Source organism: Amblyomma maculatum, unplaced genomic scaffold, assembly GCF_055883805.1.
Source record: "Amblyomma maculatum isolate TAMU_Amacu unplaced genomic scaffold, ASM5588380v1 scaffold_123, whole genome shotgun sequence".
Taxonomy (NCBI): Eukaryota; Metazoa; Arthropoda; class Arachnida; order Ixodida; family Ixodidae; genus Amblyomma; species Amblyomma maculatum.
This window is the reverse complement of record NW_028146847.1, coordinates 1-58,197: the sequence shown is the minus strand read 5'-3', so window position 1 is coordinate 58,197 and position 58,197 is coordinate 1. Positions and strand designations below refer to the sequence as shown.

General features: G+C 47.7%; 2 protein-coding genes and 1 long non-coding RNA gene across 5 annotated transcripts; 1 reads left to right on the top strand and 2 right to left on the bottom strand.

Moving 5' to 3' along the window:
* Nucleotides 1–29,829: 29,829 nt before the first annotated feature.
* LOC146170632 (uncharacterized) lies at nucleotides 29,830–32,963 on the top strand. Its single transcript, XR_014703159.1, has 3 exons — nucleotides 29,830–29,980; nucleotides 32,233–32,358; nucleotides 32,842–32,963. It is a non-coding gene; the product is annotated as an uncharacterized LOC146170632 (long non-coding RNA).
* A 5,088-nt stretch (nucleotides 32,964–38,051) lies between these two features.
* Nucleotides 38,052–46,059, bottom strand: LOC146170631 (uncharacterized). Its single transcript, XM_084586880.1, has 2 exons — nucleotides 45,964–46,059; nucleotides 38,052–39,546 (listed from the first exon to the last, which is right to left on the bottom strand). The coding sequence occupies exons 1-2, from the start codon at nucleotides 46,057–46,059 to the stop codon at nucleotides 38,341–38,343; spliced, it is 1,302 nt and encodes a 433-aa protein (XP_084443006.1). The 3' UTR covers nucleotides 38,052–38,340.
* Nucleotides 45,630–52,851, bottom strand: LOC146170630 (uncharacterized). 3 transcript variants are annotated; one of them, XM_084586877.1, is made up of 3 exons: nucleotides 52,475–52,613; nucleotides 50,323–50,582; nucleotides 45,630–46,695 (listed from the first exon to the last, which is right to left on the bottom strand). In XM_084586877.1, exons 1-3 carry the CDS (start codon nucleotides 52,593–52,595, stop codon nucleotides 46,633–46,635), a joined length of 444 nt encoding a protein of 147 aa, XP_084443003.1. In that variant the 5' UTR covers nucleotides 52,596–52,613; the 3' UTR covers nucleotides 45,630–46,632. The 3 variants fall into 3 exon arrangements, with proteins under 3 accessions (XP_084443003.1, XP_084443005.1, XP_084443004.1); XM_084586879.1 differs by lacking the exon at nucleotides 52,475–52,613 and adding an exon at nucleotides 52,105–52,220 and having other exon boundaries at nucleotides 45,633–46,695; XM_084586878.1 differs by lacking the exon at nucleotides 52,475–52,613 and adding an exon at nucleotides 52,709–52,851 and having other exon boundaries at nucleotides 45,634–46,695.
* Between the last annotated feature and the right edge of the window lie 5,346 nt (nucleotides 52,852–58,197).

The window sequence follows — 58,197 nt, the reverse complement described above, 5'->3', positions numbered from 1 at the left end:
AATTATTTTCTCACTTAAAAGCACCCTGATTAAACTTTTAGAATTAAATGGCAATGAATGGCTCTGCCCAAACTAGTATTTTTCATATTTTTAATAGCGCCACTTCATTACATAACTGACGGAGGAATAAACCTCAATAAGGTAATTTTCTCGGATTTGGAATATTTTTGCAGGTGCACCTACATTGTTTGATCTCTTTTATAATGTTTATGCAGGTGCACCTTAAGTTGTTTAATCTCTTTTATAGGCTTTTTGTCTTCTAAAAAAGTTGGAGAAATAGATTGAGTACTATAATAGTAATAATTGGTTTACAGGAAAGGAAAAGTTTTCCCGTGGACACCTGAATCACGCTACAAGGGAAGGAAGATGGGAGCGAAAGCGGAAGGAGAGAGGCCCCATAGTGGAGGGCTACGAAGTAATTTTGACCACCTGGGGATCTTTAACATGCATTGACATTGCACAGCACACAGATGCCTTTCCGCTTTGCATCCATCGAAACGCAGCTGCCGGCAGTCAGATTCAAACCCAGGCACTCCAGTCTAGTGCCTAGTACCATAAGAATATAAAATTTGATAAACATTTCAAAATTTCAGCTTTTTGTACCATATTTTAAGATTTATATTTGAACAAATATAAGGCAGAGTTTATTTCCTGCACATCAAAAGAACAATGCATTTTATTAATATGAAAATTTTTGTTTATAGTGATGCATCAAAAAGTTAATTTTTTTACAAATTTATCTGTGTGACTAGGTTTTGCTATTACTTGCAAACTTAAAGGAGTATAGACCACCTTCACTCTGGCTACGTCATGAAGATGCAGTGGCGCTGTCGTAATTAGACTTTCGCGTGGTAGGAAAAACAATGCTTCAGTTGCTTTCGCCTACTGTGATTGTGCGATGTTTTGCTGCAGCCGAAAAAATAAAAAAAAAACAAAGCACCATGCTGACTAGTTGCATCACCGTGGCATGTGCTGGAAGGTAAAGAACGCAAAGTTCAGTAAGCTTGCACAGGTTTCTTATGGGCGAAGGTCGCCGTAAACAGTGGGCCATCGCAGTGTGGCGCGAAGGCTGGATACCGGCACCTTTACGCCAGAGCGGTTACGGGCTCAAAGGTCATGAATAACTCGAGTTTGGCCTTTTTGTGAGTGCTCGTAAAATGTTGACGAGGCAGCCAGTATATTAATGCGTAGACCTGTTTATAATGTAAGCAATTCCTCAAGCAAATTTTTTTTCCCTTTCTAATTGTATGTATTATGTGCATAGTGAGCTATCAGTATTGCACTCCTCCGTGGTTATATTGTATGGCTAACATTAGCTTTGTTAACCTCAAATTATTTTAAATTTTGTGATGAAATGTGCGTGCGCTGACAGCCACTGATTTGCTCAATTGGAGATGAATTTTATTATACCGAGGGGTTTGAGTGGTATTCACTGCAGCTAATTTTGAATGCGAGTTGTGGGGTTGAGCGTCCCGAGCAACATATGGGCCCCTGTTTCAGATTTTGAGGATCTTTACATCAACTACGTACTGCATGGCACACTGTCGCATTCAGAATTTATCCTACATAGAAACGTGGTCATGGCGGCCGGGACCGAACTGGGTAGCCCTAACTACGGAACCAGCATGTGGACGCTGCAGCTTGTAATGCAAGCTAAAAGCTTGAATACCCATGAAGAAATTATAAACGCTGACACCAATAACCTCCCATGAACTGAACAGATAGGCGTGCAGCGTGGTGATTTAAAGAAATAATGCAAGGATAAGCAAACCTGTACGATGCCAAGGCACAGTGCCCTTGCTACTGTTGCCATGCTTACCAACAACGCTCATTTGATGCTCGGTATGAAGAATCATCCGAGTATGCAATGATGTTTTGAGCGGAGTACTTCCTACCTGGTTTGAGTGTGCTGTTTACGAGCGAGAAAAATCACATTCCACTTACCCGACTGAAAGTTGTTGTATGCACCCAAAGCTTTGCAATTCTCGACGCATTCCGCGGCTAATGTGCTGGGCAAATAGCAAATAGATATCAATCAACGCTGCTCATTTTCAAGGCAGCAACAACTTCGCTCGTGCGCTTTGAACTTGCTCTTGGTCTGGTACGGTGTGCAGGACAAGGCGATGCATGCTGTGTACGTGAAGTTTTTCCAAGTATTGCTTTTGTACTCACACAGCGCGTGGGTATTTTATCTGCCAAAAAGGTGCCTGCATATCACAATAACCCGCTCTTGGCAAGTATGGCCACAGAAGTGGGGTGGCACCACAGTGCCGCTCCCGTGCTTTCCGCCTGCTCTGGGGCCATAGACGACTGCCGCGCTACCTTGATTGCTTTGTTTGTTTTAAACATGGCGGAGACCTATAGACACCTCCTTTTTGGGTTCGTGTTTTATTAGCTGTAATGATGCGCAAGGTATTACTGTACAGAAAGCACCAGGTGATATACACCTATGACCGCTAAACAATTTATCATTGAATTTCTTTCCTCATCCGTTTCGGTTTCAAAAGCCGTGTGATGGCTGTGACGCCAAAGTTAAGTCTAGGTCACGTGACGGGTGAAAAAAAATTGTGATATCCTGTGATGTTTAAATTCACTGCAACGCTGAAGCAAGCCTGCCTCAAGAACAGGAATCACAACAATTGAAGAGCTGGAGATTATACTGCGGCTTTTTCATGCTGTGCATGGCTTGGACTTGATTGTGATGTCACAGCCATCTCTCAGCTGCTGAAACCGAAACTGGCGAGAAAAGAAAATTGAACTGAAAATTATTTAGCAGTCGTAGGCAAAAACCACTTGTCGATCCGTGTACAGGAATGTCTTACAAAAATGCCACCAAAATTTGGCGTCTATACTCCTTTAAGATGGTGGTCACGGGCAGAAAATATTTTTTCGCCAAAAACAAGCTGGGATAATATTCTTCATAGCAGTACAATTTGCTATGCTTTTTTAAAAAAGAAATTGAGGATGGTCAAGCCCACAACCTGTATCAGTTGGTGTGGAATGAAACCGGCACCTTTACTTTAGCAGATCATGCTAGCCATAACAGCCTAGCATTATCCTTGATGCATTAGCATGACAGGAAAAAAAAAACGAACAGTGGTAGCATACCATATATACACCATCACAAAATCGAAGAACTTGAAGGTAAGCTGTCTAAAAATTGTAAAAACATTTTTTTTTGTGGAACTGCAGCAGCATCATACTTTGTACCAGAAAAAATTGTTGGCTCGACAAGCACTACCATATATATTGCTACGAAGATAACGAAGCGGATAGTGGCGCGGGGCGGAGCGCTCGCGCCAGGCCCGCTGGCCATTAAAGCATATTTCATCGTCATGTCCTCACGTGGCTCTGTTTCTGTTGTGTCGCCGTGTTCCATCGCTTGTCATGCCACCACGTAACGTTTGGTTGGAGGTGCGGTTCATCCCCATCCTCGCCTTGCACCGTTGAAGCCAACCGTACGCCGGGTCCATCTGCCGAAAGCCCGTGGAGATCGCCGCCCAGGTCTGCCCCAGCCCTTTTTGCTCAGACCCGACCAGCCGCTGTCCCCAGCCCTGACCACAACACACGACGAACAGGAAGAGCCCAAAGCCGACCCTACCGAGCGCACGACGAAGCGACCTCACGACCACTCGAGCGAAGACAGCACCCCCGCCCAAGCTGTCTGGCGTGTCCATGAGCCTCGGCCTTCGGCAAACGGTGAAGATTGGACCTGATACTCCGGTGCAAGCATTCTTCCCATCTTCGCATTCATTGTGGCGTCTAGCGTTTCATGTGCCAATCCTGTGTTTGTGTTCATCGTCACGTCATGCATTGGATTTCTAGCAATCGATCGGGACGATCGCTCGGTGGCCCCGGGTAATGCTACGAAGATAACGAAGCGGGCAGTGGCGCGGGGCGGAGCGCTCGCGCCAGGCCCGCTGGCCATTAAAGCATATTTCATAGTCATGTCCTCGCGTGATTCTGTTTCTGTTGTGTCGCCGTGTTCCATCGCTTGTCATGCCACCACATACCAATATGCTGGTCTGCAAATATGAAACGCCTTTGCCCACACGTACCAGCCACAGCTATCTGATGGAAACTGAGGCAGAATCAAAAGCATAGAAGAAAGCTGCAGGTTGCCTCCAAAGGATCCCTGTTTCAGCACACGCACTAAAGACAGGGAAGGACCTGGAAATCAGAACAATGCAATAAATGCCCACTCCTGGGAAAGGTAAGATGTGAAGGATTTTGTTACAACACAGAAAGTATAATGAATGAAAGTATGAATTCCGCAATTCATGGCAGTTGGTTGTGTCTACTATTTTTGCAAACATTTGTCGTCACTTCGAGTAAAGGATCCATTTCTCGTTCCTAATTCTGAGGCAGTTGCTGATTTGCTCCAAAATGAGAGCTTGGTATACAGTGCTGGTTTTAGCGTAGATGTGGTTGATTTGTATAATCTCTTCCACACTCTCAACTCATCCAGTATGTTCAGCAATGTATTACGGAGGACAATGATGAATGCTGGTTCCAAAATGAGTGTGGAACCTTAACCAGATCCTTTTTGGAAATGTTATCTTACTACCTGAGTAACACGTTTGTTGAGCGAGATGGTCGACTTTATACGCAAAAATCTGGTGTGTGCATAGGTGCCAAGGTAGCTCCCATCCTCAGCGACATTTATCTAAGCAGGGTTGATATGAAAGTTGAGAATGATTTAGCCAGTTGTTGCATGCACATTTTCCGTTTCGTGGAGGATTTTCTGGTGCTAGCTAGCTCTGTGAATCCTGAATTTGTGTCAAATGTTCTTTATGTTTTTGCACGTAATGGGTCGGAACTAAGGCTCACGCATGAAGTCCCCTAAGAAACAGCCTTACAATTTCTCGATTTAAAGTTGTCTTTCCAACCCCACTATGTCTGTTGGCAGTATTCACCTAGGAGTGAAAAGCCCCTTCTGAATTACAGGTCCTTTCATTCAAAGCTCGTAAAAAGTAGTATTGTTACGGGATGCTTAGGCATGGCAGTGAAGGAATGTTGTCATCATAAAATGATGTCCAGTCTCTTAACTCAGGCGGACAAATGCAGGGAACCTGGTTTCCTGAACTCAGTTCTAGTCTCGAGTGCAGACAAAGTCCTCTGCGCGCTAAAATTGTCTTCAAGCATGTGAGGGCGGGAAAGGGGTTCGGAGGAAGGAAGAAGAAAGGTATGTAGTAGTCATGCCATATGTACATACGCTGTTGCACCGAATTAAAAGAGTAGGAAGCAAGCATAGGGTAAACGTTCTGTTTCCTTCTCCTAACAAACTAGAAAGAGTGGGAGCCGCGGTTCAAAGAATGCACGAGGGGCGCAGAAGAAATATGTGCAACATAAATCATGAAAATAGATATGTTCCTTGTAAGACTGGCATAGTATATCACATCCCTCTGTCCTGTGGCCTTACCTACATAGGCCAGACTGTGCAATGCATTAAAGTGCGGCTCATGGAGCACGCTAATTCGCTGAAAAAGAAAGAAACTAACCTAGCGAAGCATTGATTCACGTGCGAATGCACGTCATTTTTTGATGACAGTGATGTTTTGTTCGTTCATTCTTACCAGTGCACTAGAGAAGTAGCCAAAGCTTTTCACATCAGAAAAAGTAAAGGGTGCGCGAGTACGCCTTTTGCCACATTATCTCCTCGGGAAATGAATATGCTGCACAGTGGACAGCAGTTCTGCCGATGCACTCGTGCTTTTAAATGCTTTTTTTTCCTTTTTACCAAAACTTGAGGCACTTGAGGTCGTTGACATTGCGCATGTGCGCTGTTTCTCCGTGTGCGTATATATGATGTGATTCTTCCCAATAAAAAAAAATCAGCTGTAAGTTCAGCGCTGTTCGTGTGTCTCGTTTCGTTTATTTCTTGGTCTGTGTATGTTTTGCGCTGTTGGGCCACCATTAATTTCGATACTCCCCCGCTTTTTATTGCTTTGGCTGTGGCGGTGCTGATCGAAATTCATGCCCTGGCCACATCAAAGTCATGCTGTGGACTATCTTCATAAATAAAGTCAGTTTGATTCCATATATCAGCACCCTTGTGGAGCAACCGGTTTTTGCCAGCACATATTTTTACAAGCGGGTGCACTCAAGTAAGTGCTACTCACCTTTTCATGAGGCACAAGGCATACCATCAGGAGAGGCCATGAGCAGAAGCTGCGACGAAGCCAAGATCTCACAATCGCCGTGCATCAAGATTATTTCGGTACACACTGAAAGGAAACAGAAATGGTTGCTCTTGCTGGGACAGGGCTAGCCGGGGCCAAACGGAGGCGTATTCGAAAATGAACTACAAAAGGAAAGCCCTTTCGTGCGAGCCGCCGGGACTGCTTTTAAGGGCACGAAAAAGGGCTCCCTAGTTCCTCTACACTTCACTTGAAGTCACTGATAAATAGACTTATAGCAAGATTACGAAAAAATAATTGAGATCGCTAAACAATAGCGCGTCAATGCAGAAAAAAAATTCCAAACAATTTGTAACGAGGGGGCAGCGGTGCAATGAGTTGGCGAGGCAAGTACGGAATGCAACACGTGCTTTGCGCTGCATTTCGCAGTACTCACGAAAGTTTGGAGAAAGCTGCAGGGATGCGTGCCACCCAATCTATTTTGCAGAATCCATTCCAGTCCGGTCGATCTGAAACAACGCGGCGCCAACAAGCCTCCCGCGCGCCAAAATTGAAAAGGGACAAAAAAAAAAAAAAAAGCACCTGCGGTAGCTGCGGCTACGGAGGCGGCGATAAAAAAAAAGCGTCCGGGTTCGAGAGTACACGCAAGCAAAAAACAAAAATAGGCAATTTATTACGTCACATCCGCCAGACTGCAAACAAATCCTCCTCGCCTACCTTCTTTCTTCTCGCGCATGCGCAGCTTATCAAAATCCTCCTCGCCTACCTTCTTTCTTCTCGCGCATGCGCAGCTTATCAAGATCGCGCGGTGGCGACCGGCAGGTGTTGTTGTCGCTGGTGCATACCGCACGGAGCGACGGGGGCCGGGGCTCAGCGACAGAGAGGCGCGTTTTCAGCGTTGCTCTGTTACCGCCGCCTCGTCATTCGGTCAAGGGGAATGGAATCACGCTATATCCCATTTCTAACACTAAACAGCATGAAGTACGATAAAACACTGATGAAATTTCTTGTCGCATCGTATTTTAAAGGGTCACAGCGCAGCGGCATTGGCAGCGGTGCGTTACTACACAGCGATGCCGACTTGCATTGCAAGCATGCGACTTTCTCCTGCTCCTTTCGGAAATTAACAATATCTAGCCACGCTAACCTTTTTCTTTCTTTTATTACCCTTCCAAGCTTTTACTGAATTATCTCGATGCACTCATATATACACGGATCAGACGAAGTGAGCGCGTGAAGGCACCAGGTTCTTCGCCCAAACCGGACTAGGAAAACTAACTTCACACGCAATAAAAAGAAAGAAAAAGCCAGAACGGAAGTTGAGCACCCTAAAGCCCTCTGCGATTGGCTGCCTCGCGAGCTGCTTCCGGGCGACACGCGAAATTTTCGAAAAACCCAGCCCCGCCGGGGTGGTGCAGTGGTAAGACGCCCGACTACTGTACCGGAGTACCCGGGTTCGAACCCGACCTCGGCGGCTGCGTTTCGATGGAGGCGAAACGAAGAGGCGTCGTGTGCTGTGCGATTTCAGCGCACGTTAAAGATCCCCAGGTGGTCGAAATTACTCCGTAGCCCTCCACTACGGCTCCTCTTTCTCTCTATCCACTTTCACTCCCATCTTCCTCCCTTCCCTTACGGCGCGGTTGCGGTGTCCACAGAAATCAAGTGAGACAGTTACCGTGCCTTTCCCTTCCTATAAATAAATAAATCAGTTTTCTAAAAACCCAGAAACCGAGCGACAGCGACGAGCGGCAATGCTTTGGCGGCCCTCAGCCCGTCGCGCGACGGCGCGAATTGTCGCCTCATGCGGTTAGCGCTTGCTAGTTCATCTCCACTCTTTGCATATTGGTAATTGTCCTCTTTCATAAGTATGAAGCTAGCTGTGGATGTGTCTTTTGCGAAAATGGTCTAAAATGCCCTCTTGGTGTGTTTGTGATGACTGTATAATTTTTTAAAACATTTTTTGAATATTTCTGAACATTTAGCACGTTTCTGAAGGCGTTTATCATTACGGGGCCCACAAAAACCAGCTGAATGTCAAACGCCGCCTAGGTTGACTTTCTAGCAAGACAGCGCGGTGTAGCGTGGAAAGTCGCTCTGCTGGTCCATCGCTCGCCGCGGGCTTGAAAGGCGAACAGTAATATAAGAGCGCAACAGAAATGAGACGAAGAGAAGAGGACAACAATGGTTTCTGTCGCGCTCTTATATTACTGTTCGTCATGGTTCACCAACTCGCCCAATCAGCCGTTAATTCGTCTTTAATGGCGAGCTGTTCGAACTACTTGACCACACCTGAAACACTGAGTTTTGCATGGTCAAGGCAGAAATGATATAACTTCTTCGCATACTGCTGTACAGCAGTTTGCAGCCCCTCGAAAGTAGAATATTTATTGTGCAACTGCATGTTTCATTTGAGAGCGCGCGGACGTAGTACATTCGAAGCATATATATGCATCAAAAACGCAATTGAGGAACGATATTCACAGGACAAGTGCTTGGCTACAATTCACGTTTATTTTGCACACATCAAAACTCGATATGGAAGCGCCCAACAAGCAATAAAACGAACGCGATCGAGGGCAGAATTGCGAGCTCCGCACAGCCGGTCAATGCATTGGGGGCGCGTACTCGACTACATTCATTCATATGCGCCACAGAGTAGGCCAGCCGTGGGAACATATATATGGGTGGTTGTAGCAACGATCGCTTGTGTGGCACCCTCTGCAAAATTCCAAGAGTCAGCTTCAGCAACTAAATGTGCAGCGCACATTTTCTACCGCGTACCGAAGTCCGGCGCGTACATATATCTTCCGGTCGTGTGAAAGCGGAGGCCATTCAATCGAGTTACGGTAACCTCGAGCATGCAGGGGTTTAAACTCCATGTACGCAAAAATAAAAATAGTGAACACCCTCTATGTACTGCTTGCACTTAAAAGAAAAGCTGCGCTTTAAGATGCGTGCTTTCAATGTCCGCGGCACTCGATAGATTCGGGGCGCGCAGTACGTACTTCAGAAAGCACTGATGGCGCCGGCGGTCCATATATACTGGCATCTTGTAAAGTACGAGCAAATCGAGGTACGGCCGAGTTCGAGACCGTTTACTAAGCACGAAAGACGTGCCAAACTATATCGTGTATCTCTACTGGCCGGTGTACCCCGAATTGCTTTGCCGCCGCGACGCTTGCATGCAATGTGGTGCGAGCGGCAGCGCTGCAGTGATCGCTGCGCGCAAATGCGCATGAAAACGCCGCGATCGGCATCATATGTGAGTGCGAGACATAAAAACGGTTAAACATTACTTTGAAGGTCCTGAATTTAGTGTCATTCCGGAAGAGCGCGTAGCATATAATGCATGAAGAGGACGTACAGTCTGCATGTCTACGTCGACGTCCGGCATTGGCTGCATGGACTTCCGCCAGACGCATATTTAGACCCATTTTAAAAACCGCTATACTTACAATAAGATGCACGGTATGAATTCTCCAGCAATTAGGCGTTAGTAAGCGCTCCCAATTTTCTCAGGGAATGTGACGGGCACTGTCCCAGTGTGCAAACTGTGTGCAGTGTGACACTGCGCAGCTTGGCGCTGCACAGCGCTGGGACCAGTGAGTTTGCAGTGAATGTCCATTAGGCGCAGCGTGACACACTGCGACCCAGCGTGAAAGGTGTAGCTTGGCGCTGTGAAACGCTGGGACAAGTGAGCTTGCAGTGAATGTCCAGTAGGTGCCAGTGCGACCCAATGCCAAACTGCGAGCGTCAGTACCATCCAAGTGTGGCCCAGCGAATCCAAGTGCGACGCCAGTGTGTCGCAGTATTGCCAGTGTAAAACATATACTGCTTTACACTGGAAAACACTGTCCAGTATCCCAGCGACACTGCATTTTTCGATAGGGTATGGATTCTGCCTCGCGCAAAATTTTGAATGGCAGTTTTGGAGTCGCTGAGAATGTAATTTGCTTTCGTATACGTTATGGCAGCAGTTATTTCAGCTTTCTCGGCTTCTTCGGAGCTGAGGTTTGGTAGAAGTGGCAGCTTAAAAATGGGGGAGAGAGAGGAGTTTACTGCGGCAGCTGCGGCGCTTATGCCTGTGCATGCTGCATCCATCCATGCGGCTTCGTAGTCGGAGCCGTACTGTCGGTGGAGTGCCTTAGCACGGGCTATGCGGCACTGTTCGTGGAGATGGGGATGTATATTTCAGGGAAGGGCTTTAATAATAAGCTCCTTGTCGATGTGCTTGGGGACAGCTAGGGAAGAGGTCTGGGTCATTGGCGGGTATTCTGACTCCGAGATGAGAGAGTAGGGGGGGACCCGTTGATGTGCGTTGAGTAGCATGTATTGGGCATGTTTGTGGGCTTCAATAAGCTCCTCAATGCAATTGTGTATGCCTAGGGCTGCGAAGCGTTCGTTAGGCGTGTTGCAGGGTAGTTTGAGTGCGGTTTTATAGGCTTTGCGATTGAGTATATTTAGAGCGTTGATGTCGTGTTTTGCAAGTGGGAGGTAGGGAGTTGTGTAGAGCACCCGACTAAGGACAGAGGCTTGAACGAGGTGACATACGTCGCGTTCTTTCATTCCCCTGTGCCTTACGTTACTATACTAATGAGGTGCGATATGGTGCCAGCAATATGCTGCAGTTTCTTGTGTGCGATGGTGTTTTTCCCATTGGATTGGATGTGGATCGAGTCCTAGTATCCTGAGGTTGGGCACCTCAGGGATGGTCCGCGGTTTTCAATGACGACTGAAATCGGGGCACACGGAGAGCTTCGTGGACGAGATGATGACGAGCTCTGACTTCTCGCGGAGCATGAGAGCCCTATGCTTCTTGCGTGAGGTTGGGTGGTGGTATATAGCTGCTGTTTGTAGGGCTTCCTCTATTTCTCCGTCACCGCCATATGTGGTCCATAGGGTTATGTCGTCAGCATATAGTGTGGCGTAGATGTGGGATGGCGTCAATTTTCAAGTGGTATGATGGTAATATTGAAGAGGAGATGCGATAGTACAGACCCCTGCGGTGTGCCTAGACTTTGAAGGGTGAATTTCTCTGAGGTTAGGGGGCCAAAATAGGTTTCAGCTGTTCGAGCTGATAAGAAGGTGTTGTGAGAACAGTCAATGACGACACGGAGACACTTTCGTGAGAACAAGCGACAAAACTGTATTGAACTTTACATTATATGGGGAGGTTAAACAAGTGAAAAAAAACACGCATGATTTCTTTCTTTCAGTTCACGAAGCAAAGTGTCCGACAGTCTGACCCGCAGGCGAGTATCTCTCCCTCAGCGCCGAGGGGGCGCCGCACACACACGCTGCTTTCTGTCAGTTTACGAAACACCGTGAAAATGGTCTGCAGGCGAGTCTCTCTCTTCCCCGGCACCGGGGCGCGGTCCCCCGCATGTCTCGACCTTGGGCTCCCAGGCGCCAGATCACGAGGTAAACAGCAGAGGGGTCGGTGGGAATCATTGTCTTACTACGGCTCGGCTCCCGCGCCGCGCCACGCACAGGATGCGGCAACAGCCCTCGCACACAACACAGGAGGGAGGAATGCAGAACTGTAAATCACTGAACACGCTCGAACTTCTATCCCAGAAGAGAAGAAAAACACAATAACCTCCCGGATCCCAGCTGTGGGAGAGGGTAGCACTAAACACACAACTCGAGGGGATAGAGAAGCTGAGCCGGCCGTCGCAGCGTGGTTCCGTTGGGCAGCTTCACGACGCAGGCTTTAATGTGGCTATCTCTTCCTGGGATCGATTCCACTATCCTGGCAGTCTTCCACATCTGTCGAGGCGTCTTTTCGTTGTGAAGGAAAACTAGGTCACCGACGGAGGTCTTTGTAGTACGCTGACGCTTACACCATCTTCATGGATCACTGCCTTGTTGTGGCGGAGGGGCTTGCGAATCTCGATGAAGTCATGAGCTCTGCTGTGTAGGGCCAAACAAGATAGACAGGTCACGGCAGAGAGTTCTGACAAAATGTGATTCACTGGAGCAGGTAATGGCAACCCACTCCAGTATTGCCTGCCAAGAAAACCCTATGGCCAGTCACAATAGCATTAAGATATGGCGCCGGTAGATGAGCCCCCCAGGTTGGAAGGCGTCCCACATGTTACTAGGGATGAACAAAGGGCGATTCCTAGTAGCTCCAGGACGAATGAAGCGGCTGGGCTAAAGCCAAAAGGACGCTCAGTTGTGGATGTGTCGGGAAGCGACCGGAAAGTTCGATGTTGCAAGGAGATATAATCATATAGCAACATGGAATGTAGGATCTGTGACGCAAGGTAAACTGGATGTCGTCAAGCGAGAAATGGACAGATTGAACATTGATATCTTGGGTATCAGCGAGCTCAAGTGGACCGGAATGGGAGAATTTAATCCGGGCGACGATTATGTCTTTCATTGTGGGCACGAATCCAGGAGAAGGAATGGGGTCGCTCTCACAGTAAACAGAAGAATGGACAAAGCAGTGCTAGGGTACAACCCCAAGAACGGCCGAATAATTTCACTTCGGATCCAAGGTCACTCTTTCAACAAAACAGTTATCCAAGTCTATGCACCAACCACTACTGCTGAAGAAGTTGATGTTGAGAGATTTTATGCTGAGCTGCAATGCCTTTTATACCGCACTCCATCATCAGACGTCCTTTTTCTCATTGGAGACTGGAATGTTAAGGTGGGGAGTGATGAAATATCTGGAATTACAGGCAAGTTCGGTCTTGGTCAGCCAAATGAAGCTGGGCAGAGCTAGGCTAGTAAAGCTTTGTCAAGAAAACAACCTGACCATAGCGAATACTCATTTTCAACAGCACAAGAGGCGCCTGTACACATGGACTTCACCGGACGATCTGTACAGGATTCAGATTGATTATATTATGTGCCGGCAGAGATGGAGAAGCGCTATACAAGCAGTAAAAACAAGGCCTGGGGCCGATTGTGGCACCGATCATTAGCTTCTTGTTGCCAAATTTAAGCTTCGATTGAGGAAAAGGCAGAAAACTAGAAGACCTTTTAAGTATGATCTGGATCAAATTCCATCAGAATATGCTGTGGAAGTGAGGAATCGATTTCAAGAATTAGATCTAGAAGACAGAGAGCCTGAAGAGACGTGGACTGATGTTCGTGATATAATACAAGAAGTTGCTACTGAGGTAGTTCCAAAGCAAAAGAAATGCAAGAAAGCAAACTGGTTATCTGAAGAGGCTTTGCAAATAGCTGAGGAAAGGAGGATGGCAAAAGTTATGGGGGAAAGAGAAAGATACAAGGTTCTCATTGCGAATTTTCAGAAAATAGCAAGGAGAGATAAGAATGCCTTCGTAAACAAACAGTGCCAAGCAGTTGAGGACAACAGCCAATTAAGGAACACAAGAGCTCTGTATAAGACAATCAAAGATATCTAAGGAAGCTTCTGTGCTAAGCTGGGCGTGATAAAGTACAAACGAGGCAAGGTCCTCACTGAAGCCTCAGAGATAAAGAAGAGGTGGCAGGAATACACAGAAGAACTGTACAAGAAGGACCCGGATGTGCAAACCCAACATAAGACGGTTGTGATTACTGATCTCGAGCGGGCATCCTGAAGAGTGAAGTTGAATGGGTCTTAGCCAGCCAAGAACAAAGCTAGCGGAATTGATGGCATTCCAGCTGAGTTGCTTCAAAACCTCAATCATGACGCTGTTAACATTCTGCATACATTATGTCAGAAGATTTGGACAACCCTGCAGTGGCCACAGGATTGGAGGTAGTCAGTTTAGATCCCCATTCCAAAGAAAGGCAGTGCCAAAGATTGTCCCAACTACCGCACGATCGCGCTTATTTCGCATGCTAGCAAGGTGCCGTTGAAAATCCTCCAAGGTAGGCTGCAGCAGTATGTGGATCGGGAGCTTCCGGACGTGCAAGCTGGGTTTCGCAAGGGCAGAGGAACTAGAGACCAGATTGCCAACCTTCGCTGGATCATGGAAAAAGCAAGAGAGTTCCAGAAACCCATCTACTTCTGCTTTATTGATTATGCGAAAGCGTTTGACTGTCTAGATCACAGCAGATTGTGGCAAGCTCTCAAAGAGATGGGAGTTCCAATTCACCTCATCTGTCTCCTCAGGAACCTGTATGAAGGGCAAGATGCCACAGTCAGAACTGGGCATGGTCTTACTGATTGGCTTCCGTTTGAGAAAGGAGTGAGACAAGGCTGCATACTGTCGCCCTGCCTATTTAATTTATATGTTTAGTGCATTATGAGGAAGGCCGGTCTGGACGAGTCTTCAGCTGTAGGGAAGATTGCTGGAAAACGTATCAACAACCTGAGATATGCTGATGATACCACTTTAATGGCAGAAAGTGAAATGGAACTCAAGAGACTTCCGATGCGCGTACAAGAAGAGAGTGAGAAGTTTGGGCTTAAACTGAACGTTAAAAAGACAAAGATCATGACGTCTTGCCCTATCAAGTCCTGGAGCATCAATGAACAAGAAGTGGAAGCTGTGACATATTTTCTCTTCTTGGGCTCCAAGATTACCCCGGAAGGAGACTGCAGCCATGACATTAGGAGACGCCTGCTTCTGGGAAAGAGAGCCATGGCTAGCCTTGACCGCCTAGTAAAGAGCAGAGACATTAGTCTGCCAACCAAGATCCGTATAACTCGTGCTATGGTCTTTCCAGTTGTGATGTATGGATGCGAGAATTGGACTGTAAAGAAGGCTGACCGCCGAAGAATTGACGCGTTTGAAGTGTGGTGCTGGCGGAGAGTCTTGAGAGTTCCTTGTACTGCCAGAAGATCAAATCAGTCGACTGTCGACCATAAACCCTGACTGCTCATTGGAGGGTCAAATTCTAAAGTTAAAGATCAGCTACTTTGGTCATCTGATGAGAAGAGGGGAGTCGCAGGAGAAAGATTTGATGTTGGGAAAGGTTGAGGGTCACTGCCCTATAGAAAAAATCTATATATAGGACCTATTCATATCGGGTTATTGGACATGGGAGTTGTGAGAGTTGAGGGAGTGGTAGGAGTAAAAGGAGTAGTAGGAGTAGCAGGCTATGTGCGTCGTAGAATGTGGTCAGCGCCCCTCGTTGTGGGGAAAATGAGGATGCAGGCTAAAAAGACGTTCCGGTAAATATAATAATGCACGTAAATAAAAAAAAATGAAAAAAAAAAAGCTTCCCGCACCAGGAATCGAACCATGATCTCACAGATAACACCGCATACCAGCCCAGCACGCTAACCAAAAAAAAAAAAAAAACTACACCACGACGTTTTTTTTTCTTTATTGCCGACTTTGACATTTGAAAGTGAAATCAGAAATACAGTGCATAAAACGCGGAAGCCAGGCTTAGGCAAACACGGATTAAAATTCTCTCAGCGACACCAAGACATCAAGCAAGGTAATCCATTCTGGTGGATCAGGGAGTGCTCGGTAACACTATCTTAGTGAAACGACACTTTCAACAAAATGCTCGCGAACAGGACGCACGACAAGATCAGCATGTTCAAATTGCATCCTCGTTTTCCATATTGAGTGCAGGCCCAGAAGCATAATCAAATCATATGGTACATCCTGTGATGTTTCTATCGGCAAGAACCTTATTCCATATGTATCGAGTGGTAACTGTTTCTTAAGCGTGCGCTGTAAAACATCCCAGTGAAATATTGGGTCCCAGCAGTCAAGAAAAACATGCTCTATTGTTTCAGGTTTTTTGCATAAAAAACAATTGGTAGTCCAGGGTACGAAGATGCCTTTGCTATGAAGCCATGTCTTAAGGGGTAGCGTGTTAGTGTGCAATTTAAAGAAAAAAGTTTTGACTGAAGATATTACCGGCATTCTTTTAACTCTTTTAAGGACGTCTTGTCCGGGGCCTCCACGGTATGGCAAACGGTACAATGGCTGGGGAAGCATGATGTCAGTGAGGTCTCTATAGAGTTTCTTCTTGGTGACATTGCACAGATATTCATGAGAGAAACACCACGACGACAGATGGTTTGTATACTTATATTCGTCGTTTTCTAGTACTATTTTCTGTTTCGCACTTCGCATCTTTTGCTTAGTTCGGTCGTCCTTCGACGATTGCCCTGTAAACACGCTGAACCTTTTTCTTTTCTATCAATACACATAGGCAATATCATCTATCATTCAAACGTATCAGTTTTGCGCGAATATGTTACGTACTGGCTATTTTTTCGCCGTGTTAGAGCGCACTTTTCTTTCTACTACAGAGATATCTCGTACGGATCCGCTTGTCATATATATGACTTTTTAACTTCACATGCTGCCAGTGGAGCAGCGGCGGCAGTATTTTACTTCCCATCACTCCTTTTGAATATGCAAACCCTTAAATAAGCATCGCTGTTGATATGCAGCTATCAATGAATGGTTCGGTGGGCGGCGACGTGTGTTTTGAGTTATGCTCGAGCATACTTATGTCCATGTGGAAAGGCGAATTTATTCCCTGCACTTCCGTATTGCAGACTCGTCATCAGTTACAGATATGAACGTGCGCCATAAGGTCGGAAGACATGCAGCGATTGTTGATTGTAATTACCGCATGCGCTCACAGCAGCGCATGCAGAAATCAAAAATGCAAAATAAACTTTCATGTTCATTTCATTCAAATTTGAAAAAGGTTTTCTTGTTTTTAATTCTTGATTCAATTTAGCGGGGACACCGCATGCGTATATCAAGCTTTGCATTTTCAAACTTGCATAAACAAATCCTGATTAAGGAGCCCATGCAACTCCTGTATCATGGTACACAGGACCTATTCACAACTCCGATAACTCCTAATATATATCCCACATGTGATATACAGGAGTTAAAGGAGTCTGAAAAGGAGTAACAGGACCTATATGCATATCCTGCGCGTCCTCCTACTTGTCCTGAATGCATCTTTATGGGTCCTTTATGCCCCATTTCGGCTCCTGCATACTCCCATATTTTTTCATACAGGAGCTATTAAAACCGCAAATAGGTTTTTTCAATAGGGTGGAGAAGGGGTAGGCAGCGAACGCGATAGATAGATGGCATCTTCGAGGCGCTGCAGATGAAGTTATGTGATGTTAGGAAGATAAATGAGAGACCGGAAAGTGTGGCGTGATATGGTCCATAGGTGTTGGTCACGACTGAGCGACTGAACTGAACTGAACTGACTCTTACACGTGTGAGCCGACCTAAGAGACAAAAGATATTCCTTACGCTAACGCCTCCAAAACTGCTCAAACAATCGTTAATGATGCTTCCATTTTCGTGTCAAAGCTTGGGTTGACGAGATGACAGCAGGATACGATGATGGTAACGAGGTAAATCTCTTTCCAACCAGAAAGTAGGCTGGCGTAAGAACATCTGGTTCTTCTGGCGATGCAGGAACATGGGTCAAGGGGCAGGCGTTCACGATACCTTCGACTTCCTGTAGAACAGTTGTAAGCTCTTCGATGGTGAGTCTTGCCTGACGTAGAATTTTGCGCAGACAAACCTTCACAGTTCTCACCATTCTCTCCCAGAATCTACCTCACCATTCTGCTCATTCGACAATGAATTTCCACCAATTCTTGTTTTGGCACAGGGGTCGTGCAACTTTCCGTCAAATAGGATGTCTTTCAGTGCTGAAATTGCCTTAGAAGCCGTCTGGAATGTCTTCGCGTTATCACTGTATATAAAAGATGGTAATCCCCGTCGGGCGGTAAATCTTCAAAAAGCCAATAGAAAGACATCAGATGAAAGGTTCGAGACAAGCTCTAGATGAACGGCTCGAGTGACAGCACACGTGAAAAGTGCAATGTACGATTTTGAGACCGTTTCCTTGTCTTTAATGAAATTCGGTCCGGCAAAGTTAATGCCAACGACTTCAAACGGCTCCGAACGGCATACTCTTTCTGCTGGAAAAGGTGCCGTGGGAGCTCCTGCTGACTTTGCACGACCTGTCAGGCAGCTGTTGTAGCCACGTATAGCCCGTTCAACTTGCTGAAGGCCGCGTGGAATCCAGAACCTTTCTCTCACTTCAATGAGAGTGTCTCGAGCGTCGCTGTGGAACGTTCGGAAATGAGCGTCACGAATAACGAGCTCCGTGAATGGGTTGCTAGGAGGGAGAAGAATGGGATGCTTAACCTCTTCATTCTCATCGGAAAAGTGCAGCCTGCCTCCAACTCGGAGTAATCCCTCCTTGCCTAGAATGGGCCGTAGCTTCTGAATGCTCGATTGAGAGCTCACCGACATTCCTTGGCGAAGACATGATACGTCGTCCAGGTAGGACTCCTCTTGAACGGATTTCAGCCAATATAATTCTGACCTTTCGATCTCTTCCGCTACGAGCAAAGATGTAACTTGGTTTGACGGACTCCGGCACGCAGTTATGAATCTGAGCACCCAGGCAGTTATACGCAAAACACGACAAAAAAGGCTGTAGTGGGTCAAGTCCAAGATCGGCTTAAACATCCGTACTTGCAACACTTTCACTCCTTTTCGTTCTTCCGAACTTTCTTCGACCTTTGGGATGTAGTTCTCTAACAGAATAGTCTATGAATCTTCATTCTCTGAAAGCCAAGTCGGTCCAAACCACCAAAGTCGGTCGCTCTGAAGGCTTTGTAAACTGACCCCGCGGGTGACACGATCTACGGGGTTTTCACAACCAGGACAATGCTTCTATTGGTATTTCTCTGTGGAGGTTTGAAGCTCGTTCACTCTGATCCTGACAAATTGGTTCCACTGCAAAGGGTTTTACTTCAACCAATGAAGTGTTATGCTGAAATCTGTCCAATAAACCACTGGCAGCTCTTCTGCATACATTTTCAAACTGCCTCTGAGAAACTTGGCAACTCTGGCACCTAGCAGTGCACCCATCCACTCAAGTCGAAGAAATGTCATACTCTTTAGCGGCGAAAATCTCGCTTTCACGAATAGAAGTTTCGTGTGGATGCAACTGTTTGTGTCCTCTATTCGTAGGTATAGCGCAGGTCCCGTACGCTCGCTGGCTGGCATCGCAGAATATATGCAACTGTATAACATTCTAGCACTGTCAGTGAAGAAAGGTCCACTAGCTCTGACATCCGTCCTTCCCACTTCGTAGCAATGTCTAGGCAGTGGATCGTCCCAATCAATGTTCCACTGCCATAATTCTTAAAAGAAAGTGTCTTGGCTTGTATTGTAAATGGCATTAGCATTCCAAGAGGATCAAATATTTTGGCGATTGTTTGCAGAATACGTCTTTCGCAGCTGTGCTGACTCTCCAGAATGGTTGAAAGTGACTTTGTGGCCACGGTAATTGTGTCGCTTTCCCAATTCCAAATAAGGCCAAGAATCGTCACAGTTTCATTTGAGTCGTTCCGACCTTACTGCGATGCGAAGATGTCTTGCAAGCGCTTGGAGCTCGAAGACCATCTTTCGCAAACTCATTCCGCAAGCTTGAAGAATATTATTGGCTTGAGCGAAAACCTCCTCCGCTTCCTCTTCTGTGCAAGCTCCAACCAACAGGTCGTCTACGTAGAAAGATTCCGCCAGACGCGCAGCTGTTTTTTGGTTAGAGGCTTCAGCAGCTTTGAGGTGATCTTGCAGAGTGGCATTCAACAAGAATGGGCTAGCTTTGGTGCCAATACGGCACCCTTTTCATACGCCATTCTTCTATTTTAGGGTCCGGTTCAGCATTTGAAGGCAGTTCTTTGAACCGAAGAAAACGTAGAGCGTCTCTGTCTTCTTTTCTGACACTGATCTGCAAAAATGCCTTCTTATAATGTCCGCTGTCAAAGCGATCTGATACAGTCGTAAACGGTCAGTAGTTTAACCAAATCTTAACCAGAAGACAAGGCCGTTTCTCTAGATGTTCGTTCAGGGAAGAAGCACCTTGCTCATGTGAGGATGCATCAAACACAATGCGCATCTTTGTGGTTCTTGAGTCGCTGCGCATAACTGCGTGGTGAGACATATGCAATAAACTTTAGAGGTGGATTCTTCGTCAGTAGTCAGTGGTCACACGTTCGGCGTAGCCCATCTGTATGTAGCTTCTCATAGTAGATTCGTACTCGGCTCCGAGTTCTGGAGTACGCCAAATTCTTTTCCCGAGGCTCTTCAGTCGCTTCTGAGCTTGAGATCGGTTAGCCGAAAGGCGTCCGTTGTTCTCTTTCCAAGGAAGGGCGACTTCGTAACGGCCGCTCTGCATAGTGATGCTTCATTCAAATTGGCGAATGGTCGCTTCTGTTTCCTCATCAGGTCCTCCGGTGTGGCCTATGATGCCGATGGTTTCCAAGTCCCAGAAGCCTTTTACTAGGTTATCGGTAGTGTTAAGCGCCGTGCTTACCCTCACAACACAGATGTTGGATGAAGTATCAACTGAGGTATGCACTAGCTGATACTGGGCCTTGAAACATCCAACCGAAGACTGAGCCTAGGGCAACCAAACCAGCGTTTTGCTGAGAACGTTGAATTTCGCCTGTCATGAACTTCCACAGGTGCTCAGTGCCAATATGACCGATACCTGGTACCGCTGGCATACCAGGCAACAAACGTTTGTCAGCTATGGGACGTCCTGTCTGCTCTATAATCTTGACAAACTCATTTCAACAGGCACTTGAACTAAGTCGTTGCATATGAAAGTAACTTCAATGGCTTCGATTAGGTATTCCTTGTCATCGTACTGGCTGCGAAGACGAACCTCTACAAGACAATATCTTTTAGTTGCTGAGGTGGCTGTCCCGAATGTGCTCAGCTGTAGAGAGGTTTGGCCGCTTTCTTTCAGACCCATACATTTTGATATGTCCTCACGAATAAAACTGCGGTGACTGCCGCCATCCACGATGCCTCGAATGTAGCCGCATCGACGTTCGCCAAGAGCCCGAAAGCCGGGAAGTTTGTAGCAGAATTTCACTAGTCATGGAATTGCGGCATGCAAGATGCTGACATCCAAATTTGGAGTAACCTCCCTTTGTTCGGCTTCCAGTTAGGGTCGCATGCCGATATGGCATGCCTGCCGCTGCATTTTCCGCATTTCAATCGGCGGCGACAGTCTTTCGAACGATGCCCTCGTAAGGTGCATCGGAAGCAGCGATTTTCTGTCTTCAGTTTGTCTAATCGCTACTCATGGCCCATGTCACTGTTGCAATCAGCAGTGCTGTGTGTCAGAGATCCGCAGAACAGACACTGCTCTTTTACGTGGGAAGTTGCGTGCAGTACCGCAGATGTAGGCGGTAAGGACAATTGCTTCCTTTCACTTCCCTGTATTATTGGCTTGTCTCGACTGAGACCAGTTCCAGTCTTTTCGCGACTTTCTACCTCTACAGTCAAGTAAGTCAGAAGTTCAAACTCACCGTCTGTAGGACCCATGGCAGATGTTGGTTCCTCGCTGCTCGGGGCCGCTGTTCTCGGTACGAGATGAGCTCGGATGGTTGGCCAGTTGCTTATAATAACCCACGACGATGTCGGCAGGTAAAGCTTTCAAAATAATGTCGATCATCATTGTAGAATAGTGTTCGAGCTCATGTTCAGTCCTTTCAGTCCGCGCACATGCACTGAACATGACGAGTAGCTTCCGTATAGGCCTCCCAGGTCGTCCGATGACATAACCGACGGTAGCGCTCGAAGCTGGGCCAGGTGCTCCCTGATGATATTTCGGGTGTCGCCCAAGCGCTTGGAGAGGATGGCCACAGAGTCTTCGTAACACTCTCCCGTCGCCTGTAATCCGGCTATCGATGAGGCCGCAGCTCCGCTTAGTGGGCTTCGCAGATACTGAAACTTCTCGCCCTTTGTGAACTCTGCATTGTCGTGGACGGCTTCTTTAAATTGTTCCCAGAATCTGCGCCACTGTTGAAGCTCTCCGTTGAATGCTGCAAGTTGAAGAGTGGGCAGCTTTACTGCACTGCGATGTGAAGCTTCACGGATGATATGTTGGTTCCCCCACTGTTCTGCAGACTGCGCTGTCAGGAAGTGCGGAGATCTCAGCAGCGCAGCCTCTCTTGCCTTGAGTTGACCAATCATACCCGTGGCTGCATCCTCGTATCGCATGAATTCGAATTCGGAAGGAAAGTCTTCATCAGCTATTCCGTCTTCCAACACTTTGTTCAGTTCAGAAGATCACTGTTGTTGGCCGTAAGCCTTTCAACGAGTGAGTACATGCTCCGATATCTGTCGATTGTAGAGTTGCGTTTGCCTCATTGATGAGGTTTATATTTTGCTGTCGATGCGCCCTTCTCTTTTCTCTTGTCCTCGGCATAATTGCGTTGTCGCGGACCCCCGTCACTTATTTTATCCGTCGCAGCCTGGTGGCGAGTTTGTGGGATTCGGGCTTGCTGCGGCTGCCATTTGTGCGGCAGCCTCCCGCTTCCCTGTGGTTCTCCTCTTTCCCTTTCTCCCGCCTGAGGCAGCGGAGAGATGTCCGGACGACTTGTCACTGTCGCTCGGCCACAGCTCCGCCCTGGCGTCCCAGTGGCTGTTCTCATTGGCGCCTTTTGGCGGGAACACGGCACCGTTTCGACGGCCGCGCTCGCGCGACCGTCCGAGCGGAGCTCAGAGAGAGACCCCTCTGAGACATCGCAAGGTGCGTACGCTACTGTTCTTGTCTGCCGGCCTTTGTCCGCGCAGACCAGTGCGTACTCGAGTTCGTCCGCTCAGGGTCGTACCTGAGAGCGCAGCTCGAGCCTGTCGATCGTGATCCAACGATCCGCAACAGGCGTACCTTGCGGTGGTTGCCCACTCTTTCTCAAAGGAACCCTTTGGTCACTGCGAGAGAGAGATCACAGCACGCGCTTGCGTGCTTGCGGCGCGCACTCCGTGTCACTTCGTGCGCGCAGGGGAGCCTTGCTCCTCGCGCGCTCCTGGGACACGGTGACTGAGTATGTGTGTGTATGTGCGTTTGTATATATGTGTATGCGTGTGCGTGTGTGTGTGTGTGTGTGTGTGTACCGCTGGAGGATGGCGTTTCAATAAACGTCTCCTTTGTGAACTTGGAGGTTTGTGTCCTTGCAGCGAAGTGCTCTCCTCCCCGTGGAGGTTGAGTGTGCGCTGAGGTGTTTCAGTGTGCGCGTGGTGACGGCTGATGGGGCTTCGGCTCGCGCGACGCTCGAACGTGCGGTGGTTGGTGGCCTATGCCCACGTAGAAACCACAAGTTTCAGAAGTTCTCCTAGTCCTGAAGATTGCAGTTCCCGGGTTTCGGCACCATGTTGTGAGAACAGTCCATGACGACACGGGGACACTTTCGTGAGAACAAACGACAAAACTGTATTGAACTTTGCATTATATGGGGAGGTTAAACAAGGGTACAAACACACGCACGACTTCTTTCTTTCAGTTCATGAAGCAAAGTGTCCGACAGTCTGACCCGCAGGCGAGTCTCTCTCCCTCGGCGTCGAGGGGGCGCAGCACACACACGTCCGCTTTCTGTCAGTTCACGAAACACCGTGAACATGATCTGCAGACGAGTCTCTCTTCCCCGGCGCAGGGGCGCGGTCCCCCGTATGTCTCGACCTTGGGCTCCCAGGCGCTGATGGGAAAGCATCATAGCTTACTCCGGCTCGGCTCCCGTGCCGAGCCACGCACATGACGCGGCAACACCCCTCGCACACAACACAGGAGGGAGGAATGCAGAACTGTAAATCACTGAACACGCTTGAACTTCCATCCCAGAAGAGAAGAAAAACACAACAGAAGGCCTTAATGTATGGGTACGTGCGTTCGCCAACATTGGGGGAGGAGAGTGCACTAACGATCGCTAAGTGGTGGATGCGATCGAAGGCTTTGGAGAGATCCAAAGTGATGACAGCTTTGGTGTGTCCTGGTGTGAGGGGGTTGTAGATGTCGTTCGTTAACTGCAGCATGGCGTCCTGAGCCGACAAGTGCGGACGAAAGCCGGCCATGCTGTGCGGATACAAGTCGTTGTCAGCCATATGGCGGTTAAGTCTGTTTTGAATAACATACTCGAAGAGCTTTCCGAGGCATGATGTGAGGGAAACGGGGCGAAGGTTCTGTAGCGAGAGTGGTTTGTTTGTCGTGGGAATAAAGATTATTTCGGCATGCCGCCATGATTGGGGCAGAGTGCCTTCATTCCAGCATTTGTTGAAGTAATCCGTAATCTGCACGATAGAATTATCGTCCAAGTTACGGAGAAAAGAATTTGCGATTTGATCTGCGCCTGGAGCAGAATTTGTTCGTAGCGCAAGAAGTGCCGCTCGGAAATCTGCCTCCGTGATTTCTTCGTATAATGTTGGGTTCGGGCATCCGTTGTAACATGGGAGAGCGGTAGAAGTGCCCGGAGACGTGTATGTGATTTTGAAAGTGTCGAGTAGGGTATCTGTGTCATCTATGTTTTTATGAATGAGGCGAGTGACATGGTGTTGCGTGGCAGATTTTGTTCGTGTTAAATCTGTGAGGTGGTGAAGGAGGTGCCAGGCTCTTTTAGAGGATAGTTTGCCAGACATGCTGTCACAGATCTGGTTCCAATTGGAGCGGCAGAGGTCTTCCGAGTGCTGTTGGATTTGCGCTTGAAGTGCTGAGAAACGCTTCTTTAGCGTTCTGTTGAGTTTTGGCTCTAAGAGGCTATAGTGAGCTGCCCAGAGGTGAGCGAGGCGGCTGTCAAGAGTAGAAATCTCCTCTTTTGTCTCAATGAATCAGATGTGGGTCTGGAGATCCTGTGTGAGCAAGTTCATCCAGACCTCTATGTCGGTGACGGGCTCTGACTCACGTGATTGCCGGGTAGCCCTGAAATGGTTCCAGTTGATGAGTTTTTGTGTGGTGTGGGCTTTGCGCTTTTGTTGAAGCGGGATCGAGGCGAGAATGATGTAGTGGTCACTGCTTAATGTATGTTGGGTTCTGTCTCATGTCATCTTTGTTAAATAGCGGCTGAGGACGAGGTCGAAGCTGGTGTCGACACATACGCTATTGCCAATTCGCGTGGGTGTGTTTAAGTTGTTGCGGATGGAAAAATTAAGGTTTTGAAGAAAGGTTCATAATCTGCGGCCTCCGTGTATGGTTTTGTTATAGCCCCAGGCTGTGTGGGGACTGTTAATGTCTCCTCCAATGAGTAAAGGGTGCTTACCCTCCAATTTACGTGCATTCTTTAGGAGATATTCTAGCGAGGCAATGGGTAATTAGTGTGAATGGTATATATTGGTGACGCAGATGGATGGAATAGAGTGGGGGGAGTGCATGATTTCTGTAACTAGGCATGGGGCATCTGTAGCGACCTGGTGTGTGATATAATTGAGACTACGGTGTATAAACGTGGCAGCGCGCGGTGCATCTGTGGAGTCAGAATATATGGGAGTGTAGCCGGGGATGTGGGATTTCGTCCCGGCTTCTTGTAAGAGGAGAATTTGAGGGGTGGGGAGGAAGGTAGGGAGAAGAAGCTGAAATGGTGCTAGCGTGCCGTAGACGCCACGGAAGTTCCATGTCAGAATGTTCAGGGAATCACGTCGGACCCGCCCCGCCATGTTGAAGCGTTGGGGGTTTTAAAACGGGAACAGCAGAGGCGTCGATCTGCTGGCCGTGCAGCTTCTCCTATCTGAAGGGGGGGGGGGGGAGGGGGAGGGGAACTGCATGAAGTGCGGTGGTGTGCATGACTACCAGTTTCTCAAACATAGCCTCCATATGGGCTTCCATGCGCCATTTTAGGGCAGCGGTATATTCGGCAAACTTTTCTGACAAAGTTTGATACTGGCTCTCATATTGAGAGTTAAGAGTTTAAAGCTTTTTGTCGCATTGTTCGACTAGGTTCTAAATTTGTTTGTCGAGTTGTTCGGCAGGGACAGAATTGCATTTCTGGGTTGGGGGTAATGCGTTGCTTTTTTGCTGGGGTGCTGGAGATGGTTTCTTTGGGTTTATCTTGCACTGGGCTTTGGTTAGTCTCCATTGCGGCATCCGGCGGGGGTGGGGGTGGCACTGGGGCAGGGGTTAGGTGTTGTGGAGCGGGAAGGGTGGGGATATTATGGAGTAGAGCGACTTACCTCCGCCCTCAGGGCCGGAGCTCCTCTTGTCCAGATTCGCGGGCCTCTGGATGGATTGTGGCTGGCGTTTCCTTAGTTCGGTCTCCCCACGTTAGTCTTTTCTGTAATTTGGGTTTTTTTTTTTCATTGCATGGCGAACAGGAATTCGTCCCGGAGTGGCTGCTGTTCCGTGTTGACTGGCGGGAATAGTTTTCAGACCTGGGCTGGTGGCCTTGCGTTGACTGAGTGGGGGTCTTCGTGGTCGTACGTACCGGTGCTGGCATAAGATGTTGCTAGTGTTGTGGTTTCCACCGCACATAATACAATTGGGTGCGCAAGCAGGGGGGTCGGATGGGGTGTGTTGCTTGCCACAATTGTGGCATCGCCCACTATTTGCTAGGGGACACACGTCAGTGGCCGGCTTCTCGACAGTTGTAACAGGCCTGTACTTTGTGTTTGTGTTGGTAGCGCACATGTACGCCTCCCCAATGGCAGATGGAATATGGAATTGGTTTTTTGGCGAAGGTGATTAGGACTGATCCCTTTCGTCCGGAGGGGCGTGCGTCAACAATTTATGCACGAGGGTTGAAGGGGATCAGTCCTTCTAGGAGTTCTGAGCGTGGTTCCCCATCGTAGGCCATGTGTATGACACCTCTTACCGCTTCATCAGGCGGTGCAAGGTGCGCTGTCACTGTGACTTCTTGGCCCTGTATGCTTATGGCCGAGAGCTTGGCGTGCTGATGATAAATGTGTTATTGATAGGGTGCAACCACACTTTGTCCTGATGGATGACTTCTTGAAGGGGTATCTTGACAGCGTTGCAGGACGCTAGAAGTATAGATTTCGGGATAGCGGTGGTGATGTTCCATCCTCCTCGCGGGCGCACTACAATCTATAAGTCGTCTGAGACAGCCGTGGCATTGGAGTGCGTCGCCAACGTGGCAGCGGCAATGACACAGCTTTTTGCGTGGCAGGTGGCGTTCCGTTTCGCCCCTCACCTTCAATAGATGCGTCGGTGCCTTTTTGCGGTGGTCGGCGGCGGTTCCGGAGAGCAATGACGGTTCCCCAGTCATCGCTTTGGGCTTCGGCCGGAGTGATAGTTTCCCCAGGCACCTGGTACTGCATCGCAGCCCCGGTGTTCTCCTCGGTGTCAAGAGCTTCTGTTGCTAGGCCTGCCAGGCCCAGTTCCGGCGTAGCCAGCGGCGGCGGAGAGCCGGCTGCTTGGGGCGGCGGGTCGAGCTTCGCAAAGACGGGCGCGGGAAGTGCCGAAAACGCGTCCGCTCTCGCTGCGGGCTCGGAGAGGCGGTCGGACGAACGAATGGTTAAGTAGTGGTGCACCAACATGGCCGCTCGCGCTGGGCGAGGGCGGAAGGGACCTCACGTGCAAGGCATGTATATTTGATTCAGCAGCGTTGAACCCTTGTGATTTTTAGTGCTAGGACTACAGCTCACATTTGCTAATTTCTCCATCGTATGTCTGATCCTTGCAAATGGTAGCTGGTAGGCAGGAGGCAAGACTAAAACAAAGTTAAAACACTTCAAGGCTACGAGTGGGTTTCAAACCTACAGTGGCGCAACGGGTCAGCTTTGCATGTATACACTCTACCCTTGAATATCATGTCACGTTCGTACAGCTTGGTGAAAGCAGGGCTTTATATCCATGTCAGGTGGTATTTCACATAATGTGAAAGCCTCAACAGCAACAGTGCAATGTACAGTCGCGAGTAAAAAATATTAGCACAAGTCGATCAGAGCTACGATATAACACCACACGACATTGTGGTTCGCAGACGTCTACTCCCTGCGGGGGCATATACAGGAACATCACAGACATCCGCACCGCCCTATCGGGTCGTTGTCATTTTTGCGGGGATGACCTTTTTCAAGCATGCCATTACCCCAGCGTCGAGGTAGCAGCTTTATATAGCTCTTCGTGTGGATTTTATCTCGGTCATCATTAAAAAGGATGGCTTTTTTGCTGCTTTTGTCCTCAAAAATAAATTTTGCTGGCCCAGCCCGTGATATTTCGGTGAGCCCACCTAGTAATGAATGGGAATGACCGGGTCTGACCGGGTACTCTTATCAGCCTCTTCGTCAGCCACAGCGGCACGCGTTCTCATTCCAGTGATCCGTCATGTGTGCTAATCTATTTTATTCGCGACTGTACAACAGCTGACAGATTTTGTTCGGACCGATAATTCAAGCATGCACAATATTTTTGCGTGGTGGTGACAAGGTCGATGACAAATGAAGAGTCGGTGACTGACTTGCGCCCGCAAAAGAACTAAGCAACTCGGCGGCGGCGACAGCAACAAACGTGCTCGTCGATCGTCGAACAAAGAATGCCCGTCGCACTCGTCAGTGCTCAATTTAAAGGCTGCTCAGAACACAACCTGGAAGAAACGAAACTGATAAAGGTGCTTCTCGCGACATCGAGCATTAACAAACAAAGAATACAGAACTGATACGCGATCCAGAATCAGAGTGATAAGGCCGCACGCCGGCGGCTGCCAAAAAACAACAAATACAGTTTTGTAGGTTTCGCGGCAATATTTCAAACCCACCTGCACAGCCATGACGTCCCAAGAGAACTTAAAAGTTCTATTTTCAGGATTGATGCCACACGTGGGCACCAATGCCGCAGTCAGGCAGTCTTTTCAGTGCCGAGGAACGTGTCACTCTGGATTCAATGCACCAACAGATTACCTTCGTTAGACAGCCATTTTTGCGCCTCATTGTTGCCGCTTGAAAGGGTGCACATTAATCTTTTGAAGGTTGTGTAGAGCGATGGCTATGCCTACAAATATAACTGTGCCGTTAATATGATGCTGGAAATGTCTTTTAACGCTTTGCCATCAGAATAAGAAGCAGTACAGTGAGGTGAGCTTATATCCCAAAAGTCTCGTCCCGCATGTTCCCTTTTTCTGTCCACTGGGCAAGGTTGGGTAATCGTTTCCCGTGCATAAAGGCTCCCCTTGGCTTATGCAGTGCGTTTGCTGAAGTTCTATTCATGGAACGCGCGAATTAGTGGCAAACATTGTGGCGTGGTTATCAAAGGACTGCTTGTTCTTTCATAACATAGTTTATGGCCTGAAGTCGGTATGTAACACAAGCATGCCTTTCGGGTATACACAGAGTATGGCAGAGAACAATATTAGCAATTTTTTTCTTAGGCCGTATAAATCACGTTAAATTTTCTGAAGTCTATTTGGTTCGATTACCTAACCGTTTCTCAGGTCTGAAAAATCAATTGAGGACTCCAGTGTAATACCTCCCATGTATTTGTGTTGCCAGTGGCTATGTCAACAGCTGGGCACACTTACCCAGACGGCCACTGACGTCCGACGGACAACCGAACTCGGCCGCAACTCGGCGGCCGATTTCGGACGTCCGCCGGAATTCCAGCGTACGTACGAAAGCGGATGGTCGAATCCGTTCGCCCAGCGGACAGCCGCCGTACGTCCGCCACTGGATTTGCTTTTACACAGCTATGAAATAGTTTGTAGTCGTCGTGCTCGTCTGAACTGCGTATAAATCAGTAATACCGTCAAGTCTGCATTATATGATGCCAGAGCGAATCGATGCGATAGAAAGCGTTTCCATTAAACAGTTTTTTTTATTTTCTGCATGTTTCATCGTTGAATTCTTCCATCGAAAATTTTTGTTTAAAAGTTAAATGACCATTAAACATTTTTCTATCATGATGCTTCGGTGAAATTTTAATCAGTAGCTGAAGAGACGCAGCAAGCAGCAAGCTCAAAAAGAACGAAACCGAACCTATCCTTACAAAAATCTGAAATGAGCCAATCCAATCCACCTGACAAGTTGAAGTTTAGTCATGGAAGATGGCTTCACGTTTCCGTGTTCTGCATTTTCTGCGCAGTTACAAATACTTACGGCTGTAATGCACTGCTAGCATTGTTTTTGCTGTGGCTTGGTGCGGCTGGCACACTTTGTTCACCCGCCGATTCCAAAGTAAGTATTTCACCGAACTTTGGTTTCTTTAGTGGAACTTCTCGATGCACCGATGGTGCTGCGCTTTTGGGTAAGGAAACAGCTCTGTACAGCAGCCGAACGGTCGAGTGTTTTAGGCGAGACTGACAGGATGGCTCCGCGCCGACTAACTAAAGTGCAGCCTGAAGTCTGAGGGCCATCTTTCTCGGCATTACTGGATGCTGCGCCAGTAAGCCGCGCAACTTCTCTGTCTCTGATAAAGGAGTGCCTGCCCGAGCTTTAAAGGAGTTAATTTGTTAACCATGCGCAACGTGCTGAGTTGTAAAAACTATACGAGAAAACTTTTGCACTCCTCGAGCCTATCGTGCGACATGCCTACACTTGTGAAAACGTCGCGACTTTTTTTTTTTTTTAATGGACAGCCGCTGATCTTTCTCTCTCGAGCTTTACGGCAACTACAGTTTCTAGAAGGAACGGCTGTAGCTACTAAATAACTAAAGGTTTAGTACTCTCCTTCAGCTTTGACAAACCAGGACAGCACCTTGCGCATGTTGGTTATGCACGTGGGACCGAACCGCGCAGAACAACCGGACAAGGGGGAGAAAAAAAAAAGAAAAAAAGTCAGCACTTGTCTTTTTCTTGACCCGTTGTTCTGCGCTGTTCTGGCACGAATTTGACATACCGCCGCCGCGATACAGTTGGGCTGTGAGCTCTAGTGCCTGCAACGCCTTCTTTTATGCAAAACAGGCATACTGGGAGGCCATGCAAGCCGCGGGCTCAAAAAAAAAAAAGAGCACGAGTTGAGCAAAAGTGAGATGAAAACAAAATTGTTGTTGCTTTGTCCTTACAGATATTCAAAGGCTCCTCAGAACTTCACTGCATTATTGACAGCGAGATAATGCTAAAGCTACACTAGAGCCATGCAGCACCTTATAGTGCATGATACTGAGCTTATGTCTCGCACTGAAAGCTCTTACCATGTTCTACCTCTGTCACACGGACACGGCTGAACTCCTTTCAACTCCCTTCAACCAAGGTAGCCATTACCTCGAGGGAGATACGTGCCGTGTCACACGGCAGTCCATTATGGAAGGAAGTTAAATGGAGTTCTGAAGCAAAGGAGATCGACGATCTCCATTGATGGGCGAAGGGAGTACTCTCGTTTCCAATGTGCTTTGCTTCCGAGTCATTAAATAACATATTTCTTCAACAATGTAATTTTTACTCCTAAATATATTAGTTTCTATTGCATAAAATTGTATTCTAACTCGTTTAGTTGCGTTTAATTGTCGCGACTGCACCATACTCTCCAACTAGGCGCTTGACGGCGCCTGCATCACTTCTCTTCCTCCGTGCTTGACGCGTTGTTTCGGTTTTGGTCTGGCGCGCTCGAGCATCTCACGTGTAGCCGTGCAGCACTTCGATGGACGACGCACATGTACCACCCTCGCAGCCTTCAGTAGCGAAAAGCTCCAGCCAAGAACGACTTGGAATGAAGCGGAGACGTGGGAACTGATACGGCTATGGGAAGACAATTTGGACTCAGGGGCGAAAAGCACAATGCCAAAGTGTATGACGCAATCGTTCACGCGCTCTGTGCAAACGGAATAGTTAGGACGCGGAAGCAGGTTCAAGCCAAAATTGACAACTTGACTCAAAAGTACAGGTATTTCAGTTTGTTTTAGACATTATTTTTTATATCTTTGTGCAAAATAAACAGCGCCTAATGGCCCCCTGTTGGCTGCTCTGAGAAGCTCGTTGCAAGCCGTGTGACACGGAGACAACTCCTTTAAGGCGAAACTCCCTGCGACTCCCTTGCGCTCCTTTAGTCCAAGGAAGTTCAAGGTAGTTCCGAGTCGGCCGTGTGACAGGGATAATTATCATATTAAAGTAGCTTTAAATCCATGCTTGTTAATACAGTGATAGCCATAAATCGAATCTAGGGCATCATGCTCACATACAAGGCTTCTGATTACCGCTGGTCACATGATGTGGGCTATAGCAGAAACCTGTACCTGGTCATCTTACAAGCATTTGTGCAATTGATGCTTTTAATGTGTCGTAAAAGATTTTGTGTTCTGTTTCTGTATGGGAATGCTTTCCTTATTGAAGGCTAACATTTGGCTTGCTACAGCAAAACCTCTACCTAGTCATCCTAAAAACAGCACCGCAGTTAGTGCTTTTAGTGTGTTGTAAAAGTATTTGTGTTCCGATTCTGTATGGCAATGCTTTTCTCGTTCAAGACTAGCATGAGGCTTCCAAAAATTTTTCAGATGCCATTTGCTGTAGCCGATTTCGTAGGCCAACAGGAAGCAGCACTTTGAACATGGAAAACTGCCATCCACGGGGGAAAAACTGCAACATCCCTTTGCATTCTCATTTCTTTGGTATGGCTAAAAGTGAGTATTGTATCATTATCTATATTATTAATATTGAATCATGATTGTCAGTGTTGAAGTTGTTTGAGCGTGATGATTTTAAACACACAGGACATCCCTTCGACATTAAGGTTTTAGCTTGTTTACATGTAGGATGTAGAGCTGGTTTCAACAAACTTTATGCAGCAAATTCTTTTTACATTGTCCACCATGTTACTTTTTGTCATTGTCCATTGATGTAAATAACCAGTATTTTACGTTTACACAGTCGTCCACTCTTAGCTTGAATGGGAATGTGTGGCATGCAGTTTGCAAAATAGCAATGCATCCGTCACAGCCATGCATCAAGGCTAAGTGGCTTGTGCGTAGAGGGACCAGCCGCTCCAGCTTCACGTCATCTGCCTCTTTGCTCCGGTGTGCAGACGTGCATTGAGGCAAAGTGGTTTATGTGTAGAGAAACCAGGAGCTTCTTTGTCACATCGGGCTGTTTGTTACGGTGTGCAGATGCTCATCGAGGCAAAATGGCTGATGTGTAGAGGGACCAGGAGCTGCTGCTTAACGTCCTTCTACTCTTTACTACAGTGCACAGCCGTGCATTGATGCTAAGTGGCTTGTGCATGGAGGGCACAGGAGCTGCAGCTTCACGTCTGCCTCTTCGCTCAGGTACGCAGGTGCGTATTGAAGCAAAATGGCTTATGCATAGAGGGACCACGAGCTGCTGTGTGGCATAGTCTGTATATTTGCTATGGTGCATATCGAAGTACAATGGGGGGGGGGGGGGGGGCTCATGTGTAAAGGTACCATGAGCTGCTGCGTCATGTCGTCTGCCTCTTTACTATGGTGCGCAGGCATGCATCAAGGCAAAGTGGCTTATGCATAGAAGGACCAGGAGCTGTTGCTGCACATCTGCTATGATGCGCAGCTGCGTATTGTGGGTGGTGGTGGAAAACATTGCCATCAGATACAAATACAGGAGATTACTCACTAGCTGACCCTGAGGGGGCCTGTCCTGACAAAAATAAGGGGGCCCTAGTTTGGGACCCCAGTGGTGGTAGAGGGACTAGAGGCTGGTACTTCACGCTGTCTGCCTCTTCGCTACGGTGCAGCTGCGATGGATGCAGTGGCATCTCAAAAAGTGCATGCCACGCACTCGCATGTTCAGCCTGAGTGGATGACTGTGTACCTGCTATAGCTTTGTTATTCATAGAATAAACCTAGGCCAAGTTGGATAAATTATAGCTCACCTCATGTGGTCAGCAAAGAAAAGCCACTCCAGAAAATCTGATGCATTTACTGTCATAGGATTCTTATTCATATGCATGCTACTGACAAGTCAGATTCTTCACCCTCAGAAATGCCAGAAAAATAACCAAGGGTGCGTCTGCAATAGTCTAGCTCGCTCTTTCTCCGCAGACTTGAGTCAGATGTGTGTTCCATTTTTGTGGGTGGGACAGGTGTGAATCTTTGATTTTAAGCTTGCAACAAGTATGTTATTGTAGTTTAAAGGCAAAACGGTACTAATAATCGCAGCCCCCCGTGGCCTTTATCTTCTTTTAATAGTGTTGCTAGACACTGAATTATTAGTTTACTCTGCACTGTTTCTGTCTAGTTAATGTGCGGAGATGTACATATATTTATATGACTTGGAGTTGTCGACTTTCCACTTAGAAACATTGTAGCGTTATCTGATGTGTTGCTTTCATTTCTTTAATGATTTCTGTAAGGGATTGGTGGGTATGCTAGGCACCATTATTAGTCTGCTCTTTTTGGGTCACCTGTTCAATGCCCAGCTGCGGCCGTCTCTCACTTGCCCTCGGACAGGAGGCAGAGAGATGCGCACAGAGAGGCAGCTACAGTGCTTAACGGAAACGTAGGCAGAGAGGGAAAGAAGTCCCCTCTTCCGAGGACTTTGCTGTCGCACTCGAAGACGCGGGGACAGGCAGTTTGTTCTCGTTGCTGTGTCATGTAGGGGGCTCATTTTTATTTAAGGAGCTTTACGAACAGTATACAACTAAGGGGTCCTTAGTACGCTGACTGGACCCGTCACCCGGAGGCAGCACAGCTTTGAAACGAGCACCTCTTTTGGAAGAACTGCTTATCGTTCAAAGAAAAAACACTGTCAGCTTGAAGTGTGTAAGGCCCTCCTCCTTGTTGGGGAGCCCATAAAAGTGACGATTATTCAGTGCAGGCGCGCTGAGTGGGGTCTCGTTGAGGATTCCAACCCTGGATGTCAACAATGGTGGGAGATGGCGGCATTGGAAAAGGGCAAGTGTGTAACAGGGACTGTATGATGCGGAGCGGGAGGATGTGGGTTGGCTCTTCTGATGTGGTCCGCAATGGTGCTGACTCGGACGCCAATAATTGCCCTCTAAAAGGAGCCGCCAAGGATGCAAGCTTTGGGCAACAATGGTTGCGCACGTGGGACACCGTTTTGATGGGTTCTAATTTTTTTCTTATTTTTTTTTCCTAGGGGAGAGAGTTTGGCATGTGACCTAGTGAGCCAATCATTTCGAGGTCCATTCTCTAAATTCCGTTTGTTGTGAAACGAATTTGTTGTCCCTTTTGCATTGCTTCTATTAGGGAGAGGGTGAAGAACTTACGAAAGTGGAAAGATATGCCAAAATGTTTGTTAGCCAGTCATGTGTGAGTTCGTTGTCATTGGGGATGAGAAATGTGGGCGGAGTCCCGAAGTTAATGAAACGGCCCCGCGGCCTGGAGAACTCGTTCTGAGCTAGATTTTGATCTCTTACATCTTCGGCATAGATCATGGTCATTGTTTCACCTGTTGTAAATACGTACATTCATGTATAAAATTTTCAGTTCATCTTCCTCTCCGTGTGCAAGTTTTTGTGGCCAGATGCAGTAAATTCACTATTTTCATTGCTATATAACGTGCCTTTCTGAAGATGGTGAGCTCTTTTGTCCAATCCTGTAAAAAAGCAGCAAAGCGCTCCCAAATCTTCCACAAAACTGTGTGATATCTTTAATGCTAACTGTGGCTTGGTGTCACTCAAAACATGTAGTTGAGGTAGATTTCTTCCCCCTCTTTTTGTTCGTTCAAATGAGGACCAGCGGACACTAACTCTTGCTTTTGTAATGCCCTAGGCCCCGCCTTAAGGCAGTACTCCAATGTCAATACCATATTTATAGCTATGGCTGTCTAACAGCACTAATGTCTTTTATGCACATCTTTTACTAATCTCTTACCCAAGTGGTGGCTTATACTGTGGGGGCGAAAGTGTCTGGACAGTATGTCTAGATTTTGGACTAGAATCGCGATGTAAACAAATTGTGACCTTATTTCTCTTGCACACTTGAAAGAACTAATGTTCAACTTTCACATCGACATATTTGGTCCGAGTTTCCTGGTCGATGTGAAACTTATGTGTTTTGATTTCAGTTTATGTAGTCCACACACTTGTCCCCGATATTACATAGGGGCAGATTAGGCGCCTTTACAAGGGCAGTTTCTTTGGTGCCCACTACCTTCCCCATAAAAAAGCTACAATGTATCTTGTGAACAGCTGGCTGCATTTATAAATACTATTATTTGTTTTATAATTTGTTGTGCGTAGTTGAGAAATCCATGACATACCTGCACAGCTGGTTGCCAGAATTATGCAACCATATTTCAGTAACTAACATCCATGCTGCATGCTGCCGGTAATACATCAAGAGCTTGTGGTTGTCAGCTTTTTGTGTTTTGTGTAACTATAAGCCTTGCTATTGTAATGTCACATATAGCGCTGTAGGTAAACAAATAACTTTACTTTTAACTCTTGTAGAAGCATGAACACTGCGCAATCACTGCGGCGGGCTATGCTTCCACATTGGGCTTTAGACACATGTCAAATGTCTATCTTTATTCTGCTGCAGCAGCTTGCATGTTATCAGATAAGTTACTTCGTCGCAGCTGCTCTAAGGAGACGCTTTCTAGACGCTTGTAGCCTAGATGTTGATGTCGATATACCCCCGACACGCCCAGGGAATGTCTTCGGTAGAGTGTACATGGAAACCAGCGAAATGTGCAGTTTACAGAATAAAAAGGTAACAATTTTAAATGATGTTATTATTGATCACTTCTTTTCAGAGCAGGAACAATGACTTTAGAAATCTACCTGTTAAACCGCTCAAAATGCAGGTTTCTGCCGCCAATGCGTACCTGTGTAATACTGCAATGCTCTGGCTGTGCTTTATGTTCATATACAGCATCCTTTATGCTTAGTTTCTCTGCATGTGCACTCCATGTCTTGGGCATTGCTGAGGGCGCATAGCAGCAAGCATAACATGCCATGTTTGGTCAGAGTGGCATGTTCAAAAAGACGACATAAAAACATTAAAATACTGAATGCCAGGTTCTGGTCAAACTATGTTTGTATCTTTTGTTGTTCTGCATGGGTTTTGCTGCAGTTATATGACCTTTCTATATAGTATGTGACAGTTCTGAATGGAGATGCATGCGTACAGTGCCATCTGGAAAAAGCAATTGAGAGAAACTGGCAGTTGCCCTTGGAGATGTGTAATCAAAGTTCAGCACAGATAACTTGAATTTCATTTTCCCTTCTATTGCAGGAGGAGCCCAGCCTGCTCTTTCCATCTTAGGCCTGAAAGACCAGCAACAGCTGATCGAGCAAATGCACAGGATAGTAACTGCTCCTGGAATCCCGGCCTGCGGAGGCCGCCCACAGAGAACTCGCTCATCTCCTCGCTAATTCCGAAATATTAGGTTTCAATAAATACCTTTTCCTTCACCACCTCCCCAAGGGAAGAGCTGTCACGGCCAAGGATAATTAAAAAAAATTATTCAAGTAGATTCTTAATACTCCAGTTGGCCTGCATTTTACCATGCGATTCCTTAACATCGATATTTTTTTTAGTGTAGACTATTTATGCATGCAGTTTTTGCAATAAAGCAAAAAAAAAATGCTTTACAACCTCGCATGCTCGTATGCCTATGCACTTAGCATGTTTTCAGGAATGGTGCATTTGTGTAAAGCTCAGCTAGCATATGTGCCTCTTTGATGGAAGTTTTAATTGCACACTTCTCTTCAGTGCTTTGTGTGTGAAAGTAAAGCAGACAACAGGAAACTTGAACCTGTTGCATATTCTATTGTCTGCTTTACTCTCACGACAAAGGCATTGAGCACTAGTATGTGACTGAAATTTCCATGGCACATGCTTGCTGAGCTTTACACGAATGTTATTGGCAAGTTTTTACACTAATAGCGGGCCCTGCAAGCATGTTCCGGGAAACGTCCGAATGTCCGCCTCCGGTTGCCCGTCGGACGTCCGTGGGACGCGATCCGGATCCACGAACGATAGTCCGACGGACGTCCGCTGTACGTATATCGAACATAACCGGACTTCCGTCGGATGTCCGAAGGTCCGAAAACGGACGTCCGTCGGTCGACCGTCGGACGTCTATGGCCGTCTGGGTTAAGGTATGAGGCCACGTTTCAGAATAAAAGTTTTGGTAGCGAATACAAAGAGAAAATTAGTGACCTATATTTAAAGATTGCCTTTTGTATTCTAATCAGAGTGCTTAAATACACAAAATTTTTCTTAAATTTTTATTCTCGAAAAATGTAATAATAATGCATCCCACGCCAGCAGTCATAACTCACATATAGCTCACTACAAGGAAAATTCCTCCTGCAGTTATGTACATAATGCCATCAGCTGTGCAATGAACTAAAATAATTGCGACACCATCAATTGACGTTTTTTATTTGCAATATTACCAAAAACAATGATTTTCAGCAAGGAATGTTTTTAAAACAAATGCAGCAATAACAAATCTTATTGCACAATTTTATTTTCTGTAGTTAGTTGCACAGCTTGATATATCAAGAATAGGCGTTCAAAGTTTTGTTAAAAAATCTATTCGAGGAAAAAAGTTACGAATGTTCGCGCAAGATGAAACGGCAGAAAAGTTAGTTTCGAGAAAAACAACAAAAAAGATTTGATATAGCTACAAATGTCATAAAGAAATATCCCGGAGGGTTAAAATCCACCACATTTGTAGCTCATGTCTTCCTTTGTTTTGTCTTTACTTCCTTTCACTCGTGCGTCTGCTCGCGTTTTTTTCCTTGCGTTTCTCGCGGCATCGGTAGACTGACGGGAGGATTTCTTGATGCGCTGTTGGTCACCTGTCGAGCAAGCTTTCATTGTGTGGCGTCCAGGCTCGATCCCAATTTGTTTCAAGACATCCAGCGTCCCTCTGTTGCCATTGTTAAAATGGCACACGGCATCATATAAGCCAAACTTCAGTGCTGGCAGGCTTACATAGACATTTTTAGGTACCCTTTGCCAGATCATGCCATTGAAACATTCATTGGCATTCTGTGTCTTGCCATGCAAACACTTCTTGAGGAGCTCGTCTGAACAAAGGTCTTTGTACACAACCTTTACCCTGTTCAGAACGTCATTTGAAAGTCCTCCCTTGTGCTTGTAGTTACATTGGCCAGCCGCTTTAGCTCGGTTGAAAGCACACCAACTGGTTGCTCCTACAGGGCACAGCCCATGCCTTGGATTGTCGTCCGTGGAACTGCAGTGTAACAAACTAGCTAGCGTTGCCTGTTTCATTCCTGCAAGATTTCCGATGTTGGCTCTGATGGCAATGCCATAGTAATTTTGAAGGCGATCAATGAGCCCATCAGTCAATTTTTCTTTGCCACCTAATCCACGCACTGTTTTCTTCAGCTTTCTTAGCTGGCATCCAACCCGTTTTTGGACATGGCCAATGCATTCAAATTTTTTCACGATATTTGGTCCATAAATATCCTTCACTGTCGAGTAGCTCTTCGAGTCTCCATCTTCATAGTAGTGCACATATTTCAAACCCCGCGTCGTTTCTGACCTCTCAAACATGCGGTAAAGTCTAACTGGCGCCATACCACCGGCAGTGCCTGTGTGGTTGGCATGACAAGTTGTGTGATTCGACTTCCATTCCAGGAATTCGCTGTTTCCGGGACTCAGTTTGCTGTTGATTTTGCATGACTTGCATGTGCTGGACAAAGCTTCCACATCAGTTATTTTTCCTGTATCCACAGATATCAAAGAAACACAGCCGTTCAATGAAGAGTGGCCTCGTTTTTGCCATGTGCCATCCCCTGACACTCCGCACTGATTACTGTTCACAGCCTTCTCCACTTCAGCTGCTGCATCAATCATTGACTTCGATGCAACCTCCTTTGCAGCGTCAGACACCTTCAAAGATATTGTCACGTAGTGGTGACGAGGTCGACGACACAAATGAAGGGTCGATGACTGCACTAAAGAAACTCGTTATTTGGGCTGACTTGCGCCCGCAAAAGAACTAAGTAACTCGGCGGCGGCGATAGAAACAAACGCGCTCGTCGATCGTCGAACCAAGAATGCTCGTCACACTCGGCAACGCTCAATTTAAAGGCTGCACAGAACAATCTAGATAACGTCGCAAACAGCTACCAGCACGGACTGGAACATTGTGGAAAGACACCCAAATGGCCGGAACCTTCGAGATAGATCTCGGTGCATCTTGCGCTACAACAAAACTGATAAAGGTGTGACTCGCGACATCGAGCATTAACAAACAAAGATTACGGAACTGATACGCGGTCCAGAATCAGAGTGATAAGCCTGTATGCCGGCGGCTGTTAAAAAGCAACAAATACTGTTTTGAAGGTCTCGCGGCATTACCCCCCCCCCCTTAAAAAAAAAACATCGCCTCGATGTTCCAAAACAAAGCAACTTAAACATAAGCACTGCGAATTTTAAACACCACACATTCTTCAACGCGCGTAATATGGCTTCAGTCGTACAACATGTACAATTTCTGGGCGTGCGCGTCGCCGTTGTGATGCTGACATTCCGTCGGGAATGACTTCATAGTCCAGTGGGCCGACGCGGCGAATGATTCTGTACGGACCAAAGTATCGACGCAACAATTTTTCACTTAATCCGCGACGGCGAACAGGTGTCCAAACCCACACTTGGTCTCCTGGATTGTACTCTGCGTGGCGTCGTCGTAAATTGTATCGTCGGCTGTCGGTGCGCTGTTGGTCTTTAATACGCAGCCGTGCGAGTCGTCGGGCTTCCTCTGCACGCTGCAGGTAGGCGGCGACGTCAAGGTTGTCCTCGCTGGTTACGTGCGGCAGCATTGCGTCGAGCGTCGTCGTGGGCTCCCTGCCGTAGACAAGCTTAAACGGGGTCGCTCTGGTCGTCTCCTGGACTGCCGTGTTATACGCGAAGATCACGTACGGCAAGATGGCGTCCCAGGTCTTGTGTTCAGCGTCGACGTACATAGCGATCATGTCCGCGATCGTTTTGTTCAGGCGCTCCGTAAGGCCATTGGTCTGGGGATGGTACGCAGTTGTTCGTCGATGGCTTGTGTGACTGTATTCCAGGATGGCTTGCGTCAACTCTGCCGTAAACGCCGTTCCCCTGTCCGTGATGAGCACTTCTGGGGCGCCGTGTCGCAAGAGAATTTGTTCGACAAAAAATTTGGCGACTTCTGCCGCGGTACCATTTGGTAGTGCTCTTGCTTCGGCGTAACGGGTAAGGTAGTCGGTGGCCACGATGATCCACTTGTTACCCACAGACGAAGATGGAAAGGGGCCGAGGAGATCCATCCCAATTTGCTGAAAGGGCAGGATTGGGGGCGGAATCGGGTTTAGTAGTCCTGCTGGTCTGATCGGTGGCGTCTTGCGTCGTTGGCACTCACGACACGTCTTCACGTAGTGGGCAACTTCCGCAGGCAGTCGCGGCCAGTAATACTTCTCTTGGATTCGACGCAACGTGCGCGCAAATCCGAGGTGGCCTGCTGTGGGCTCATCGTGCAACGCCTGCAGAATTTCTTGCCGAAGGGTTTTAGGTACTACGAGAAGCTGCGTGGCCTTGTTGGGTGCGAAGTTCTTCTTCACGAGGAGGCCATTGCTTAACGTGAAGGATGATAAATGTCGCCTGAACACACCAGGAGGGGAAGCGGTCTTTCCTTCCAAGTAATCGGCTAGCGCTTTCAGCTCAGGGTCTGATCGCTGTTGTTCTGCGAAACTGCTGGCGCTTACCGGTCCCAAAAAGGCGTCGTCGTCATCGTCCTTCGGGGGAGCATCGACGGGAGCGCGGGATAAGCAGTCTGCGTCGGAATGCTTTCGGCTCGACTTATAGACTACAGTCATGTCAAATTCTTGAAGTCGTAGGCTCCATCTGGCAAGGCGGCCGGAAGGATCTTTCAAATTAGCCAGCCAGCAGAGCGCGTGATGGTCGCTTACCACCTTGAATGGTCGGCCGTATAGGTATGGACGAAACTTAGAAGTGGCCCAGATGATTGCAAGGCACTCCTTCTCGGTCGTCGAGTAATTGACTTCGGCGTTTGTGAGTGACCTGCTAGCGTAGGCGATTACTTTCTCCTGTCCGACACTCTTCTGGACGAGAATGGCTCCTAGGCCCACACTGCTCGCGTCGGTGTGAATTTCGGTCTCGGCGTTTTCATCAAAGTGGCCAAGTACAGGAGGGCATTGCAGGCGGCGCTTGAGTTCGTCGAAGGCTTCTCCTTGCAGCGCTTCCCATTTAAAAGGTACGTCAGCCTTTGTAAGCTGCGTCAACGGTTCGGCGATCCGCGAAAAGTTTCTGACAAATCGTCGATAATAAGCGCACAGCCCAAGGAATCGGCGCACAGCTTTCTTGTTGGCAGGCGGCGGGAATTGTGCGATTGCAGCTGTTTTCTCCGGGTCTGGGCGAATACCGTCCTTGCTAACGATGTGACCTAGGAACCGGAGTTCTTCGTAGGCGAAGTGACACTTCTCTGCTTTTAGCGTTAGTCCCGATGACTTGATGGCTTCCAACACTGTCTGTAGTCGTTTTAGGTGGTCTTCAAAGTTTGACGAGAAGACAACAACGTCGTCCAAATATACCAAACAAATTTGCCACTTCAACCCTGCCAGGACTGTGTCCATTACTCGTTGAAACGTGGCTGGTGCGGAGAAGAGACCAAATGGCATCACCTTGAACTCATAAAGGCCGTCCGGTGTGATGAATGCGGTCTTCTCGCGATCTCTTTCGTCGACCTCAATTTGCCAATATCCGCTCTTCAGGTCCATCGATGAGAAGTACCTTGCATTGCAGAGTCGGTCGAGAGTGTCGTCGATGCGGGGAAGTGGGTAGACATCCTTCTTCGTTATGCTATTCAAGCGGCGGTAATCAACGCAGAAGCGAAGTGTGCTGTCTTTCTTCTTGACCAAAACGACTGGTGCCTCCCAGGGGCTGTTCGATGGCTGGATTACGTCATCACGCAGCATTTCCTCAACTTGATCGCGAATGGCCTGCCGTTCTCGCGGCGATACACGATAAGGGCTTTGGCGCAGAGGTCGGTCGTGTTCGTCCGTTATAATGCGGTGCTTGGCCAGTGGTGTTTGTCTTACCTTCGATGATGACGAGAAGCACTCCCTGTAGTTTCGAAGAAGTCTGCGAATCTGGGTTTTCCTGCTGTGGGTCAATACTGGGTTGATGTCAAATGTGGGCTCACGGAATTGGTCCGGTGCGTCTTCCAGTGGTTGGTCGTGGAGGGCGAATACGTCTTTGAGGTCCGCTAGTTCGTCGAGAAAAGCGATGGTCGTGCCCTTGTTTAGATGCCGGTATTCTTCAGTGAAGTTTGTTACCAGCACCTGAGCTTGTTCTCTCCGGAATTTCGCGATGCCTCCTGCGATGCCGATACCCCGTTCCAAGAGCAATTGGATATTTCCTTCGACGATGCCTTCAGCGGTTTCAATGTCTGTGCTACCTACGCTGACGGCGACGCTTGATCGGGGCGGCACGGTCAATTCTCCGTCGAGGATGTTTAGAGCGACGTGTTGCGTCGAAGTCGTCGTAGCAGGTATGGCATTGTCTGCAGAGAGCTTGATGAGCTTGGATCGGAGGTCGATGATAGCCCTATTTTCATTTAGGAAGTCCATGCCTAAAACCACGTCGCGGGAGCACTGCTGCAAGACCACAAAGCTGGTGGGGTAAGTACGCCCATTTACGGTTATTCTTGCAGTGCATCGTCCAGATGGAGTAATCAGGTTGCCACCTGCGGTACGAATCAGCGGGCCATCCCAAGCGGTGGTAACTTTTCTGAGCTGAGAGGCTAACGGTCCACTAATAACTGAATAGTCAGCTCCGGTGTCTACTAGGGCAGTGACTCTGCGACCGTCGATATCAACTTCAAGGTCACTTGTTCGCGTCCTCGCATTGCACGTGGGCCTTAGTGTCCGATCTCGGCTCCGTCGTTTCTTCAGGTCATGGCCGGGGCATACCGTAGTTACTGCGCTGGGCGGCGTTGTCTGCTTGCAGTATGGTCGTGATGTCGTCGATGACGTCGTGTGGAGCGGCGGTGAAATGGCTGCGTCGTCGTTTTCGCCGTTGAGCAACCTCACCTCCAAAGGTTGCTCTGTTCAGTTTCCCCTGCGCGGGCTTGGGGACCTTCCGCGCATACTCTCATCATAAGTACGGCCTGGGGACGCAAAGCGGGCCCTGTACGGCGATGGAGATCTGAACCGACGGCTTGGTGGCGCAATCTCACCGCTACGCAGATAGTTGTCAATTTCTTGTGGTCGTTCACCTGGGCGTGGTCGTGGAGCGTCGACTGCAAATCCGCGGAGACCGATTCGTCGGTACGGGCAGTGTCGCAGAATGTGGCCGGCCTCACCGCAGTGGAAGCATAATGGCCGGTTGTTTGCAGTCCTCCAGTCGTCGCACTTCCTGGGGCTTGGTGGTCGTTGGTAGGCTTGGCGGGCGGGGGCCAAGGGGCGGCTTTCAGGAACAGGACGGTAGCGGCGAGGGCTCGGAAAGTCATCACGTCGGGGCGGAGGGCGACGCAATGCACCAGCGTAGTTCATTGCTGTTGCCTCTTGAGTCGCAGCCGTCGCTTGAGGAACGCCCAGCGCCTGCTGAACTTCTTCACGGACGACGTCCGCGAGCGTCGCCACCTGGGGTTGTTGCGATGATGGCAACATTCGGCGGAGCTCCTCTCGCACGGTCTCCCTGATTAGGTCGCGAAGGTTCTCTCCGCTTGCAGATGTGCTTGGGTAGTGGCATGAGTAGTTTGGTTGAAGTGGTCGCTCGTAGTGGCGCATCCGGGTATCCAACGTCTTCTCGATGGTCGATGCTTCACTCTCAAATTCTTCCACAGTTTTCGGCGGGTTCCGGACAAGCCCCGCAAAAAGCGACTCTTTAACGCCTCGCATTAAGAATTTCACTTTGTCACCTTCGGTCATATTAGAGTCGGCGCGGCGAAACAGGCGTTTCATCTCCTCTACGTAGGCCAGGACGGACTCGTTTGGTAGTTGAATTCTTGATTGGAGGAGGGCCTCAGCTCTTTCTTTTCTGACAGAACTTGTAAAGGCCATCAAGAACTGTGCTTTGAATATCTCCCAATCCTTGAAAGAAGTCTCGTGATTTTCAAACCAAATTCGGGCATGTCCTTGAAGAACAAAGTAGACTTGCCTTAGTTTCGCGGCGTCGTTCCAGCCGTTGAATTCTGCCACACGATCGAAAAGGTCCATCCAGTCTCCCGCATCTTCATCCGGTCGTCCATGGAAGCAGGAGGGCTCACGGGGTTGGACGAAAACAACCGGTGCTGTAGGCTGGGCCATTGTCAGTGTTGATGCCTTCCGAGATCGAATGGGGTCAGGCAGCAGACCGTGTTCGGGTTGTAGGCCTTGAAGTCGGCGGCTGGCTCGGTGACCTGTAGGCTGGTCTTCCAGGGCGACAGGAACACGGCTTGGGACTTTGCTTGAAGGATTAAAGGCAGCACCTCCACCAGATGTCACGTAGTGGTGACGAGGTCGACGACACAAATGAAGGGTCGATGACTGCACTAAAGAAACTCTTTATTTGGGCTCACTTGCGCCCGCAAAAGAACTAAGTAACTCGGCGGCGGCGATAGAAACAAACGCACTCGTCGATCGTCGAACCCAGAATGCTCGTCACACTCGGCAACGCTCAATTTAAAGGCTGCACAGAACAATCTAGATAACGTTGCAAACAGCTACCAGCACGGACTGGAACATTGTGGAAAGACACCCAAGTGGCCGGAACCTTCGAGATAGATCTCGGTGCATCTTGCGCTACAACAAAACTGATAAAGGTGTGACTCGCGACATCGAGCATTAACAAACAAAGATTACGGAACTGATACGCGGTCCAGAATCAGAGTGATAAGCCTGTATGCCGGCGGCTGTTAAAAAGCAACAAATACTGTTTTGAAGGTCTCGCGGCAATATTTTATCGTAAGCGGAATGCCACGGGGGTGGAGACATTCATAATTTTGCAAAATGTTTTCGCACCCGCATGCCCACTTTCTAGTTGTCGCATTGCATATACAAGTCGAACATTGTTCTCCACTGAATGCCCTGACTTTTTTGATGAGGAGAAATGGTTCTCATAGCCACATGCAACGCCCACTGTAGCCAACACACAAGACACGCCTGCATAGGAGCGCTCCTCAAGTTTCAGGGATGTTGCCAAGCACGCCGGACACGCAAGCGATGAAAAAACATATGACAGAATGTGAAGGTCAATTGTGTTTCCTTCCGGCGTAGAATCCGCTTTATAGTCATTGTTGTCCTCCACATCTCAGAGTTTTAAGGCACTTGCTGAAGCACTCACGTTGGCGGGATTCGGTTCGTCGCCATCTTCACCTGTCGTGTGTCTATTCCCGGCAAACTTTCGCTTTCGTCTCCTCTGCACTCTGAACTTTCCCATGTGGGTAAAGCGCGTAAACAACGAAGTGAAATAGTTGAGGCACACGAGGCACCAAGTAAGCACAGTCGGCAGATTCTTCAATTTGCGCGGGAACTCTCCAACTCAGATGATCGAGACATTAATGCGGCCCTCTTGCGAGCACTTTTGTTAATAAATGAGAGCAAAAATAAACATACACGCTTAGAAAAACTTATAATGATTGTAAACTGAAATATTATGGTGCAAGAAAAGGAAAGTCCGCCAAAGGAGTCAAATATTTTTTAGTATGTAGGAACCGAAACTGTGTTAGTTTCGCTTTTACAAAATGCACAGGGGGTTACAAATTTGGCTGTATCTTTGGAACGGTTTTAGTTAGAAGCATATTTTTTTTTTCCAATCATACAGAAAGGAATGTGTTTTTGTTAAAACAATATTCAAAAATTGATTTTTTTTTAAAGTAAAGATTTCAAAGTGGCCTCATACCTTAATGCAGCAAAGAATGCAACACAGGCAAATAACATGGTGAATCGATGCTAACTGTACAGCTTTATGTCTACATATGAACTGTGCCACAAGCTCAGGATGAACGCACACTCAGGAGGCAGGTGGTAGACCATCTGGCTGTGCACCTCCTTCGTTGGTCTGTTGCTGTTGCACCTGCAAGAGAACATCCAGTATACTTGGGAGGCTCTCAGCATAGGAAAGGTTTAAAAATAAACTTCATTCTGGCCACATGGAGCAAGCACAGTAAACAGCCAAATCCGTTCGAGACAACAGTCTGAGCAAGGCCCCATGAGGACGGTCAACGAGAAAAATTAAGAACTAGTAAGAACAAGTAACAAAGGTACTGTTTAGAACAGTATGGAGGGTGAGCTGCTACGTTATACAAACTATGGTTAAACCTTGATATAACGAAGTCAGCAAAATCCATAGTTTGGTTCGTAAAATAAGAAATTCCGTCATATCGAAACTTGTCACCTAGTATGCACAGAACCCTGCAGAACCGTCACATCGTAACTTGTCGCGGAGAACCCTGCACAAAATGTCACCTATCATTTACATGAAAAGCGTTTAATTGCAGTGAAATTGGACGTTACAAGAGTGATACAGACGATGCGTCTGCATAGTCTGAGTTTCACCATCATTATTGGCCTTCTGGACTGTGAGCCCCCGATCATGACGCCAGTCACGAAGCAGGGTGTATTTTGTCAAATGTGGTTGCTAATTGCAACCTTTGCTCCCTAGACATCATTTCATGTTTTATCATAGCGACACTTTCATGCGGTTCTACCAATTTCAGTAGTTTTACATTAGTTAACAGAGAGTCAATGTAGCAAGTTTGTTATATTAAGGTCAGCCATCGTAACACCTTTAGATGAAGCTGTGCATGCTGCAGTAGGGCAGCGGTGAGGAATCGACACATTTCACAAAATGAGGAATTTGCTACATGCAGATCTCCAAGTTTAAATGATTGCATTTGCTGCGTCAGCTACGTATCTTCTTGCTAGATGCACGAATGGATGGACGGATGGATAACTCCGAACCCTTTGAATTGGGCAGCAGCAGCGCACATCACCTACACCACATACATAGCCATGAATAGTAACGCATTTTGTACTTACTGCAGTCTTGATTTTAGCCAACAATCAGGTAAACTTCAATCGGTTATTTCTATCTGTTTAAAGCCTATATCTCCTCTAATATCCTTAAACCCCAATGCTTTGACTGAATCAACCTCATTGCCTTGAACTATAGGGCGGAGCCCTTTACAGAAAGTTAGTGTTTAGCCATTTCCTATCTCTTGGTACTTGACTCAAACAACAATGAGCTGCCCGTAGAATTATCATGAATGTTTCCTTTTGCTATTCCCTGCCTGAATGTTCTGTGCATTTGCAGTGCTGATTTGGCCTGCATCCTACATTCCACAGGCCCTTCTTTCTTTAACCTTCTTAACCGATAATTCCTGTGCTCTCCACTGGCAACTGAAAACTTTCCTAGCATGCTGCTTTTCCTCCCATTTCTCCCAACTAGTGTTCAAGTTCTGTCTAGCAGCTAGCTTCTTTTCCTTTGAATGTAGACCATCCAAAGCCACCTTGTACCCCCTGATTAGGTACATTTTCATATGCTCCCCAAGCACGCCTACCTACCCCATGTGGCCCATTTCTAAGTATGTTCGGACTCCTGGTCTCATACATAGGACTGCATTGCCAAAAACCAGACGAGGAGGAACAATTGTCCCTTTCCAAATCCCCTGCACTATTCTGTTCCTATTGTAATTCGACAGCACACTATTTTTCATAACTGCTGCATTCCTGCTATATTTAATCGTCACACATTTTTCATGCTCTGTGAAATACAGCGGAAACCACCTACAATGTAACAACTTAGAGGGCAGGATCAGTTATAACGCAGTTTTAGCCAGCCACTGGTCTGCCTCCCATAGTACTCAATGTAAAGCCATACTGCTTCTTATGCGGTCACTCGAAGTGAAATACTGGTTATAGTGCGGTTTTAAAATCTGCCCAGTGACAGTGTAGAAACAACAAATGCACCTGCCTGAGTGGCGCCGCACATCGCGTCAAGTGTTTAGGGCACGACATAAGTGCGGGCTCTGCACGTGCGTGCTGCTCGTTTACTCCTTCAGTCTCCACACGTTGCTACCGTCTTGCACAAGATAGCGCATCAGCTACTCTTTTTCGACCATCCTTCTGTCAGTTTTCTCTTTTTCATGCATCTGGGTCACACCGCGTTTTCTCACCATGACCCTGCTAACGCGTTCCTTCACATCGCTGTTTTCATAAAAGAGCAAAACGCACGTGCTTGTGTCTACATTAAAGTTTGGTCGTGCAATGGCAGCGCTGGATTTCTTTCGGTGTGATGTACGTCGGGCCGCTGCTGGAAAGACGCTTGGCTAGATTCCTGTTCACGAGGTTCGTTTTCCAACCAAAAGGCCTTGCTCAGAGATGCCTCTCTTTCTTTGTGAGAACGAAAAGAGCCGAGTGAGGTTTCAGCAAACCGCATGGATCGCGACTGTGGAGGTTAGCGTGACCACCTCCGCAACGGCGGTTACAGTAATTTTTGCAGTCACTGTGCACGTGGTATGCTAAAACTAATCTAAGCTTGCCGGATACTTAGTGGGCTGCTTCTCGTTTGCTAATTAATAGGCCGTTTTTAAAAGGGAAGCCACCTATGTGTTGTATACTTTGAGGTGAAAAATATATTTTGTCGTAGCGTGGTACTACTTAGAGTGCAGATTTTCATGGTACCCATGACATACGCTATATGTGGTTTAAGCCGCACTCACCTTTGTTATTTGTCCACATCCTAACTGTTCCTTGTACTTATCCAACACCTCGACCGTGGTCTCCTGTGTACTCCTCTTGCTGTCCCGGTTATCACTAAAAATCATCACTGCCGATTTTTTGTTGGTAAAAACCTATTCAGTCCCTCTGTACCTCAGGCCCCCTTTTTTTTTCTCTTTGTAAGGTGTAATATCCAAAAAATTAACCCAGGCTATGAGGCCCACCATAATGAAGTGCACTAAAAATATTGACCACCTTGAGCGCCCTGACAGCGCACAACACATGGGTGCCATACTTTTTGCCTCCATCGAAAAGTGGCTGCCGCGGCTTGGAATGAAACCGCATCCTTGGCTTCAAAAGTCGAGTGCCCTATGCACTGAGCCACTGCGGCAGGGCTACCGCTTTTAGCCATCAGCACTAGATAATCACTGTTGAATTCCCATTCTTTCTAGAAAAATAATAAGGCAAGTCCACTCCTCTCTAGTCTTGTCTTTAATCCTTGTAGGTACAAAGCTTCCACTGTCTTCACAGGCTCGGATACCTTTTTCTCTCATTTTATCAGCAGCTGGTTACCTTTATAAATGGATTTTAAAGGGTTTGGAACTAACTCTTCTACATCCACCCAATGCATCTAGAATGCCTTACAAGTTATCTTAACTAATGTCGTAGACTCCCTTGGTATCCAGAAAAGCTAGCCATAGTAGCCATAGGGACCAGAGTTCCATTTCTGCTATTTCAATGCACAGTGTCAATAAGAACAAATTGTCCTCTAACCTCCTTTGCTTCTGCACCCCATATTATAGCTCCCCTAGAACTCTCTCATTCTCTAGCAACGCCTGCAGTCTGTCCTTTATAATCTGCTTCACCTGCTCAGACACACATGCCACCTAGTGCATTGGCCCCACACTATGCGTATGTCACTCAGAGGGGTCATTATGCCAGAGTTGATTGCACCCATTCCTAGTGTTCATCGCACTTGTACCTGAACAATGAGTGATGGAGATGATACAGGAGTGGCCGTAGTCGTGGAGGTAGCGGGGTGCACAGCCTGCAAGCCCCCTTGTTGGGGCGGCCTAATGAGGCGTGCGTGCAAAGGAAGGGCACCCCCCCGGGGCACTGGGATCACCTTGATGCCCTTCATGGGCTGCCCACCAACACCCATGGCTGCTCTGGCTGTGCCGGGTGCACCCGTGTTGCTCGCCATATATGCGGGGCTTGACTTGAGTGGGCCGCTCTGGTTGGCTGCAAGGTGGGGGAGAGGGGCGTTCCTTTAAGTCATCAAGGACAGCCTCTCTACACTGCTAGAGAGAAACGCCTCAGATAGAAGAATGACTGAGGAAACCAGAATAAACGCAGCTTTTCAATATGTCTAAAGTTAGTGCCTTGGTTGATCAGTGAATGCTTCTCTGACTCCTTAACGAGAGCGCTTACTGAAGACCACAATTGGTTGCCTTCTAATAGCCCAGCCCAGCCATGCAAGATGCAACAAGACAGTCAACTAACAGAACTGCGTAATGGCACCAGTGATCACTAGATAGCTACAGGTGAACGTTGTTACAGTGAATGCAGGGGTGCAACAGCTCAAACAGGATTTGTAGCAATTTTTTAGTGCAGTAAAATCCATATTCAGAGCAGCTCACAAGAAAAAAAAAACTAGTTTGCAGCATGAATTCAAATTTTGGAGCCGTTAAACAGGAAAGAAACCTTGCTTTCGACACAAACGTACGATGAGATTTGAAGATTTATCAGACCATGTGAATGCTATCCAAAGGAAATCTAGCAGGAGCCACCTATCACCGGCGCTACACGTACTTAGTTCCGTAAATAAGCATTTTGTACTGCAAGGCATGCTATCACACACACACAAACAAACAAAAAAATTGTGAGCCCTAAAATTGAGGAAGCGAATTTTTATAACTTTGGGGACCGAATAAAAATATAAAAAGCCAGAGAATATTTTTTTTGCATCTAGCGCGGTTTGACAATTTTAATAACGGGATCTTATGTTGCTTGCAAGGCTCATAAAACAATGTTTTAGGGTCTGTGAAATCCACAGTTCGAGGCAGCTCCAACAGAGCTTAATTTGAAGCAGTGATGCGATCAGCCTATGTCCAAAAACTCGCGCAATACAAAAACAAGATGTTTATTCAAAAGCAAACAGAAAAATATGACAAAGAAAAGAAAAACCGCGACTAAAAGGCGGAAGGGAGAATGCCGAAATCAGATAAAGCAGTTGTAAGCAAAGAAAACAGGCAAACGAGCGCGCCTTTGGCCCGCGATTTACGCTTTCTATGTGCTGGCGATGACTCGGTGGTTTGACAATATTTTGGGAAGCGGGCGATGGCTCAGCTAGGATATTAGGTTATGTATTTCGTGCACAGATTAGACTTTCTAGCATTTCGATGTTCATAAATGTTAATTTTGGGAGCCTTGGGCTCCATTGCTGCCTTATGGAATTCTATTAATAGCCAAGGCTGCTACGCTTTTCCCGACCTGCTGACGACCAAATACATTTCACATGTATCGCCTCCAGTTATATTAGTACAAACACAGAAACCATAACTGACGCACCTCATACACTATCCGACCATACGAAAGCGAGTCTATCGACGAGACATCATAAAAACAACCTTGCTCTACATCAATGACCCAACAAGATATCGGAAAATTCTAATTGAGCCGCATAAAAAAAATATACATCCAATAAGAGCATGGAACACTTAAAACAGTGTTGTAGCATATTGCTTCAAAATCACAAGCATACCATCCCGGCCCTTTTCGCAGTGCGCAGCAGTAGCAGTGGTGCCTCGTCAAAAATGGGAAATGGCCCTTTTGCGTTATCGGGGTGCTTCACCGCACGGACAGCATGACTCGTGCGGTAAAGTATCCTCAAACCGCAGAGGAGCAGCGTACTTAAAAGCGGAGGAAGCACATGGATGTGAGAGAAAAATATGAGTAGGCGTTAGAACGGCAGGAAGCATCTCAAAATAAACCTAAAAGGCCAGTGACGAACGCTGCAGTATCTTAAACGCTGTGACTACCCTATCACGGCCACTGAAAGTTGCCCCAAGTACGGCAAACTGTTGCAACTAGCCGGGACATTCTGGCGCAAATTTAATAAACTTCACGCTTACGGTGCAGCCAGCGCCTGGTGCAGCTTGGCACAGAAATGTTCAGACATCTAAATGTCGCAACCCGGGCTAGCCCTAGCTTATTCGCCAAGTCGAGGCATTTTTTCTTCGGGTTAATTTTCATCAACCTTCAAAATTCCAAGCTTCTCTTTAAAAGAAAGGGCCTTCCTCGTCCGGTATGTTTAGTTTGGGAAGTCGTCGTCGTCTTTGCAAAACACGAAACCACGTAACACTCACAGCAGCAAAAGGATCGACGTATTGGCGGAGGCAGGGGGGTGGGTCGGCAACTAACGGGAATAAGCTCGGAGCACAGCACAAAGCGTCGTTCACTGCTTCTTCACCCCCGCTTCACGACAGCAAAAACGTGGCGCTGCGGACAGTGCCCTATCACAAAGTGGGGCGCGCCATCCGCTACTGATGCCGATTATCTCTTCGATAACGGGCCGTGCTCCAGCTCTAGCATTGAAAATACCCGAAATAATTTTTTCTAAGAGATATTTTTTGCTACAGTTCTTTGAATGCTGCAAATTCACTGCGCATTCAAGATATCATTAAGAACCGTCTAAGACGAAGTGAAAACAGGCTAAAAGTGCTATTCCGCGGTTCCAACATGGAAGACAAAGAGCTCGCTAATTTTTGTTTTTATCTCTGACGAAAATTAACACATTGCATGGCCGACAAATTGCTTGAAAAAAAGTGTAAAAAGCTATGGAGTAACAAGTGGACTATGCGCCACTCAATATTTCTGCATTTCTTCGCACTGCTGAGCGTAAGCAGTACGAAAATGCAAATCCCTTAAAAAGCAAACCACAATTAATGTTTAGTACGATCTACAGCTAGATCAAACATTTTCCTTTTTAGAGACGAATGGAACGAGATGAAAAGCAAATGACCGCGAATATTTGCATATATATCACTAAAACAACAATGGTAAACGCCGTACAGCTACAAATCCATTCCAGCAGGCACGCACGCACGCACACACACACACGTACAAGAGGTCCTTCATGTAATTTGGCACGGAAGAAAGAACAATATAATACATAACATTCATTAAAATACACAACTCATCCTCCTCAAAAAACGCTTGAGGAAGCAAAAAAATAAAATCACAAGTTAGTAACTTCCCTCTAGTTTTACAGCACGCGAAGCCTGAAGAGCCCTATTGTCTTTCTTGTGTGCTCTCGGCAGCCAGGTTAGAGTTCTTTCTTTGTTAAGGAAGTGCGGCAGGCTGATATTTCACTAGGTCTGGTGATTTTAGCTGCAGACAAGAAAATTCTGTTTCTTTACACACCATGTTTACAGTGAAGATGTGAGGCAGTGATTGAACGTGTTTATGAGTGGTAAGCCTGTAGACAACTTCCGACGGAACGTTCAGCCCTCCCATACGTGGATTGTGGGTGCACGATGAACTGGCGGAAGGTGTTGGCCCAACGATGTCAATATATATGAAAGCTCATTAATTCGAACCTCGATAATTCGAATTTACGGGTAATTTGAACTACATTGCTTGGTCCCGCCAAACTTTATGGAGACCTGTATCACAAAAGTGCGTGAATTCGAACGCGAGTCGGTGCCGCTACGGATAATTCGGACTGTGCGCTGCCGCGTCTGGGCGGCTTAGCGCACAGCACGTGGTCGAAGGTATATATATTGTTAAAGAACCTCACGTGGCCAAAATTTCCGGAGTCCTCCACTACGGCGTCTCTCATAGCATGATTCGCTTTGGGACGGTAAACCCCGCAAACACACACACACACACACACACACACACACACACACACACACACACACACACACACACACACACACACACACACACACACACACACACACACACACACACACACACACACACACACACACACACACACACACACACACACACACACACACACACACACACACACACACACACACACACACACACACACACACACACACACACACACACACACACACACACACACACACACACACACACATATATATATATACATAGCAGACAAATGAAGGGGAAATGAGGGTGCTGGTTATAATACATGAAGAAAAGAAGCCAACAGTCGCGAGGCCAAGGAAAGCGTTGGGGAATGTATTTTATGTCTTTTTTTTTAATTTTTACTTGGATAATCACATAAATTAGTAATGTAATCTACTTAGGGGAAAGATATATAAACACAAAGTAGCAGAAAAAACAACGTGCCGACGGTGGGGACCGAACCCACGACCTCCGAATATCGCGTCCGGTGCTCTTCCAACTGAGCTACATCGGCCGCTGTCCCCCCTGCTACTTTCTTGGGTATTAATGTTTGTATACGAACCTTGAGAATGTTCACCAGCGCCACCCTCAGCCATAGCGGCGGACGTGGAACGTCCTGTGTTACCGCCAGCGTCACGTAGAACGTGATCAAGAGCGAGGGCGAAAGCTGTGCTAGAACCCTCTTACGCTACCTATGGCTTCAAGACTGCCAGAACCGAGACCCCCGTAAGCTACAAGCAGACAAATGAAGGGGAAATGAGGGAGCTCGTTATAATACACGAAGAAAAGAAGCCAACAGTCGGCGAGGCCAAGGAAACCGTCAGACCTACATATGCAGCTGTCCTCTGTCAGGCGCCAGCACCAGTCTACAACGTGAATACCGCCACTCATGCAGTGCAGCAGCCTGGTCTTTCCCGTGTGCCTACTCGACCAGTCTATCAGCGGCCACGGAAATGTGATGTGTGGTGTACACCGGACCGGCGGCCCCTCTGCTACCACTGTGGTGAGGCGGGTCATCTTTACAGGGCCTGCCCATATCGCTGAGTGGGCCTACGTGGTTTCGCGCCCGACGATCCTTGCCCACGGAACGGCGAACGACCATTCGAAATCGAAGCTCACCTGTCGGCTCGTCAGAGGCCTACAACATACGACCGTTATGACTCTACATCATCGTCTCCTCGGCGTTACCGTTCCCCAAGTCCTCGCCGAGACGCTGGCTATCCTGAGCGGCGTTCTCCCAGTCCACACCGGGAAAACTAATTCCAGTGGTCTCCGGAGGCAGGGCCGCTGCTGTCGGAAAAATTGAAGATCCTCCGCCGCCGATACACCGATACGCGGATTTCTCACAGGGGCAGGGTAGCGACAGCATCCGACGCGCTACTTCTGATTTGTGCGTGACACTTGACGGAACTGACACGATCGCGTTACTTGACACCGGTGCAGACTATTTAGTGATGAGCCACGCCCTCGCCCAGGAATTGAAGCAAAATTGTGACGCCATGGTTGGGCCCTAGCATTCGCACGGCTGGAGGTCATCTCATTAGCCCGGCCGGAAGGTGCACAGCCCGAATTGGCATCCGCTGTTCCGTCTACGTCGGGGAATTTGTTGTCTTGCGCGAATGTTCGAGAAATTTGATTCTGGGGCTCGACGTTCTGCAGGCAAACGGTGCTGTGATCGACCTACACGAGGCACGAGTCACATTCTCGACCAAACGGGCAGTGGCACGCTTAGACACCCGCGATCCCTGTAGCCATGCTCTGCGTATTGTGGAGGATGATGTCACGGTGCCACCACGGTGCAGTGTCGTAATGCGCGTGCAGAATGACCTATTTCATGACTTTGAGGGCATGGCGAAGGGTCATATCCCGCTGCTGCTTGAGAGGGGTCTCATTGTTGCCCGAGGCCTCGCCCACCTACGGGATAGCTGCACTACCGTTCTGCTCACCAACTTTTCGAACGAATTTCAGCACCTCGTCAAAGGCACGGTGATCTCCTTCCTCCAAGACGTCGCGGAGTGTCCACATTTGTGCACCGTGGAAGAAGCCCTTCAAGACGACACTGGACTTCGTCACGTTCTGCCACCTGTCGAAATAAACACCGAGTTATCGCCGGCTCAGAAGGATTTGCTTTCAGCTGTCTTGGCAGATTTTGCAGACTGCTTCGCAACGTCTTCCAAAGTGGGCCGAACTCCGGTCGCCAAGCACCGTATAATAACAGACGAGACCAAGCGCCCCGTATTCCAACGCCCATAACGCGTTTCTCCAACGGAACGAGAGCGATTCAGAGACAGGTCACCGAAATGCTTTCCGACGATGTCATTCAGCCGTCTACAAGCCCGTGGGCTTCGCCGGTTGTTCTCGTCAGAAAGAAGGACAATACTCTGCGGTTCTGTGTCGATTACAGAAAACTTAATCTCGTCACTAAAAAGGACGTTTACCCACTTCCCCGCATAGACGACGCACTCGATCGACTGCGAGATGCCCGATACTTCTCGTCGCTAGACCTAAAAAGTGGGTACTGGCAAACAGAAGTGGATGAGAGAGACCGGGAGAAGACGGCTTTCGTGACACCCGATGGCTTGTATGAGTTTGAGGTGCTACCGTTCGGCCTATGTTCGGCACCGGCTACGTTCCAACGCATGATGGACACTGTTCTGTCCGGTTTGAAGTGGCAGTCGTGTTTGGTTTACGTGGACGATGTCGTCATATTTTCTACCACCTTCGACCAACACCTAGAAAGGTTACGCCTTGTGTTAAAAGCTCTCCGAGACGCCAACCTGTCAATCAAACCGGAGAAATGTCACTTCGGCTTTGAGGAACTTCGCTTCTTTCGTCACGTGGTCAGCGCAAAAGGTGTTCGCCCGGACCCTGAAAAGACAGCTGCCGCTGCTGGTTTTCCGCGCCCTACTGACAAGAAAGCTGTTCGACGGTTCTTAGGCTTGTGCTCCTATTACAGACGCTTTGTACGAGACTTTTCGCACATCGCGGAACCGCTAACCACACTGACTCGAGATGACACGCCGTTCCTGTGGGGAAGTGAACAAGAGGCCGCTTTCCTTGAGCTTCGCAGCCGCGTACAGAATCCTCCGGTACTAGGCCATTTTGACGAAAACGCCGCAACTGACGTTCACACTGATGCCAGCAACGTTGGGGTTGGTGCAGTACTAATTCAGTGGCAAGACGGTGCAGAACGGGTCATCGCTAACGCGAGCCGAACACTTACCCGCTCCGAAACCAACTATTCAACAACTGAGAAAGAATGTCTGGCGGCAATATGGGTCCTCACCAAGTTCCGACCATACCTCTACGGCCGACCTTTCCGCGTTAGAAGCGACCACCATTCATTATGCTGGCTCGCGAGCCTCAGAGACCCCTCAGGACGATTGGCTAGATGGAGCCTTAGATTACAAGAGTATGACGTAACAGTCGTATACAAATCAGGACGGAAGCATCAGGATGCTGACTGTCTATCGCGCTCGCCCATCGCCATATGTCCAGGAGAAACAGCCGATGATTTTCCCTTTCTGGGGGCTATTAGTACAACCCAAATGGCGCAGCTGCAGAGAATGGACCCAGAGTTAGCGTCACTCGTCGACTATCTGCAGGGCGTCGACGCCCGTATTCCCCGTGTTTTTCATCGTGGGCTTCAAACGTTCGCTCTGCGTGGTAACGTGCTCTACAAGCGAAATTTCGCTAACAGTGAAGAGACGTTTCTCCTTGTTGTGCCCTCCGAGTTGCGCCGAGATATATTGAGTGCCTGTCATGATGAACCCACCGCCGGCCACCTGGAGGCGAGCCGTACACTTGCACGAATTCGTCAAAAGTATTATTGGTCCAGGTTACTCCCATCGGTGCGGGCCTATGTACGCTCATGTCGTGACTGCCAACGTCGCAAGTCTCCGCCATTGAAACCTGCTGGATTTCTTCAGCCTATTGCTCCGCCGAAGATCCCTTTCCATCAAGTGGG

Excerpts from the sequence above, each read along its gene's own strand:
- LOC146170631 (XM_084586880.1), bottom strand. The coding sequence starts at position 46,059 with ATGGGAAAGTTCAGAGTGCAGAGGAGACGAAAGCGAAAGTTTGCCGGG. Across the intron at positions 39,547-45,963 it reads ACGAACCGAATCCCGCCAAC|GTGTCTGACGCTGCAAAGGA; the intron begins GTGAGTGCTTCA and ends ATATCTTTGAAG.
- LOC146170630 (XM_084586877.1), bottom strand. The coding sequence starts at position 52,595 with ATGAAAATTAACCCGAAGAAAAAATGCCTCGACTTGGCGAATAAGCTA. Across the intron at positions 50,583-52,474 it reads CACCAGGCGCTGGCTGCACC|CCAACCAGAGCGGCCCACTC; the intron begins GTAAGCGTGAAG and ends CCCACCTTGCAG. Across the intron at positions 46,696-50,322 it reads CTCCATCACTCATTGTTCAG|GTGCAACAGCAACAGACCAA; the intron begins GTACAAGTGCGA and ends GTTCTCTTGCAG.